This window comes from Gymnodraco acuticeps, unplaced genomic scaffold (genome assembly GCF_902827175.1).
Source record: "Gymnodraco acuticeps unplaced genomic scaffold, fGymAcu1.1, whole genome shotgun sequence".
In the NCBI taxonomy this organism is placed as follows: Eukaryota; Metazoa; Chordata; class Actinopteri; order Perciformes; family Bathydraconidae; genus Gymnodraco; species Gymnodraco acuticeps.
In genome coordinates, this window is record NW_022990652.1 from 2,320,538 (window position 1) to 2,390,285 (window position 69,748).

Here is a 69,748-nt window from a genome sequence, read left to right on the forward strand (position 1 = left end):
GGCCAGGCATGGTGACCATGGATTCAACAACTCGTATTTCTCGAGTTAAGAGCCTATCTGCTGTAGGCAGTGTCATCTCTCTTTTTTGGAGTTGCCGAGAGAGGTCGCTGAGCTCTGTGAGCGCATCGTACATCAGTCCCAGATTGCTGACAAACGTTGCAGATGTGAGCACATCATCCAGGCCCTTGTACTTTGCTCTGTCTCTGGAATCCCTGCTCGTGTCGTTTGCAGCATTTGTGAAGTGATCATGAAGCACTCTGTAGTTTTCCCAGACTGCTCTGACGCTCCTTTCACTTGAAGCCACCCAGCGGATGGACAAAACACGCCCTATCACCAGGAGACGCTGTCCGACTGCTTGCGCACACTGCGCTAACTGCCTCTGATTTTTGGGGGAGGCATGGAACAAGGAATAGAGTTTGTCAAAAAAGATCTGGAAATGATTGAGCCCTGAGACCTCCTTGACCACATCCCCAACTGCCAGCTCTAGACGATGATTGGAGCAGTGCCACACAAACAGGCTTGGGAATTTACTACACAACTGGGTAGCAACGCCTGTTCTCTTCCCTAGCATGACTGAAGCCCCATCACATGCAAAAGAAACGAAACACTGACCTAAAAAGTCCTCGTTAAAATCTCTTCCAAGACACTCCATTAACGCCTTTGTGATGTCATCAGCCGTTGTTCCATCCAACTCGATCAGCTCCCAAAAAAACGTTTTGGGCTCAGCATCAGCTAATGCTGAGCGTAGACACACAACAAGCACCGTTTTACCACTAATAGTGGTAGATTCATCGACCAAAACACAGTTTTCTTTGGTTTTCTGTAATGTCTTTTGCCATTTTTTTCTTCAGCTCATGAGCTATGTGGTCGATGATTTCGCCACAGGTTTTATTGGAGTGCAAAACCCTGCCCACGTTCAGCCCATTCAGTTTCTGTACATTCAAATCAATTGGCATGTCTGTGAATGGCCGGCTATGTTTGCCAATTGTATATGCCGTTCGAAAAACTCTGATAGTGGTGTCTAATTCAGATGTATGCATAGACTGCACTTGATGTTGAATAGTTTCACGTGAAGCAGATGTAAGGATGTCAGCAGCTTTTACATGGGCTTGTGATTCTTTATGTTCTTTGATTTTTTTTCTCAGGCTAGCTTGTTGTTTGCCCTTGTCAACACCGAAATGAGACACTGCACACTCACCCCATTCAGTTGACAGTTTCAGTCCTTGTCCAGTGTGTATTCCCAAAGATTTGACATCTCTGCATATCCGACATCCTAGCTTCTTATCTTTAAGAAGGAGCCATGCATTGGTCTTGCAAAAATATTGCACCTGGTCCGTTGTCCAGCAGTCAGGTGCATCGCTTTGCCCGGTGTTGGCAGTTGCGCCAGCAGCAGCTAACGTTAGAGGCTCTGGAGGAGGCGGCGGAGCTAGTGCTAATGCTAATGCACTAGAACTTGGAGCAGGAGGATCAACCAAAGAAAGCTCCCCATCAGACACAATTTCCAACACAGGCACAGCATTCTCTGTATTTGAAGTTTCTTCCGGTGACAACCGCTGTCTTTTTGCACTTTTATTAATCCACGCTAACATTTTAGAAATGCTAATTTGTGACGTGACTTGCTTTCCTTCTCTCGGGGGCGTGCCTGCTCTGTTCTATCACTCTACATAGCCACCCACTGGGTGGGAGTTGCACTGCATAAACACAACACACGTGCATCTAGGTATGTACATTGTAAAGCATTAAAACATGGTTTTACTAACAGTTTTCAGTATGTTGTTACTTCGGCATTATTATTATTATTATTATTATTATTTTGAAACGTGTATTACTATTAAATCACGGTCAAATAGGTTAATTTTGACATAGTCGTTTCCACCACAGTATTTACATGGAGAAGATAAGCCCCGCCCCCTCTCCAGCACGTTCTGTTTGAATGACAGGAGTAAACAGCTGACAGCCGCTGTGAAACTCCAGCGGTTAGAGCGATGAGAATGTCCGTTCGGCACCTCATGACGCATCTACTGAGTACCGGGCGGCTGTATATATATATATGGATGTATAATAAGAACGGCGGGAGAGTGTTGAGTACTGGCACGGTGCATGAGTACCGGAGTACCGCCAGCATGCCGGTACTGAGCAAGAAGTGCCGGTACTCCATGGGTCAGAACCAGAAGTGCCGGTACTGCGTACCAGTGAGTACCGGCCCAATTCCAGCACTGAATTAAGACCAAGCGGCAAACTGTGGGGTAGAGCCGGGAAGCCAATACGGAAGTGCCACACACTGCAGTTCATATATTGGCCGATAGGCGATGGCTGCAGAAAGGAGCAATTTCCATAGACATGTTAAAATGCCCAATTTTACAGCAGAAAAAAACATGTTTCTACCCCTGGCTCCATACATTTTATTATCGATATAGTTAGATTCCACCTTCATGATTATGGATCTGTGAGTGAATTGTTTTCTAACGCGACCCTTTTATTTATATTAGGTCTTAAAGTTTGTGCATAAATTAGGGCGTGGTCACATTGAGTGACGGCTCTGTCAAGTGCCTGCCGCTGTTAGCTTCTTGTCTCTCTGCTAGCTGCTCCGTGAAGCTAGCTACAGGGACTCTGCCTGCTCAGCTCATCCAGGAAACACAACTTGTAGCCGGCCGTGGTTGTTTGTTCTTCATGCTTATATATCGGACTATTGTGACTCGCTCTGCGGTTAAAACAGACGGTGCATGGATGCGGTTTTGCGGTAAGTGAAATTCTAGTGCTTTATTTATGTGTTAATGATTTTAATCAGCTACGTAATGAATGGTAAGGCTTGGGTTAGCATGTAAGCTAGTGGTAGCTACATCGGTGCTAACGATTGTAATCGTAGTCTCCAAGTTAAAATCATAGACTGTATGTATAAAGGTTACAACGAAATAGACAAGTGTTAAGTGGGATAATACTGTTGAACAAACGGCTTCTGTTTGAGGTTGATAAAATAAGGTTACATCCTTGTAACTTAGAGATATTTTATTATGTAGGTAGAACTGTATGCATCTAAGGTTAATTTAAATTGGCTATGCTCAAGTATGTAGACAAGCTAATGTCGAAGTAGTGTATGTGAAATCAACCTCACAATAAGTATAATATAAGTATAAGTAAGTATAATAAGTATATTACAATTATTAATGTCATATTTCAAGATGATTACTTAGATATTACAATATGGTTAGTTGAGCTGGAGTTCATTATTGAGCTTACACGTTAACGTCACAGTCATCTGAAGAACAAACCCAAACCTTGTTGTTTTTATTAATTCTATTACCAACTGGGTATCAAATAAACAGTAAGCATTGGTAACACAACTTCCAAAGTTACAGTAAAATAAAAAGGCCCCTGACTCGGACAATACACAATCCAACATGTTCAACAGAAGAGAATCAGTTATATTGTTTGTACACATGGTACTTTACATATATATATATATATATATCTGTTTGTTTAAGGTGTCCAGGTGATGCAGACAGGCTGGACCAGAGAGTGAGAGACAGAACTGTACTCCTCACAGCAGTGAACTTCAGCTCAGGTACAAAGACTCTCTTTTCATACTGTACAAAGAATCAAGAAAGATATTGGTTTAAATGAATGAAGTATTGACTTGAATACACTGATATACATTCCATTAAACAATACTAAATACTAGATCACCTACACATCAGTTAAGTTGAGGGTTTTTTCCATGCAAAAAGTTACATTTAGATGATAACAAGCAATATGACTTTGTCAGCTTTCTAATTTAATGTATTGAAGGCAAAGATATTTAACACATAGTGAGAACTGCTACTATTTATCTCTCAATATTGTCTGTAAAAAACGTGGTAAAAGTGATTATTTCAGTGAGACAACAGAGCAAGCTTCTACAGTTGCACTACGTTTTGATAACAGTTAAATATTATTTTGATAATAACATATATTTCAATGTTGATGAACTTCATACTGTTCATTCATAATCTGATTGTCTTTGTAGCTCATTGTTGAAATAAAAAAAAAACATTACAATTACAAAATAATTATATCTACAGCCCCTAAACACACAAACACACCGCTTTCATAAATAACACACTTGTTCTGCAATAATATGTTTTATGTTTCCTGTCATTTTTGTTAGGAAAGGACATGCCTGAAAGACACGACATTTTCTCCTTCTCTGAGGGTCAAGAAGAACATCCAAGAGGAACATTAAAAGCTGATGTTATGAGATTTTAAGACCAGTACAGGACATTCACTAAGAAACTACTTTTATTGTAAAAACAGTCAGCTGATCGAATGCAGCTATTTCCACATCTACACTCCATCAGCTGATTATTTCTATTTGCCTCACTTTATGAGCTTCACAACATGTACCTTGTTTTGCAACGTCACAAATAAATGGGGCCAATCTTCAGTCAGATGTGAATGTGTAATCTAACATTTTCAGTAAGAATAATGGATAAAAGGAGTGCAAATACAAATACAATTTATTGAAATGTGAACCAAAAGTTAATCAAATGTTTTAAATAAAAAGCACATATGGACAGAAGGTGTAAACCTATTAAATGTATTAAACACATTTAGTTAAATAAAGTGACCGACTAGGCCTGTGCAGTTGGTATCAGCTTTGCCCAGCATGGGCTCCTCCATCAGCCCTGGTCCTCCTCGCAGAGGAAAGACCCTCAGTCCTCCTCGCAGAGGAAAGACCCTCAGTCCTCCTCGCAGAGGAAAGACCCTCAGTCCTCTCCAAACCAACAGACAGGACGTCCATCACACGGAGGTTTCTCCCTGAAGTCTCTGCAGCTCTCTGGAGACCATGCTGTCTCAATCCGTCCACACTGAATATGAGAGGGGGAAAATGAAAATAATAAATGCTTTAGACAATAAGAAACATAAAGTTGACTGTTGAGTTGCTCAGTTTTGTTAGATTGTCAATACTATTACTGTATAACTAATATCTCAGGTTAAGAGGCACATTCAAATAAAGATTGGTCTTTAAATACATTTTGTCTTTTGAATTGTTTGTCTAAAGTCAAGGATCTATAACTGGTACTTAGTTTTAATGATAGTCTGGTTATTATGCTGTTTGGAGGAGGCCTCACAGGTAAGAGCACTAACTAGCTACCATCACATGTACCTTAGCTTGACTTAAACGTATAATTAAGTGATATCAAAATATAAATAACTAATGTCATGCAAACATATTAATATTTGCTTGATTCCAGTGTTGAATTTAGCACAATTGCATACAAACGTTAAGGGGTTTTAAGATTCTGAAGTATTATGCTAAAAGCTCAATAACTTAGATTATTATTTATAGTTTTGCTGAATAGTTTCATGTCCGCTTACCTTAGAAACGTAAAATGCGACGGCAGCGTGCCGATGTGGAGCATGTTAGCTTAGCTTGGTAGCTTCAGCTAGCTCTGGCACTTCCAGCTCGGTGGCAGCAGGTCCCGCCTCGGCTCCGCCTCTTTGCCCTTATTTGGAGCAGGCTGGAGAAGGCGGGAGTTGAACTCTGGCGTCACTGTCGAGCCGTTAGTGGCCGACTCCGCCTACTAAGGGCTTCACGGCAACTCTGCAGAATCCTATGGGTGACGTCACGGACCCTACGTCCATTTATATACAGTCTATGATTAAGACCCCACGGTTTGATGATTGATAGGTGTGTGGGTTGTCTTTCATTTTGACATGCAGAAAAATGTTATAATAAACATAGATACTGTATGTTAAATGGATATATCCGCCTTCTTTCATTTATCTTTCCATTCCCACCACAATATACATAAATAAATGGCATATTTTGGACATAGTTCGAATGGTGATTAATTAATTTTTAAGCTGTGATTAATCTGATTACAAATTTTAATCGTTTGACAGCCCTAATAAAAACATAAAAACAAAAATACATATTCACAAAGCATACAGATAGCAACAGGTCAAGGCACATGTGTACAAACAGAGAGTTGTAAAGTGCAGATTGTGTCAGTGTTGACAGAGTTGATTTTCCACTAATCATGTTTTTAAATTAGATTTGAATAAACTGCAGGTGTTTTGTTCTCTAATCGTTACTGGGATTGAGTTCCACTGTTGTGCAGCTTTAAAATAAAATGATGATTGGCTGAATGAACTCTTCCTTAATGGAACAACGCAGTCTCCTCTTGTTGCAGCTCTTGTTGACCTAGTTACAGGTGTGCGTATGGTGATAAAATGTCTGAGCGGAGGTGAGGTAAGGCCGTGTATTATTTTGTACATGAGGCAAGCATTTGCATATCTAATTACATTTCCCCAGCTCAACAAGTTATATTTTGTGAGTATTGGGCAATGATGATAAACTGATTTCTTATCTACAATTTTAAGTGTTTATTTGTATTATGATTCCAGGGGTTTAAGAGTGGTTGTACAGGCATGTGACCAGGTTGTTAAGCAGTATGTGATGTGAGATAGAACCATAGAGTGCATGTACATCAGAGTTGACATGCAGTCTCTGGTAAACCTCAAATTTGACGGACTGAATTTGACCCTGTTGCAGACCTTTTTCACCTGAGCCTTAAAATTGAGTCTTGAATCAATTAAGACCCCAGGTATTACTCCCTGGTTTGGTGTATTTCTGTAGAATAGTAGATTCCAATTAACCATGTGGATACAATAGATACAATAAGTGGTGTTGTGTTGGTCATGGCCTTTTTTATGGACATGTAGAGTTTGATATCATCACCTTAGCAGTGTAATTAGAGGCTTTGAAGACCGATGATTTTGCCAGAGGGGAGCGTGTATGTAGAGGATAAAAAGGAGGGGACCAAGCAACTAACCCTGGGGGACACCTCTGGACAGAGGAGTGGTGGATGAAGGTAATGGCGTAGTGTCTGTTGAAGAGGTAGGATTTCAGCCTTTGCCCCTTTTTCAGAAAATGCATGTATGAAGAAAAAAGAGTTACAGTTAATTTCGTTAAGTCAATACCATAAAATACACACTAATATTCTCCATCATAGTAAGTTAAATTCCCCTGAAATCTTAAAATAGAATGTAATCATATTTCAACCTTTTCTGCATGGTCCAATAATTTCAACAATTATTAGATAACTTTTGTGATTCAAAATAAATCAGTAGTAACTGCTAACGTAAAGCAACATAAATGGAATCTTAAGTTTGTTAATTGACAGTGCAGGTATGTGTGTGATTAGTTGTTATGATGAGAAACCTCAGTGAAAGATGTCTATCTCCAACAATTAAAAAAGAGGGAAAGAGAGCGAATTGCGATATTATCAGACCTATGGGGGGGATACAATTGAAATAAAAAGATAAAAACATTTCAATAATTCCAAGACTATCCCCCAGCAACTGCAATACATAACACAGTTATATGTTACAAGACATATAATTAGCTTATAACAGCAACACTTTCTTTCAGCTGCAGCACAAGAGTCTTTTTTTGCTTTGCTGCCATTTTTCTCATGATAGTGTGGTATTTCCAAACACAAAGACTGCAGACATTTCAAGAAAGCCAAAAGGCAACGCGCCAGACAACATGGGATGTATTCTGAGGCGTGACATTCTGGGGGGTCACAGACCAAAAGCCCTTGCATCCCCTCACACTTTGAATTTCTTTATGGAAGGTAAACATACTTTATTCTCGGTCCCTCCTTTGTACCTGGTTCATCTTTGTCACACAAGGTTTTATATCTATCTTTTCAAAATATGTGTATTCCTATTTCTGTTCCTGACGAATTAAAGCTTGATAGCTATTCAGTGACCTGTTTGCGATTGATGAGGGACATGATTATGAAAAAAACTGATAAAGATGCTCTCTAGTCGCACTGAGATCGGGTTTACAAAGGGTGCTGCAGGTTTTAGTCCTAAAACCAGGAGATTAACTAGCACTTAAAGCACTTCCGGTTACCTCCATCTAAAGTCAATGTTTTTTTGAAGGGATTTTTGTTGAGATACATGACATTAAGTTAGTGGTTATTATTATTGACCCAGATCTTAAATGTTTATGCTTTGAAATGTGACAACTTAACATTGTCACTTCAAACACTGGTCAGCCTTTAGCTTCTTGTTGGGCTCCTATGCTTTTAGTTAGTTGGTTTATTTCCTAAAGCTAGCTTTTGACCCAAAAAAAAATCAAGAAATTGGTGTTCATTGTATTCTTAGTTGCATAATTGTTTGTCAAATAGCTTATTTATGCAATGATCCAAAATCAAATGGAAAACCCCATTTGTTTTTTGTTGAGGTAACCTCTGCAGTGCTTACTTCTTACTACAAAAACACCTCATCCCTGCAGCGCTCTATATACAAACTGACCTTTTTTCTTGTGTAACACTGAGGTCTATAGACAAAACCTCATGTGTTAATATGCATGTCTGCCACCAATTGTCCTGCTGCTAAGATTATGACCGAAAGCCCAAAAAAGACCTGCCACCATGTGTCAAAGCAATTTCTCGGTCTCAATGTTTTTGTAAATTTGGAGAAATACTCGCACTAACACGAACTGTTTGCTTCTCTGAGTCATACGGTCTCATTCTGCAGTCGCAATATAGAAAATAATGATACAGTTGGCAGAGGTTTATTTGTTTATAATTAATAATAAAGTATGGTTCAGGCAGAAGGCCAGACCAGGGAAAAGAATAAGGGAAATTGAAACAGAAAGAGAGGGCAGGTGAGGAAAATAAATCATGAAGAATTCAGTAACTAGAGTCATATTGTAGTGTTGAATCAATCCACCTACAGATAACAAACACAAACGATATAGCATTATATTGACAGCAGATATTTGCATTAAGAAGATATTGTAAAAATGGTAGCAAAATAATCCTTTAACCCAATGGATTTTCTTATTTAGGTGTATTCTCTGACACACCAAAAACAGTGAGGTGATTTCACTGGCCCTTTCTCATTTCTCTAACTCCCCTCCTCGACTCCCCTCCTCGATTCCTATCCTCGATACTTAGTCCCGCCCACAGGAGATGTGAGCCAGGAGTCGAGGAGGGGAACCGAGGAGAGAGGAGGGGAAGCAGCAGGCGGTTAGAGAAAAGAGAAATCCTCTCCTCTGAGCGGTCATTTTAAAGAGACGTCCATTAATGATGACAGGAGGCACAGCAGCCCTCTGTCTGATGGACAGATGTGTTCATGACCACTTATATATTTACTTTTAATTCATTCACAGTGCGGTATAATGAGACAATAACAGGCTACAGATGCGGACACACACACACACACACATATATATATATATATATATATATATATATATATATATGTATATATTTATATAAATATATACAATTTCAGAATCAAACAGCGCACTCTCATAATAACGTAACACTATCAGAGACTGGATATATCCCCCCCCCCCTCTCCCCTCTCTGGTCGCTACAATGAGGAAAATAAATTACGGGCCAAAAGTTTTATTTACAAGTATTAAAAGTAAGCAGAGGACACCAAACCAACTGAGACCCGTCTGTCCGCTGCATCTACGCACACACTGTACCACACACACCTACACCACACACACGCACATACAGTTCCTAAAACAGGCTACAGGCGTTGTGTATTTTATTATGTGAAGCACTAAATAGTTTTAGAAAAATATCGACTCTTTGTAGATTTACTAAACTAAAGCAAATAAAGAGAGTAGGCCTGTTATACTGAGTGATATATATTATACACACTGCTCTGCTTTCTGCACGGACCTCACAGCTGTTCTCACTGTAAACATCGCGTAGCGATGAGAGCAGTTAATAAAATAATATCCAGAGGATGCATGCAGAGCTGTCATTGGCTGAGATAAGTCCGGCCGTGCGTCACGCCTCTTTGAAACATCTCTGTTCCCGGAAATGCATCCACGAAGGAGCCGTGGAGGACCCATCAGTGTATCCTCGGTTATAGCTCCTCCAGAGAGCCTCCTCGACGCTCGATCCTCGGTCCTCGAAGTGCATTTAGAGAAATGAGATGTCCTTCAACATGGCGCGCTGAAATTCATTTCCGGGTCACTACCGGAGGACCGAGGAGTCGAGGAGGGGGATTTGATGAAATGAGAAAGGTCCCCTGTTTCTGGGTGTACAAACAACTCTGTTTGACCCATAAAGTAATGGATTTATTTATTTGATGTCACCTTAAAAAGGAGGATGAAATTGAGAGTAACACTCATTGTAAATTATCAGACCATACATTTTGCAAGTTTTTGGCCATGAGTCCTGGACAGTAGGCTACTGATAGTCAACTGTCTTATGAGGCTCTTTTATGCTTTTTGGGGTTTTCCCTTCCCTGTATGTCGATATATGTTTTTGTGCATGTAAATGGTCTGCAAAGTTCACACCAGAGGTTGTTTTTCACCCACACACTCCCCCCCCCCCTACCTTAAATGCCTTGATTGAATGTATTTGTTTACTTCCGTAACAAAGTGACAGAAAGTAAAGCAATGGTTAAAATACACTTAAATTAAAGCTTTTAGGGGAAGGGACACTTGGGAAATGCAGACGAAGGTTAAAAAACAAATTGTAAAAGCTTGAAAATTCCATCTCTTTGACACATCTCTTTGAAAATGCCATCTCTTTGACAATTTTTTTTAAACCATTAAATATGCACGATGATTGTATATGCATACCCAAACACATTTACAAAGGCTGATTGAGAGATTAAGTCAAATATCTTAGTCTTTGGACAAATTTAACATTTATTTACCACACTAATCCCATTACAGATAAATTATTCATAGTGCTAAACATTTCCTTTTTTTTTGTTTATATCTACGCCGGGATCCTGAGTCGAGGCTGATCCTGTTGCTGAGGTCCTGTGTCCTGGATCCTCTATCCTGAGTTCTGGATTTGAGTCCTGGACTTTGAGTCCTGGCTGAACCTGTCACTGTGGTCCTGCCTGACTCTCACCATACTACTTCCCTGATGGCTCCCACAGGACTGTTGACAATCTTCTTATTATAGACACATGCATTTCCAAACATTTGGTCTACCTACGCTGTAAAATGTATTATCTCTTCGATGTACACACGGCATCTATTGCACGTCTGTCCGTCCTGGGAGAGGGATCCTTCCTATGTTGCTCTCCCTGAGGTTTCTCCCATTTTTCCCCTTGAAACTGGATTTTTCTCTGGAAGTTTTTCCTTGTACGATGTGAGGGTCTAAGGACAGACAACCCAGAAAAAAAACGTGTAATAACTACGTTGGTCCACAACTTGGGAGGTAGTATTTCTACAAAAACGCCTCTGAAATTGTAAGAACCCTACGTTTTTGTTCACCATTCATTCCAATGGCTGGCGTCTATGTCACGTGATCTTCAAATTTCTTCCTGCAGAAAAAAAAAACGTGGCCGAACTTCTTTTTATTCTCGGTGGAAAATGCCTATTTTAAGGTTAGTTTGGCCATTAAAATGCGTTTTGATGTCATTTGATGCGAGAAATATGAGTTGTTATTTCAGACTAGTGTGCAGTGGATGCACATGATCTTTAGTTTGCTAGTTATTACGAAGATTACTTCAGGAAATGGTGTCCATACAACGTTTTCATTGCTAGGGATGCTGCCAGGGGCGTCGCCTGGGGTAGGCATCCGGGGCTTTAGCCCCGGATGTTTTTTCTTTAGCCCCGGACAAATTCTCCCTCAATAATATAATACATTAACCTACTTTACCTATAGGACGGACGGTAGAATTGTAATTTTCCATGTTCAGTGAATGCAACACAGAGGCAAGACGACGCCACCAGACCAATCAGAGAGTTGCATGGAAATAAACGTGTTTTATTGGCTGACAGGTACGTACCTCTCCTCTGTGACAATGTTTCAACTTTAAACTGTCAGCCCCGGACGCGGAGATTCTGAAGATTAGACATTTCTTTAATAAAAAAGACGGCAATTCTCAGGTGGTGGCTCACACAACAACCCCAGAGCCACCACCTGAGCCAGATGAACAAGGTATGTACCTGTCAGTAAACTTACAAGTTATGCGAACATGTAAGCAAAGCATACATTATAGCTACGTTGACGTTACTTTGAATCGCGCGGGTAAGCTAAACCGTTAGTAAGTAGCTATAGCTAGCCAGATATATTAAATAAACACTTTGTCATACAATCTAAATGTTGTGTTTTTTAGCGTTACTTGGTGATTTCAAAGAAAGCTCTCTGGGAAATGTTGACTTACTGTCTGTGTTCGACATGAAGCTAGAAGCTACCTTAGAAGTACACAGTTGATCCTGATTCCTGAGTCCTGTCAGTTAAAGTGTTTCATAGTTAGCTTAGCTAAGCATCAACCTAGCACTGAAATATATATATATATGGATGTTATGTGACAGTATTTCTGAGAAAAAGTAATCTGAAATGGTGGCATAGTTGCCACTGCTTTACGTGTCGACAGCATGTTTGAACGTATTTGCAGCAGTAAATGTGGCTGTGTGGCCACTGACGTTGCCATAACAACACCTGCATTTAAATGTACAACCTCTTTTTGTGACAGATTTTGCATGAAAATATAATTCTTCTGATTTATATTTCCTATTGACAGCTAGTTTCTATGTGAACATTATGAGATGGACAGCCAGCTAACAAGCTTTTTATACAAATATTTCAGATCAAAGCCAATCCAGTGGGGCTCCTGAAAGGGAGCAAGGGACACTATGCTCCCAAATATTAAGCCTTGACCCGCATCTTAAAATTGATATGATCATCAAAAAATGATCTGCATTGTCGGAGGCCTTTTTTCCTCATTATCATGTCAAATTGTACAGCTTTCCTTAGTGTTGAATGCAGAAAGATGACTATATTAGAGTATTAAGTGAAAATGACTATATTAAAGTTTTAAGTAAATATATTAAGTGAATTACTCAAACTGCATTTGTATAGGAATGATTCTGTCCTATTGGCAGATAACTACTCTAACAGTGATATCTACAAGAGATGTAAATTTAACTATTTTCAATTGGTTAGTATTACATTTTGTGACAGTGTGGTGACACTCATTTTAATGAAGACAAATGTGTGTATCTTGAAATTCATTTATTTGACAGAGCTGGAAACTGATACATACTTGTTTGTGTTTACCTACACAGTCATCACAGATGAGCCAAACAGAGGATGAAGAAAGGAGAACAGGAGAAAGGGACACACAAGAAGGAGATACAACAGACAAGAACGACAATGGAGACAACAATGAACAGGAACACCAGAACAGACAAGAGTCAATGAGTAACATGACTGATTTAGGGACTGCAGATACAGGGCCAAGGCAAGTGAGACACCACTGCTTTCCATCCAGCATGTTTGGCAAAAGAGATCATTTCAACCGCAAACAGCAAGTGATGAGGGATTATTATGTCCTCCTTCCATCCCTTTTTTCTGTTTAATCTGATTACTAACTACTTCTAATCATTTGACATAGTTTATGATTTAATTAGAAAATGAAGTGTTTTTCAATAATAAACCCGTTTCTGATTCTGATTCTTTGATTTATTTTTGATGGGTGTTGAGAGATGTATCCATATCTCTTAATGTTGCTCTCAAAGTGCACAAGATTGATGCTTTTAACTTCAGTATTTAAAAAAAAGTCTTCCTGGGGGACCAAAGAGGAGGTGAGTTCCCCCCAAAATAGCACTTTATCTCTGCTTATGTAACTCCGGTGTAGTGTCCCCTCGGCAACAGATCACTCAGAGCTGATTACTTTCCTGCATTTCAATGGACAGCATATAAAAAGGACACGTGAGCTGCATTGCTTAAGAGATCCTCTCATGCTATCTCTTTTACAAAATAAGTGTCCAGTCAACAACAAAACATCAGTGATCGTATAGTGGTAGTATATTTTTCACAAGCAATGTGAAACATTAAACTTATACAAACTGGTGTACAAAACTCACATACCTGCGTTGATCTCCTGGAGTGTCTCTACTCTTTCTTCTCCACATCTCTTGTCCACCATCAGATTGCAAACATTTCAGAAACAGCTAGAGGTAGGGGACAAACAACTTGTTCGCTGGGCATGTCAAAAACCTCCCTGCTTTGATCAAGACTTTAGGGAGCCTTTCAGCCCCTCTAGCAAAGGGACTGGAAAGCAAGCTTTGAAAATTCAGTACCATCTACATGCTGTCATGTTCCAGACACTGCTCTCAACCACTCAGGGCCTGCACAAATACCTGCAGAAAGAAACAATTGACTTGGTGCAGGCAGTAGATTACAAAACAGCAGTTGAGAACACACTGAAAAGTTACCGAAGTAACGAGAAAGCACATGAGGTCTATGACAAGACCAAGGCCCTGTGCAATGATCGTGATATTCCCGAAACTGTGACACAGAGGAAGAAGCGTAGAAACATGGAAGACTTTGTAGTCGAGGCATCATGTGGAGCAATGTGAAACATTAAACATAAATAAACTGGTGTACAAAACTCACATACCTGCATTTCAATGGACAGCATAAAAGGACTCGTGAGCTGGGTTCTGGTGCCGAGATTAGCTATTGATGATCACGTTGATAAATCATATAAAACAAATAGCCAATCACACTAAAAACATGTTGCTGTGACTGTGAGCATTAAACAATTAACATTAAACTAAACAAACACAACAGTACGTTATTGTCCTTATAAAATAAAAACATACATTTTGTCCCCCGAGATAATACAGGCACCTTACCCTCAAGAGATCCTCACGTGCTATGAGAATCTCCCACAATCCATTGCCGTAACAAAGCTAATGCAGGCACACGTTTGTGACACCAGATGGCGCAATTGTGTATGTGCGTGTAGAAAATTTGACTGTAGCTAAGCCCCGAATGTTTCCAGGTCCAGGCGACGCCCCTGGATGCTGCTATCGATATTATTTCTGTTATGTTGTGTAACTGTTTAATGGTGTTATCTTTATTGCTACCCCCTTCCCCGTCAATTTATAGTGTTGGTGAAACTTATTAGTTTAACAAAATCTGCATCTAAAATGGTGGCATAGATACGTTATTTTCCCCTGTGCAATTCTCCAACCCAGTCTCACATCTCACATCACATCGTCATAAACAAATACCGGAAACAGACCGAAAACATTTAATAAAAAAAAAATAATACTTTATTCCGAGTTTGCTTGCTTTTCTCTTAGGAGGTCATCACATAACGGCACTGTAATACACGGTTCGGCTGCATTAAATATTACATATCTGCCGTAGTTCTCTATTTATAGAGCCTTGATGAGAAGACTTCTAGACAAACGGGAACAACTGCCGCCGAAACTGAAAACGTGACGTGGATCATAAATATATCAGCAATTAAACAACATCTTACATTTCTTTTCACACATACGTCTCATTGCAGTATCAACACTAATTCGGCTGACTTTTATATTTAATCCAATTGGTAGATAGGCTGTATTTACACCATAAAGGTGCACAGCTGATATAAAGGGACACCTAGTGGTAAAGCATGTTATTGAATTTCATTATTTTTATTATTAGATACTAATAGGATCCCTATAAAGTATATTCATTACTCGTTATTCTCTACTAATAGTTCATTAAAGACTGTATATAATGACTATTTTGCACATCCCTTTCAATATTTCAAGATTTTCTAAGGTTTATTGACATATCAGGCTACACAACTACGGTGTAGTTATACAATGAATGAAAAACTTGGGTGACAGGTTCCTCAACAGTGCATTACAAGACATCTATCAATATTTTTGTATACCTCCAGCAATGTTAACTATGTTGAAGCACTTATTTTAACTGATATTATACATATGTATTATACTCTTATAAGATGTATGTAGATAGCAGCGACGTGCAGTCAGGGGAGGCAGGGGAGGCAGAGCCTCACCTGTCATACTCCAATGTAACGGAAAAACAACTAAAGAAAAACTAAATAGTAATAATAATAACATGTCTCCACTGATCTGTGTTGTAAGTGTGATTTCTGTATGATTCCAATCGCTTTTTATAGTCAAAATCAGCAAATTGGCCGAGCTCCGCTACAACTCCTACATGGGAGCAATGAGGAGTGAGGCAGGGACGAGCTCTGCCTCACGTAAGCCCACAGTAACTGGCTGGAGCGCGGGCACTAATGTAGCGCGGGCACTTATTTTGTGAGCGCGCTCAAGCCAGTTACTGTGGGCTTACGTGAGGCACAGATGAGCTCTGCCTCACCTCAGAATGCGTCACCCCACAGAAACTGGCTGGAAAGCGGGCCCTAAGCGCATGCCTGCACCATCTCACTGTATGTCACCAATGTAATGTTTGTAGATCCCTTTATTACATTTATCCTCGCCATCCATAGTCTCTAAATAACTTATTTCACGTATATATGATATTTAGGCCCGCTGGTCTCATCATACAACGGCAATGAAAAAAGCACCAGGAGAGGCAGCCATAACCTCTGCTGCACTGAAGGGGGCGCACGTGAGCCCACAGGTTCTTGTTGCTACTGTTATTCTACGCAGAGACGGTAGACAAACAACAAACTAGACTTTTGAAACTAGAGGAAGATAAGGAGGACTTTTACAAAAATGTAATGGAGATTGTTGTCCAGAAGGAGAGCATGGACTTCATCTTCAAGTCAAGGTAAGACCACAATTGTAATGAACATGGGATCTTACTAAGAAAGAACAATCCAATATTTAGATTTTGGGTATCCTTTTGTTGAACAGTCTGTTTAAAATGAATCGAAGCATCAGACTAAAAAAGCTTTTGAAAATAACCGAACATTTCGATTAAGGTCAAAATATAATATTTGTAAATCTGACTCTGAAAGAGTCAGTGCCTCACCAGCCATGAACCTCACCGCACGTCACTGGTAGATAGTATAAGAAATGTGCAGAATATGACAGTTTAATGGTGGAGGTATACACACATATTGATAGATGTCTTGTAATGCACTGTTTAGGAACCTGCGACCCAAGTTTTTCATCTCCGACCTTGTCAGGTATTGAACAATCAATAAATAAAGAACACAGAATTGTTAAATATAAAACACAGAATTTGTGTGATTATACTAAATTATTTACAAATAAACACCACTGCATATTTACAACTGTTACACATGCTGATGTAACGCAAATGTTTCCAACTTGGGATCAATAAAGTATATCTTATCTTAAGATGATCGATGGCTACTGCCATATTTGCAAAATGTGCCTCTGAACCTTGACAAGTGCATGTTTCAGGCTTATCAATTAACAACAGGAGGGGTCACAGACATAAGACCAGCTGTTAAATAAAGCTCTTCTGACCTTAGCTGGCATGTGGGTATATATTAATGCTGCCCATTATGGGCACAAGCAATTTTCACCCATTTATTAATTATATGTTTTACATTTGAGTGTTTCCTATCCCCTAAACCTCCAGGGATGTACACAGTTTAATACTGGCAACTTCTTATTATGGGAAATACGAAAACGTATTTTAAAACTACAATTCCCAGTAGAGACGTGCCATAGAGAACATGTTGCGAAACACAATAGCCAGCATGTGTAGTTCTGGGGACGGGGTGGGGGAGGGGGGGACGGGGTGGACCCATTCAAATCCAGTTTTGGACAGTCTGCCGTGGTTCCATCCCATTTCAAGTGCTGTTCGACGCTCGGCGTAACCCTCGGAGCACACTCAAACATCCAATCACAGAGCTTGAGGACTATCACGGGGTTTGGGTTTGTCAAGCGAAGCGGAGAGAATACTTACTTCCGGGTGTAATATTCTCTAAAGCAAATGAGCTGCTCCGACCCTCGGTCCTGACGGACTCCAACTTGTGTTTATTAATCAAACAAATAAGTAAACACAAGGATAATTATGTGTTATTGTTGTTATTTAAATAGTTTTTATTAGTAAATAATGATGTTCAAAATAAAATAGTCCCTCTGTTGCCTTCTGCACAAAACAACGAGGTGGTTGTTATGCAACAACACTAACAGCTAGCGAACATATTAGACAGAGAGCCTTGATCGATTATTTGGCTATTCATTTACATTAATTTATATGTTGCCGTTTATTGTGCACCCACTGAAAAACTGTCCAGCATCAGTAGAATGGCTTACGAGGTTACTTGTATAGGTTGAGGTTGTTCTAGGCTGTTGTTTGGCGTGGCGAGAATATTGCTCCACTTTCTCCGGTCCCCGAGATTGGGCTTCCAGTAGCTCTGGAGAGAGCTTTCGCACCTGTGGCTACTAACGGTCATCATTTATCTGCTTTGTTTCAAGACCCGCATCAGAAAGCTTTTGAATGGTGGTACTTCTCCAGTTGGTCTACCTGCTCTTCACGTAGCTCTGCATGTCGTCGTTTAGGTGCTTTTTTTTCTGGAGATAGGCACTGCTCAATCCACTCCTCCATAGTAAGGCCAGCCCGGAGGTCGAAGTTAACCTTAAATGTTTCCATCTTAAGCTTTGTTAGTTAGTTAGTTTTGTAATGGACGTAATGTAACAGTTGTAACGGTTGTTGCTTTTTCTTAGACGCGGAGGGACTCATGACTTGTGAAAAGTAACTACAATTCTACCCGTGATATACGCACATTATATCACGGCTAAGAACCAATCAGATTGCTTGATTTGACTAGTCCGTTTTATAAACAGTGACCTACGGTGGCTGAGAAAGGCAAACAATAATTACAAAGTGTGAAACACTTTAACAAAGCTTGAGACAAATTTACATTTTAGAAAACAAAATATCATTAGCAAAACACTTGTAACAAGGAAAAAACTATTTAACATGAACAAAAACAAATTAACAAGATGGGAAACACTTTTACGAGAACTGAGCCAAATGTACAAGTCCCGAAACACTTTAACAAACTAGAGAATCAAACCGGAAAGGGAATGTCCATCATACCGGAAGTGACATGAAAGTGATTGACTCAAACAATTTGTTTTGGTGGAAAGACCGCCGGTACCTATGGACAGCACGAGTTTCTGTTTTATTGTGTTGCATTGTTGGAGGAGCCTTTGACCTAAGATTTTCATTGTCATAACTACACTGTAGCTATGTACGTATGACTAATAAAAGCCTTGAACCTTGAGTATGTTTATGGTTGTTTTGTGGAAACCACCTGGGCCAAGTGACACGGTTTTGCTCATCACAATATACTTTCTCGTGCACATGAGAAAGTTACCAGTTCACAAAGTAGGAAGTGGAGCTGTGCCTTCTCCTTGTCAAAAAAAATGACCTTTTCAACTGCCATGGAATAAACTGACATTATTTTTGCCTCGTCTCCAAACCTCTCCTCTCCATGGAAGCAAGGTCAAAACCGGAAAAAGCAGGCAGCTATCTTGAACAATGTTCGGTGAATGACAATGATGAGAACTGACACTGCTGACTTTGGGCTGAATCCCCTTAGTTACAGTGCTTCCCCAGTGCTTTACATTTGGAATTGATGTGTCATTGAGATCATACTGTACACGATCCAAAAAGGGAAGACATTAAGCATCTGCCTTAAGGAATGTGCAGACCTCTTGACAAAATGGTTACCAGCTGAAAACCAAATGGGAACAAAAAGATCAATGGAAGAAAATATGTATGTTTTTTTCTCCCCAAGCACTTACCTTGGACATACCCTTAAACAACCAACTTTACCCCCAACTACAACAAAGCAGCTTTAAGAATAACTGTACAGGAATGTGGCTATGCCAGGCTGATCTAAGTGACATAAAGTGTAGAGCAAAAGAAGAGCTACACAAAAAGGTACTTATTTGCACACCTGATTTCCTAAACTTAAACAAATAGTTTTGTTTTAATCTCCAATGTTGTTGAAGTTTAGGGTCCTGACCTCGTGTTTGTTTCACAAATTGGGAGTGAGATCCTGGCCCTGACCTCAATTATAATCAGATTAACAGTATGTTTTACAACTAGATTTAGAAGGAAAGGAAACACCAAAATGAACATGTGTTCCAAGGTGGATATTTCATGACTGCGGGAAGTGGAGACAGGGGGTGTTTCTCAATGTCAAGGAAGGATACTCCAGAGCCACTATTTCAAGGATGCTACGTCATCGAGTCCCGCCGAAGGACTGTTCCAATGTCCAGGCTCTTTGGAATTCTACTGAGCCCAGCGTCCTTCGTAGCGAGACATTTCGAGGCGGCACATGCGTATCCTCCGCGGTCTTAAAATCCCCACAATGCTTTGTGCACGGACCTATTTCCCAAAATCTGTGGCGGAAACTTTAACGCGGGGCCTCTCATATGACGCACACCTGCACACTTGCTCGCCTGTTCCACTCTTCGTTTTCCGAATGCCATGAAGGATTCTTGCCTAGCTTCTGAAGGAAGTGACTTACATGTCCTACCAAGGAAGCGTCCTCGACATTGAGAAACACCCAGGATTTTTAAACAACAAATTGCTTTTACTCTTTGGTATAATCCAGGCAAAGAAACACAAGACAAACAGAACAGAACTTCATCTAACAATGACAAAAGGGAACAGCAGAACCTAAATAAAATCTGAACTAATGAGGGGACAAAGTGCAGGTGTTGAGGTCAGGTGGTTGCAAGGCTGATGAGGAACAGGTGAAGCTAATAATGCCAGGACAGACAATCAAACAGGTGGAAACATGCGGAGACAGGAAATAATACCATAACACCCTAACCCATCCCCTAATAATTTGTCCGAGGGATGATTTAAAAGCAGAAAACTTAGTAACTCATGAACAAAACACTAAAATGACCGTGTTAGCGATCTCTCCTGTTACCGCTGTCGGAAACAATGCAACTGAAGGCCAGTGGCGGCGCCAGAGATTTTCTCTAGGGGGTGCTGTGGGGTAGCTTGACGTTTCATAGAGGGTGCTCAAACATTAAGGATTTCCCATTAATGCACCAGCGCTACAGTTGAATTTTCTACTGCAACACTCCCCACACGCACACACAGTGTACCCGCGACTGTTACAATGAAGGCTCGGTAATCAGCTCACGGCATATAGGTGTAAGCAGGAGTAAAGTGCTATTTTTACAAGTGGTGTGTGGACCTCACCTCCTCTAGGAGGGTCCTCACCTTCTCTAGTGGGGTCCGGGGGAGCTTGCTCCGGGAAGATTTTTTTTTAAATATTGAAGTTAAAAGCATCAATCTGGTGCACTTTGAGAGCAAAATGAAGAGATCTATGGATATACTGTATCTCTCAACATACATATGAAACAGAACTGTGAACAGATTTTCTATTTCTTTATAGATATTTTACAAATCACACCTTTTAAAACAAACCGTTTGAGACCCACTGAGATAACTAGACTAAAGTTAACTATCTAAACACTGAGAGTCCTTTACTTCACCTGAGTTGAGGTTATCTGAGACTCTCCGTCTGACAGGAGATAGTTCTCCCTCCACCTTGTTGTTGAAAAAGCTCCTTATATCCGTTAGCTTGGCTAGCTAGCACCAGATGCTAACCACAACGATCTCCGGTAGATACCCACCGGTGCGCGAGCTCTCTCTGTCTCGCTCGCTTGCGCACGCACACAAAATGGCTCGTGCCACACACACACAGAGCAGAGCTTGAATGAAACACAGAGACCCAGAAGTAAGCTACTTGTACTCACGAGGCCTATTATGTGCAGAATCCCTCTCGCTTTCAGTTGGTTTTGATTGTCCACATGTGGACGTTTAAGGACTAAAAAACGATCCATTTGTCACTTTGCTGTTAGCAAATAATGTGGGGCTCCAGCTAACAGGAGGTCACTCAAGTGTCACAAAGTAATTTAGCCTATGGGTAGGTCAAAAATCTAATGGGTGCTGGCCATTGGCCTAATCATATCACCTGTGTTGGCTTTATGTTTTTGGTCAAACATTTGTTTGTTTCACATTTGCATTGATGTAATCAATAATTTTTCTGATTTAATTTAATAAAAATAATAATAATAATTTTCGAAAAAAATAAAATAAACACATATTTCTTGGGGGTGCTTAGGGGGTGCTTTGGCAATCCTGGGGGGTGCTTCAGCACCCCCTAGCTCCCCCCTGGCGCCACCCCTGCTGAAGGCAGTGAGGGAGCCCTGTTGTGCATCAGTATTTCATCACTGAAGGAGGACTTAAATGCAATACTTGATTTCCTTTGATGGAGTGGAAATCCTTCAGATTATCATTTCAAGGTTGCGCCTCACCAGCAAAGACACTAAAATGCGACTCTCAGGTCTAAAAAGTGACACATGACAGACATGCAGAGTGGCTGGGAGTATGCAGATCACGGCCATGTGGGGGTGAGGAAAGGGGGAGGCATATTGCAACCCTGGTTCATGTCTTGCTTGCAATAATCAGAACTGTCTGTGTGTGCTCATTTAAATGCCTAACTGAATTGTGATCACTGGAGGGAGATCATAATTACAGACACCACCTTTTAATCAATAGAAAACGTGGTCTGAGCTAATGGATCTGCTATGTTTAAGTTGCTTTTTAAATAAAAAATTGTTGGAAATGATGAGTCAAAATAGTTAAAACCTCAGCAAAAATAACCAAAAAGTAGTGTGTTTTGAAAACATTTTGCAGTTAGATGCACCTTTTAACAATAGTGGGGTATGAAACATGTATTATTGATAACTTTAACAATACTGTAATGTTGTTGATACTATTGCATTTAAGACAACATAACAGATGTATTAACATAATGACGATACAGTGTTTTATCATACTGTAGGTGTATCTGTAGGTGTACTGTATCATATTTGTAATCTTTTTGAATATACATGCAGTATTGTATATTCAAGCAATACAGTAGCTCACAACGGTTACCAAGTGTGGCAATATGAAAGAAAAATACCATTCCAATCTATTTGTAGTTCAGGTGGCTGGTCATTCACAACCGCTGAGATGGGGTCAGTGAAAAGCTGGATTGTGCCTCGCATATCGTGGAAATCCTAAAAGCGATTGTTGAATTGATCCTGCAACATTTTAAGGGCTTCTCTGTAGCGGTGGATCGTCATCTCACATTCGGCCAATTCGGGGATGTCATTTTACACACTTCTCCACATGCGGGGAAGTGTGTAAAATTCGGGGGATCTGACGCAAGGTTATCTCTGAACAGGCCGAGTTTCATCTAAAAACTATTCACATGACCAAAAAGGTCGGACACGGTCTGATCTTTGCCTTGCAACCGGACATTAAAGTAATTGAGATGTCCAGTTATGTCAGTGAGAAAGGCCATGTCACAGAGAAAGTGTGGATCCCTCAATATGTCACAGTCCGCACTTGTATCCGCAGTAAGGCTGTTCTCCAAAAACGCGGGAATTTCGAGGCGCAGTGCGTAAAACCTCTCCAGGCATTTACCACGGCTCATCCACCTGACGTCTGTGTGCAGCTGTAGATCACCGTAGGCAGCATCCACCTCCTCTAGAAAGGCCGTGAATTTTCGATGATTTAGAGTCCTGTTCCCCCCCCGAATCAGATTGGTAACTTTTGTTACCACATCCATGACATGCGTGAAGTTCAGATTCTTTGCACAGAGGGCCTCCTGGTATATGATGCAGTGCAGTATCGGGCAATCCACACCACTTTGACGGAGGAGTCCAGCGAAGCCAGTGCACCTTCCTTGCATTGATGGAGCCCCATCAGTAACAACGGCAGATAGCTTGTCAAATCCACCATATTCGCTGACAACACCCTTTTCTGCCTCGAAAATGTCCGTTCCCTTTGTTGTGCCGTGCAGTGGTACAAGTTGTAATAGTTCCTCGTGTACATCAAATGACCCATTTATTGATATTGCGTACACCAGTAGCTGGCTAACATCGGTAACATCAGGTACTCTCATCTAACGCTAACGAAAAGTATGAACAGTCAGACATGATTTGTTTCAGCTTTCCCTCCACATGACTTTGAATGTCAAAAATCCTGCGAGTCACTGTGCGTCGGGAGAGGGACACCGTTTCAAAATGTTTAGCCATCTCAATCGCGCATATTTTCACCAACTCTCTTTCTGATAGTGGCTTCTTTGCTTTGGCAAGCTGGAGTGAGACAGCATATGATGCTTTCAGACTTGATTCTTGGACACTTGTGACCTGGGTGAAAAAGCACTGTTGTTTTTGTACTTTCCCTTTTAGATCCGCTAGGATCGCTGCTCTGGCGGCCCCGGTGTACCTGTCATATTTGTCCTTGTGTGAAGTGTTGTAGTGGCGGCTCAAGTTGCTTACTTTCATGACAGCAACGGTCTGCAAACATATTAAACATTGTGGTTTACCCCTGAATTCAGTGAAAAGATAGGGTGAATTGCCCTAATGTGGGACATTTTTTGCATTTCAGACTTCGGGAATATATTGCGATATGAAGCCGATACAATAAATCAACATTAAGTACCATTCTGAAATCCCCAGGATGTGTCCTAATCAAACCAAAAGAGAAAATGCAGATATTACACTCATAAAAGAAATGGTAGACATATAAGTACTCTTAGTGCCAAGTTGTCTCAGACAATCTGCATTTCCTAATGTGGGACAGTTATGTGCAAAATGTGGGACACTGAAAAGTCTATGTTAAAAAGCCTCAGTCACCTTCATTCATGTAATAAAAACATCTCAGGTCAGTAACACTCAAAGCTAAATGTGCAATACCATGTTCAGCTATGTTACTATTTATAATGTTATTGTTTTTACAACAGAAGATGTTTTTCTTTAAATTGAAGTTAAATGCATCAATCTGGTGCACTTTGAGGGCAAAATTAAGAGATTTATGGATACAGCTCTCAACACTCATATGAAACAGAACTGTATATATTTCAACAATCTAAAAACCATTAGAATATGCTCACAGCCAATAACACATATTTGATAAACTCCTCTCTCCTATCTTTATCTTACCTAGTCTGCATTCTTTATTTTTTATTTATGCATATTCGACTAATCACTCCCCTTTTAAACTGTGTGTGTTTTTTTTTTACTGACCTATAGCACATATTGGAATGATTTCTTAACTTAGGCTATTTTTTACAATGTGTGTTGGAAGGATTTATTAAATTACTATGAATATTTGGGCTTAAATTAATTGCCATCTCTTAAACTCAGACATTTATCCCTAACATTATCCCTGACTTTGTCATACCATTTTAACAGAGATGCAGCCACCCCCAATTATTTAATATGATTTGCCCTTCACCTTAAATATCTAAAATAATGCATTAGAAGACTAAAACCCTGTAAATAACCATTGCTCTTGCACAATCCATGCCCCTTTTAGACCTGTCCCACATTAGGCAAATCATACTGTCCCACTTTGCAAAACATGTTTCCTAAAGTGGGACGATGGAACATTTGATTGAAATAAAAAATATAAAATATATTTACACCATATTATAATATGTTCTGATGAACAAACATATCATAAACACATCCTGATAAAAACTTGCAAGATTGTTTTATTTATACGAAATTTAAAACCTTAACATTACATTTGTCAAAACACTATGTCATTGACCTTTGGGTGGTCTTCACACATGGTACTTCCTGTTTAAAGGTTTTTCCACCATCATCTGTGATTGGACATTTGAAAAGTCATGTGATTTTGATCACATGACATCACAGCTTGTGTTAACCCGGGTTGCGTTCCGATAATCCAAAAATCAGCTCCTAAATTCTAACCCTATCTCCTATTCCTTGAACTCTGAGTGAAACGTCACGGGGTTAAGGGATAGTGGATAGGAGAATTCAAAAGGACTTAGGAGAAGAGACTGCGGTACTTTAGAGAATCCGAATGCACTTTCACTATCCGACGTGTTTATGATGCGCCAGCGGACGTCATGAATGTGCGTCTGCTGCTGCTGTGGGGAAACTATGGAAACTACAGTTTTCTATACAGCGGACTACAACATGGATGTTTAATAAGAACGAGGGACTACTGTAAACTCATCTGGAGTCTCTGCACCGTGCTCTGATGCTGTTGCTTTATGCTTTATGAACGTGGACAACAGAGAAACATATTCTTCATGACCAAAGTTGGAATTGAAATAAAAAAGGAAAGTGAAACTTATGCTCGTCACCCTCTCCCTCCGGTCCACATTTATACAAATGATCCCAATACGTATGATTGTATGAAAATATCTTAAAATCAATACAGATGTATTTATTATAAACGATAGTCCTTCACATCTATCACTGTGTATATCACCATTCAAACATCTTTTAAAAGTTGAACAAACCCCACAGCTCAGTAAAGACTGTGAGATGTTGACTTTATTTGATCATTTCAGTAAAAACTAACGTTCATATTTCTCTTTTTGATTATAATACTGATGAACGTTCAGAAAAAAGCACTTTGGCAACTTACCACATACGTTTTAAAATGCTTAATAAGCACCGTAACTTTCATGATATCATTTCTCGGTCATAATCGGTTGTTTCCGTGAACGGCCGACTGTTGTGATGGCATATGCTGCGGCTGCAATGCATTGTGGGGCAGCATTTTCTCCTCTCCTTTCGGTTAGGGAGGTCCAGTGGTTCCTAAGCTAAAGGAGGTTATAAAGGAAGTATGAAACCTCCTTTCCTTTCATTTGGAGAATTGGAACGGCACTTATCATGGCTGCCAGTGACGTATTTCCGACGTATTTTACCAATCAGATTGCTTGATTTAACGTGTCCGTTTTATAATGGTGTCCGTTTTATAATGGTGTATAAAACACATACATAAATTGATTAAGATCCAGGGAGAGTATAGGGTTAGGGTTACATTACTGAAGCAGGATTACATAGTGGCTTTGTTTCATGTAGATGAAACGGAGGGAGAGAAGACAAGTGCTGGATAGATAAATAAATATTAGTGTGTGCTTTGCATCTATGCTACAGTTTTTCCATGTATTTGCCAAACCCTATTTTCCCCAAAAAATATCTATTTAGCCACCCTACAATTGTGTTGGTCATTTCCTGATGTTGGCAGTAACAGCAGTGAATGAGGGTAATTTGGTTGTTTTTGTTTGTCCCACAATTCCCCAGTATTGTTTGGTAACAATCCCATATTTTGGTTTGTAATGACTTCTTTTATATCATGTATTTCGAGGCAGTGGTGGCTTTAAAGTTGCTCATTACTGTTGACAAGATTTTGAGTAAAAAAAACGGGTTACCATCAACTGACCATCTGACGCTGCAGTGAAATCTATGTGGGAGGTCTGGCAAAGCCACAACCTACATTTTGACTGCTTGGGTTTCTTTCATCTTTTTACAGCTAGGCTCAGTAAAGCAGATCCTGTCATTTGTTCCCATGTGAACCAAGGCTCCTTTCAGACTCTGACCACACCACACACGTTCAGACACACACAGGCGCAAAAAAGACCTGCTTTCCATCTGCAACCACACCATACACAGAACTCCTAGAACACAGGAGACCCACACACAGTGAGCGGCTCCCATCCTGTGACCTTACAACACATGAGACACACACACACACACACACACACACACACACACACACACACACACACACACACACACACACACACACACACACACACACACACACACACACACACACACACACACACACACACACACACACATTTTGTCTTGTGTATTTTAGTTTCACACCATCCTTATACCAATAAACCTGTGGGCAAAGGATTCATGTCTTCAGAGTCTTGGTGTACGGATGGAGTTTATCTGCTGTTAAGCTATATACACTATATACCAGGGACAGCACAAGGAGAGAAAGGCCATAGGCTAAGACAATTCACCTAAAAAAAACAAGACAAAAAAGGTGAAAAAAACGATTCCAACATCATGTTGTAAAAATAAAATCAGAAATAAATCATAATTCTTTGTTGTATAAGTTGCATTTTTTGAGGACTTGCTGAGACAAAAGCAGAGAGGTGATGGTTGATGGGGTTGAATCGACAGGTGGATGAGGGTGAGTGGTGCGGGAAGGCTGGCATAGAGCGAGGGTCAGCTGGCAGGCAGAGGACAGGAGAGAGACAGCTTTAAAACACCAATAGAGTCCTGAAACGTACGACTGCCACTGCATCCGAGGCAATGATCCGGGGAAACGTGGTAGAACGGCCGCCATTGATATAGGGAAACATGGCTGCAAACTCTGTCTTCTCTTTTAAATCACTTTTGAACCTTTTTAGAATTTATTTATTTTTATTTTCAGCTTTGTTTTACAACGTGTTTAGTTGCTGGTGTTAAGTTCCTTACATTTTTTGTATGTAAAGGTTCAGGTTTTTGTGCTAATAATGATTCACCGTGATTTTGGCAGCAAAAATGATGTTCACATTATGAACCCACAAATGGAGTTATACGATTATTAATTTGTTTAATTTTTCAATCTATACAGGCAATCAGTAGAATTGTGACTTGTGTGTGTAAAACGGCTGGACATCAATAAATGCTCGTTACCCAAGTACCGGTTTTTGCGTGTATTATTTTATGTTGCGGGTCTCCCCATGAGCCACTACCACGGAGTAGAGGGTGGGCCGTAACACCCCTCAAACAACTCTGGCAGAATCCCTTTGTTGCCTTCTCTATATGGGATGCTTGCCCGGGAGTGACCGAAATAGGAAAAAAAACTTTAAATCTGACTGTAGACGAGATCAAAACGAATGACAAATGAAAAGGTAATTAATGCATATTTTTATTCATAATATGGAGTAAATTATAGGGTTGCCTATACTGTAAAGCCAATTTCCATTATCCAAGTCTGTATGCCTTTGCCACCAATTAGAGAAACAATTAAGTTAAAAAAATAGGCTCCTTTTAGGACCTATCAGAATAAATCATATGAGAGACAAATTGTTATAACTGGATTCCTGACTTAATGTAGGTTTCCTCTCCAATCTCTGACTTGTTTGGACACATCCATAAACATAAATATCTTCAGGATCCAATAATGACATGGTCAAAGATAGACATGATAGTCCGAACTACGGAAAAACGAAAGTTGTAATGAGCTGGTCTAATTCTTTAACTCTTTGCTGTAGGCAAAATCAAATACCCCAAATTCTTCTGATGAGCACTGACAACCTCCAAAAGTTTCCAATTACAAAATCCCGGGGGGCACGCAGTGTAATTCATTATTTTGGAAAGCTGCATCCAAATGGAAAAACCAGTAGAGCTGCACTGCGAATTTAAATAACTCTCGAGTCATATATATTCTTTAATCTGAATAAATCTTCCTTTTTCAGTTTCTATACTCTGTGTGTAAATTATTCATGCATGCATGGCTTCACATTCCATATCAAAAAAGAAGAACAATCCTTTTTGTTATTGTAGTGACAGTGTAACCCTTCAATTTGCTGATTGCTCTAACATTATCTACTTCACTTCGTCTCCACACACACACACACACACACACACACACACACACACACACACACACACACACACACACACACACACACACACACACACACACACACACACACACACACACACACACACACACACACACATACACACACACGGTTTGTAGCACTGATCTTTACCAAATGCTCTCCTTCAACAAACTCACTTTCACTTCAAAACTCTTTTTCAAGGACTTATTTTGTTTCAGCCACCTATTTAGTTTTTTGTCTCGGTGCGACATCAAAACAGAGATAGAGACTCAACCAAGCTCATGTTAAGAAAGAAGTCTAGAGAGAACCGGCCGCTTTCTGTGGAGACTGCAGGCTGTTGACCTTCACTGATGAGTGAAGAAGAATCCCTCTCTTTCTATCCTGTTCTGTCTGGGGCACTTATGCTTTGTCTGCTTCGCCACTGTCTCTTTAACCTTCTGTTCCTCCTCTAATCTTTCCTCCTGCTTCTTTCCCTTTGTTATCCTCCTCTCCCACTTTACCATTACCTGTGCTGGTGAGGACGTTCGTGTTCACCTAACAATTGCAATGTTTTTACGATAGCTAATGGGGACAGAAAATATCTCAAAGACATGAAGTAGATATATAAACCCAATTAAAAGCTGTAGTTTGTTTTTTATTTTCAACTGCAACAATTTTTGTCAGGTCTGGTGATATTTTCCAAATGTTTGGATTTATTAAACAAACAGACAAGAGATTACATCACATTACTGTACATGCTTTTATCCAAAGCGACTTACATACTACTGCGGGCAATCCCCACAGAAGCAATTTGGGGTGATGTGTCTTGCCCAGGGATACAACGACATGCTGACTGCAGTGGGGTTTGAACCTGTGCTCACTTGATCTGAACACCAACGCTCTACCCACTGCGCCACACGCCTCAGAGATCCCATTACACACTGATAAACTGAAGTGTTGACTTTAATTATATGTATTATGTCAACAGATTTCACATTACTGTATTAGTTTAGTTGAAAGCAATACTATTACGTTTGAATAGGTTCAACTTGGGAAGGAGCATAGCTGTGATGAGAACATACACAAAGTATGTAACACCAACCACTTTGAAACAAGTCATTCAGTCTCTGGTTTTGTCACATCTTGAGTACTGTCCGGTCATATGGTCATCAGCATTAAAAACACATATACAGAAATTACAAATAGCTCAAAACAAGGCTACCAGACTAGCTCTCCACTGTTCGAAGCGCACTCATATTGGAGTTATGCATAGAAACCTATCATGGCTTCCGGTTGAGAAACGTCTGCAATCTCGTGTCATCACTTTTCTAAAAAATGTCCAATTTAGCAAAAGACCACTGTATTTTTATGATCAAATAGTTTACACAAGAGATGAGCATGACCATAAGACTAGACAAGCTACATCATACTGGCACCTAAACCCAGGACAAATCTTCTAATAATAATAATAATAATATAATAATGCATTTTATTTATATAGCGCTTTTCACAACTGAAAGACGCTTTACAGTATGAGAGAGGGTAGACAAACAAGGACAGGCAAACAAGTAAGTATAGTAAAATAAAAAGGCAGTCAAGAGGAAGTTGATTGAGAGGGGGGGGGGCTTATGGATAGACAGAGTTGAAAATATGTGTTTTGAGGCGGGACTGAAAGACTGTGAGGGACTCAGAGTCACGGAGATCTTGGGGGAGGGAATTCCAGAGCCTTGGAGCTGCCACTGAGAAGGCTCTGTCCCCATCTTCATCTTCTGAAATCTTCTGTGTCTTATAGAGCTATACAGGAATGGAACTCATTGCCAAACTACCTTGCTGAAATAGAGTCCAGAGCCTCTTTCAAGAAGAGATTGAAGGGCCATCTACTAATGACCATACCCTTGTGAGCTGTGAACCCTAATTTAATTTGATCACATACTTTGTACTGGTGGGTGTCTAGTGCACTCATCCTTGGCTGAGATTGATATTAAAAGTGGATGAGATTGTTGATGATGTTAGAAATTGTTGATGATATTGGTGATGTTGTTAATGATGTCAGGAATTATGTCTTGAATGTTGTTGTATTATTGTTGTATTATTGTTGTATTGTTTTAAGTGTCTGACCCCAGGAAGAGTAGCTTTTGTCAAGAGCAAAAGCTAATGGGGATCCTTAATCCCTGATGGCTTCCACAGGATTGTAGCTGACATCCTCGTGGATTCATCTTCTTATTACAGACACATGCATTTCCTAACATTCGGTCTTTATGCTGTAAAATGTATTATCTCTTCGATTTACACACGGCATCTATTGCACGTCTGTCCGTCCTGGGAGAGGGACCCCTCCTCTGTTGCTCTCCCTGAGGTTTCTCCCATGTTCCCCCTTAAACTGTGGGTTTTCTCCGGAAGTTTTTCCTTGTACGATGTGAGGGTCTAAGGATAGAGGGTGTCGTTTTTCTCATACTGATATTCTGAACAATCTGTGCTGTTGTATTTGCTGTAAAGTGTCTCTACTGTAGGCTATTTTTATTATATGTACAGCACTTTGGCTCGACCAAAAATCGTTTATAAATGTGCTATATAAATAAAACTTGATTTGATTTGATACATAAACATAAACATAAACTTAATATTATTACTCTCATCTAACCTCTTACAGTTATGTGAAATCTGTTGATGTCATTTATTGAATTAAAGTCAATGTTTCAGTTTTTTCAGTGCACTATAATTGACATAATTTGTAATGGATAAAAGCAGAAGATTCTTGTAAGTAATTGATTAAGTGCTGATTAAAATCCGTAGGGGATCAATGTCCGGTCAGTCTGCCGGTGGATTTAGTTTTATACATTTCAATGCACTATATTTTTACTACTGTTAACATTCAGACAAATACATTTAGATGGATATAAAAGGCTTTTGAAGAGTAGTAGTAGTCATTGGCTTGACTGGATGAGTGGGGTTGGGTTTGTGTGTGGTCCAGGAAGTGTGAAGAAAATTGTTAAATTCTCTCATTTTGGTTTTGTTTATGGTTTCACCTACTCTGAAGAAAATGACTTTACCCCTAAATCTTTAACTTTCTAAGCTTCCAACCTTTTTGTTGCTCCTCTATTTGTTCCATCCAACTCATACTGATTTACTTACACTGAACAAAAATATAAACGCAACACTTTAGTTTTTGCTACCATTTTTCATGAGATGAACTCAAAGATCTAAAACATTTTCTATATTCACAAAATAACCATTTCTCTCATATTGTTCACAAATCTGAAAAAATCTGTGATAGTGAGCACTTCTCCTTTGCCGAGATAATCCATCTCACCTCACAGATGTGGCATATCAAGATGCTGATTAGACAGCATGATTATTGCACAGGTGTGCCTTAGGCTGGCCACAATAAAAGGCCACTCTGAAAAGTGAATTTTTGCTTTATTGGGGGGGTCTGGGTGGGTCCGAAAACCAGTCAGTATCTGGTGTGAGGGGTAGGGTTAGGGTTAGGGTAATGTTGTGAATCGAGTGGCCTGTGTTCGTCGTCCATAACATACGCCTGCCCATACCATAACCCCACCACCACCATGGGCCAGTTCATCTCATCAAAAATGGGAGCAAAAACAAAAGTGTTGCGTTTATATTTTTGTTCAGTGTAGTATGTAACGCTAGACTTTTTGTGATATCCTTATTTAACCTTACATCTGAGGTAAACTTTTACATGCACTCTGCATTCAAACTTTACATATGTATTGAATCCTTTTAAAAAATGTCAAATAAAGAACCATAGTTAATACTTGTTCTCCTTAATTTCTTCTTCATTGGCCCCCTTTTCATTTGGTTATTTATCTTCCTTAGCCTTTAAATAAATTATCTGCCGCAACACTCTGCATCTTTCTGTCTATTACGGTGTTTTAATATCATACAAACTTTAAAAAAGACAACCTTTCCAAACACCATAAATGTTCCAATAAAAATGTATTGTTAAATGGTGCATCAATGGACCATGCAAAACTGCTGGCTTATTCACAAACGTATTGCGTCATCCAAGGACACGCAAATTATCCTCTAACATTATCCAAGTCTGCATTTAATTTTTCATTCAAGGTTCTTAGAAAGTTAAAGGTTTTGAAGATTAATAACCAAACAACTGCTTCGGTATTGAGATAATTAAGACTTGTTTACATCTGTGCAGCTTTTTTAATTATTTCCTTTGCCCTTTGATTGTGATGTGTTGGAGGACGAAATCAAGAGGCTTTAGAACTTATACGGACTCAACTCCCTCGAACAAGGAACTATTTGTGTTCGACTTTGTTGACTAAATTATTTTTGAGAGGGACTGTGGGAGCATTTTGTGAATTATTATCCTCTTATGGAACCAAAGGGTATGTAGGTGTCTTTCTGCTGCATGGTCTGATAAGTTATAGCAATAAGTGTACGCATGTTGTAAATGGTGTCCAGTTTTTAGACCGCTACCGCATGTCTCAATTTAAATGAATGGGAAGGAGCTTGCATAAAACGCTCATTTGTACGGCCTCTGTTATGCTTTCTTAACCCATGCCGTTACCTATCAACGCAATTCTGTTGAGATTTTTATCAACAGAATTCCATTGCTAGGTAACAGCATGGGTCATTCACTCCTTATTGAATGACATCAGAACGTCCTGATGTCATCACAAATTATGATATAATCATGTTATTGTTGACTGGTGGTACAGATGGCTTACTACGGTTGTGGTTACCCCACAAAAGAGACACCCGCCAAAAGTCTTTGGTGGGACACGTCAGGCCCATTACAAACATTGTCGTAAACAGAATGGACCGAACTGTCATCACTTTATCTGATGACAACATTTTTCGTGTTTGGTCTTTGAAGAGATTGGAGTGTAAGCAAAGCATCGAGATTCAAGGCATGAGACCAGCTCGTATCTCCAGTATGTGTTACAACATACTTAACAATGATTTAGTTCTGGCTAACACAGATCTAGTCAAATATTTTGGTAGGGGAACAGATGCTTTTAAAGAAACATTAACATCCCATGACAAGCCCCTGTGCAATGCTCTCTATCACAGCATTTACAAAAAGGTTGTCTCTGTTTGTCGAAAAGGTGAGGCTACACTTTGGGATGTCTTAACAGGAATGGCTGTCATGCAGTTTCAGGTCACTCCATATGGGGGGCACACTGCCATTGCATTTGATATACCACAGCGGAGACTAATCACAGTTTCCAAGGACGGGAAATCAAAACTGTGGAACTTCATCACTGGAGTTTTGCTTGAAGAATTTCCTGTTACCTTGCCAAGTTTATGTTTATGTTTATGTTTATTAAGGATCCCCATTAGCTTTTGCTCTCGACAAAAGCTACTCTTCCTGGGGTCCGACACTTAAAACAATACAACAATAATACAACAATAATACAGCAACATTTAGGACATAAGTCCTGACATCATTAATAACATTAAAAACATCACCAATATCATCAACAACATGCGATCAAATTAAATTAGGGTTCACAGCTCACAAGGGTACGTGGTCATTAGTAGATGGCTCTTCAATCTCTTCTTGAAAGAGGCTCTGGACTCTATTTCAGTAAGGTAGTTTGGCAATGAGTTCCATTCCTTTATAGCTCTATAAGACACAGAAGATTTCAGAAGATGTGTCCTGGGTTTAGGTGCCAGTAGATGGCCTGATGTAGCTTGTCTAGTCTTATGGTCATGCTCGTCTTTTGTGTAAACTATTTGATCATAAAAATACAGTGTTTTTTTGCTAAATTGGAAATTTTTTAGAAAAGTGATAACATGAGATTGCAGACGTTTCTCAACTGGAAGCCATGATAGGCTTCTATGCATAACTCCAATATGAGTGCGCTTCGAACAGTGGAGAGCTAGTCTGGCAGCCTTGTTTTGAGCTATTTGTAATTTCTGTATATGTGTTTTTGCTGCTGATGACCATATGACCGGACAGTACTCTATATGTGACAAAACCAGAGACTGAATGACTTGTTTCAAAGTGGTTGGTGTTACATACTTTGTACATTTTCTCGCCACAGCTATGCTCCTTCCCATTTTAGTTACGGTACTGTCAATTTGCTTTGTCCACCGTAAACCAGAATCAAGAACAATGCCAAGCAACTTAGTCTCGTTTACATGTTCCACTGGCTGACCAGCCGGCGTCAGGCTTAATTGAGGATTGCTGCTTAACATATGTCTGGATCCGAACACCATTGCTTTTGTTTTTACAATGTTGAGTACCAGTTTGTTATTGTTGACCCAGTCTGCTATGGCTTTAATCTCTATTTTAAGATAGTTTAACTCACTGCATGTTGATGCTGTACTGTACATCGTGGAATCATCAGCATACATTATTACACTGGACTTATTTAATACGTAAGGAAGGTCATTTGTGAATATAGAGTACAACAAAGGCCCAAGCGAACTCCCCTGTGGGACCCCACACTACAACACCTTACTTTCAGAAAAGCTCCCATTGAAAAACACTCGCTGCCTTCTCCTAGTCAGGTAGCTCTCCATCCAACACATAGCAACAGAATCAAAGCCATAGCATTTGAGTTTGTTCAGCAGCAGACTATGATCGATTACATCGAAAGCTGCGCTAAAGTCTAACATCACAGCTCCTACAAGCCTCCTATCATCCATGCTCTTTAACCAGTCGTCGGTCATTTGTGCAAGTGCTGTACTTGTAGAGTGACCATCTCTATAGGCATGTTGGTAGTTTGTTGTCAGATTGTTACTTGAAAAGTAGTATCGAATTTGGGTGTATACTATTTTTTCTATTAATTTACTTAACACTGGGAGGAGACTTATAGGTCGACTATTGGAACCAGCAAAGGTTTTTCTTTTATCCTTGGGTAATGGGATGACCTTGGCTTCCTTCCAGATCTCGGGGCACACGCCTTGCTCTAAACTTTTATTAAAAATGTGACTCAATGGCTTGGATATGTATTTGGCCGTCATTTTGAGCAGTTTACCATCCAAGTTGTCAATCCCAGGAGATTTATCATCGGACAGATGTAAAAGCATATTTTCAACATATTCTTCTGTAAAATTGTGGAATTCAAACATGCACTGCTTTTCCCTCATGATACAATCTTTAATGATGTGATGTGACACTGTGTCCTTGACTGCACCCATGGCATTCCTCAGCTTATCTACTTTATTTGTAAAATAATCATTAAAATTATTTGCAATATCTGCTGGCTTGGTAATGAATTTACCCTCGGTTTCTATAAAAGAAGGATGCATGTTTGAGTTCCTCCCCATTATGTTATTCAATATTTTCCATAATTTCTTTCCATCATTCGTAGAATCACTGATTTCTTGCATGTAGTATTCCCTCTTTCTACATTTATTCAATTTGGTTACCGCATTTCTTAGTTTACAGTAATGTTGTTTGTCACATAGAGAACCTGTTCTGTCTGCAGTTTTTTTAGCATCATCTCGTTGGACCATTAAACTTCTCATCTCGTCATTCAACCAAGGTGCACACTTTGACCGGGCAGACCATTTTCTCATAGGAACATGCTGATCGGCAATCCCCATGAAATACTTCATAAATACTCCCAGTGCTTTTTCTGGGTTTTCCTCATGGCAAACATCAAACCATTGCACATTCTTTACCTCCTCTACAAATTGTTCCTGATTAAACCCCTTATAAGACCTTCTATAATGTATCTTGGAGCCAGCCTTAGGTATTTTGGTCTTGCGTACTATAGCAACTAGATTATGATCACTAAAGCCAACTGTGAGTGACAACACTTTAGTGCAGTGCTCTGGCCTGTTAGTATAGATGTGGTCAATGCAGGTCGTTGTAATAGCCCCATGTTTATTTGTAGCCCTTCTGGTTGGTGATGTTATTACCCGAGTCATATTACACATTTTGGCAGCTAATGCAATCTTGTTCCACATGGGGCATTTCTCATTGAAGGCATTGATATTCAGGTCTCCCATGAAATATGTTTCGCTATTACACTCAGCTGTATTATCTACCATTTCACAAATACCATCTAGATAGTTTGAATTGGCACTCGGTGGCCTATAACAGCATCCAATTAATATGGGTTTTAAATTTTGCAATTGTATTTGTAACCATAAAGCTTCTATTTCATTTTTCATTAGGTTGTATCGTACTTTAGCTGGAATATGATTTTGTACATAGATCAAAACTCCGCCACCATTCTTATCTCTATCCTTTCTGAACAGATTGTAACCATGCATTGCAACCTCTGAATCATCAACAGATGAGTCCAGGTGTGATTCTGAGATAGCCAGTATGTGTATATTATTTGATTCTACCAAATGGCAGAGTTCATGCACCTTATTCCTCAACTACCCACATTCAAGTGAGCAAGTAACATTCCCTTCTTTGGCAGATTAACAGAATGTGACATTATTGTCATGTGTTCATAATTAGTTCACTAGCAGGAACCACGCCACAACAGTGTGATGTTTGTAAGTTTATTGAAGTAACATGTGAATGATATGAGGGGGGTGAAGAGATGATCTGGGAGGACGAGCTGTGGTCCGTGCAGTGGGAGACTCAGAGTGGGGGTTCCGTCTCCGGCATGATCTGCGTGGGCTGATTACGGGCCCCCAGACAATACCTGGGATTAAAATGTTAGTATATACAGTATATAAATATGCACCGTTTAAATATAAATGTTGACGGGTAGAGGATGTTGGGATGAAGGGATGAGGGATGGAGGGATGAAGGGATGTTGGGATGAGGGATGTTGGGATGAGGGATGTTGAGATGAGGGATGTTGGGATGAGGGATGTGGGGGATTTTGGATTGTGGGTATTAAGGGATGTAGGATGAGGGATGTGGTCATGTAGTGATGATGTGATGTTGGGGATTGAGGGCTGTTGGGCTGCGGGCTTGTGGGGCTTCGTGCTGCGGGGCTGTTTGGGCTGCGGCTGATGGGCCTGTCGGGCTGCGGGCTGTTGGGCTGCGGCTGTCGGGCTGCGGGCTGTTAGGGCGTGCCGGGCTGCGGGCTGTCCGGCTGCTTGACTGTTGGGCTGCGAGGCTGTATCAAGGGGCTGCGGGCCGTGTTTGGGCTGCGGGCTGTCGTGCTGTCGGTCTGGTAATGGAGCTGCCGGGCTGTCGGGCTGGCGGGCTTGTTTGGGCTGCGGGCTGACGGGCTGCGGCTGGAGGGATGGGGGGCTGTAGGGATGTTGAGGGAGGGAAGAAGGGATGGATGGATGTATCGCTCGGTGTGAGTCGGAAGGGGAACTGTATGGGTAGAAGGGAGAGGGAGGGTGGGTTGAAAGGATGGAGACAAGCGGTGGCCGGAAGTTTTGCCGGATATAAATAGGGGTGGCCGTGGTTCGAGGTGGAGTTTTAGGCGTGGCCATGCTCCTGAACCTATGTTAACAATTTAACCTCATTTCACTAGCAGGAACCACGCCACAACAGTGTGATGTTTGTAAGTTTATTGAAGTAACATGTGAATGATATGAGGGGGGTGAAGAGATGATCTGGGAGGACGAGCTGTGGTCCGTGCAGTGGGAGACTCAGAGTGGGGGTTCCGTCTCCGGCATGATCTGCGTGGGCTTATTACGGGCCCCCAAAAGAGTCGGATTAAAGCAGCTGACTTAAGAGTGTGCGACTGTGCGTGTCTGAGATCATTGAGATTGTTGCGGATGTAAGCGTGATACGTTTGGGATGACGAGCGGCCGAGGGCCTAGATGGTTGGATAAGAGATGCCCGGTCTAGCTGCTGTGGACGCTGCGCCAATGCAGAAGGAATGGCTCGAATAATATTCTGAACATATCCCCAAAATAAGCAACGCGTTGTGGAAGTGTTTCTGGAACCAGAAACGTGTGGCCGTTTTCCCTGTTTCGGTGAGAAAGAGTGGGTGTTGAGGCGTTGCGTATGCATCGTACCTTGCGCTGAGGTATTTGGTTAGTGGCTCGTATGGCTGGGATACGAGTTCAGGCGGAAGATGTGGATGGGGAAAGAAATTCCCAGCTGATCCGTTTTATTCCGGAGTGTGAATATGAGAGTCGTTTGCCGTGGAGGGCTAACAGCTGCCATTTCGTGCATCTGTCTGCCTGTAAGTAGTTTGACAAGAGGAGAGTGATGCGCTGTACTTTCTCTGAGGATAGAGAAGCCCGGAAAGACATTAAGTCCAGGGTGATGCCTAGAAACTCAATGGAGGTTGTCGGCCCTGAGGTTTTCTCCTCAGACAGAGGAATGCCAAGGTCTGAAAATGTTTGTATGAGTGTGCTCAGCCCGTGGCGGGGGGGGTGAGGATGGTGGAGTGACGATGAGAAGTCGTCAAGGAGATGGAGCACGTAGGGGAGTCTGTGGTTATTTGTCAAGATCCATCACAGAGCTTCTGAAAGGGAATCGAAGATTTTGGGACTGCTTCTGCAGCCGAATGTAAGGCGTACTGAGAAGTAATAGGCTCCCATCCAGTACACTCCGAAGAAATGCCAGAAATCTGGGTGTATAGGCAAGATCTTGAATGCACTGGTGATGTCTGCCTTAGAGAGCCATGCTCCCCGGCCTGCTAAGCGGATGAGGGTGATGGCGTGGTCGATGTTTGCGTATTGCATTGAAAAGTCTGGGCTTGGAATGACGCTGTTAATGCTCGGGATGGCTGAGCCGTGTGGAGAAGACAGGTCTATTATGAGCCTCTTTTTCCCGGAGTATTTCCTAGTAGCTATGCCTATTGGACTGATGCGGAACACTGGAAAGGGGGGACTATCGAATGGGCCTATCATGAACCCTTCTTTGACTTATTTCGCTAGTAAGGTGTCGACGGTGTGAGGTTCTGTTAAAGCGGACTGAAGGTTGTGGCAGATGTGAGATGTGTCGGGCAGTATTGCTATGCCTGGGTGGGAACCATGGGTGAAGCCATTGGTGAGAAAGTAAACAGACTATCTGGATGATTCGCTGAGGCGGTAGCTAAGTTGCTTATCTTGACGGGTGTGCTGAGGTGCCGTGCTAGTCAATCTGCTGATGTAGTTGGGTTGTGAGGGCAGGTGCTCCTGGCATGAGCGCCGCCGCAGAAAGAGCAGATTTGCATGAGGCGGCAGCTAGAAAAAGAGCAGCCTAGGTCATTGAAATTGTTGCACACCATCCTGCCTCCCTGCGGGTGATAGACGGTTAAAGTCTGAGGCGTTGCATGGTGGAGAGGAAAGTGAGTGAGGTGTTTGAGATGGTGGAGAGCTGACTAAGCATGCTAAGGCCGGGTGGGGGGGGCTCCGCATAATTGGCAAGTGAGGGATGCGCGTGCTGCGAAGATGCGGCAGTAACGCTCGGAGTCCGGAGCAGCCCGGTATGTTCCCTGGTTGAACGGCTTGATGCGGCCGGCGGCTTGGCTAGCGAAGTTTATTTTATTATTTGTATTATTTTCCCTGAGAGAGAGACCGGAGCGTCTACTCACGGCGAGGGTCGGAGAGAGAGAGACCGGAGCGTCTGCTCACTGCGAGGGTCAGAGACAGAGAGACCGGAGCGTCTGCTCACTGCGAGGGTCGGAGAGAGAGAGACCGGAGTGTCTGCTCACTGCAAAGTTCAGAGAGAGAGAGACCGGAGCGTCTGCTCACTGCGAGGGTCGGAGAGAGAGAGACCGGAGCGTCTGCTCACTGCAAAGTTCAGAGAGAGAGAGACCGGAGCATCTGCTCACTGCGAGGGTAAGAGAGAGAGAGACCGGAGCATCTGCTCACTGCGAGGGTCAGAGAGAGAGAGAGACTGGAGCCTCTGCTCGCTACGAGGGTCAGAGAGAGAGAGACCGGAACGTCTACTCACTGCGAGGGTCAGAGAGAGCGAGACCGGAGCGTCTGCTCACTGCGAGGGTCAGAGACAGAGAGACCGGAGCATCTGCTCACTGCGAGGGTCGGAGAGAGAGAGACCGGAGCGTATGCTCACTGCAAAATTCAGAGAGAGAGAGACCGGAGCATCTGCTCACTGCGAGGGTCGGGGAGAGAGAGACCGGAGCGTCTGCTCACTGCGAGGGTCAGAGAGAGAGAGACCGGAGCATCTTCTCACTGCGGGGGTTAGAGAGAGAGAGACCGGAGCGTCTGCTCACTGCGAGGGTCAGAGACAGAGAGACCGGAGCATCTGCTCACTGCGAGGGTCGGAGAGAGAGAGACCGGAGCATCTGCTCACTGCAAAGTTCAGAGAGAGAGAGACCGGGGCCTCTGCTCGCTGTGAGGGTCGGAGGGAGAGACCGGAGCGTCTGCTCGCTGCGAGGGTCGGAGAGACCGGAGCATCTGCTCACTGTGAGGGTCAGAGAGAGAGAGACCGGAACGTCTGCTCACTGCGAGGATCGGAGAGAGAGAGAGACCGGAGCATCTGCTCACTGCGAGGGTCAGAGAGAGAGAGACCGGAGCGTCTGCTCACTGCGAGGGTCAGAGAGAGGGAGACCGGAGCGTCTGCTCACTGCGAGGGTCAGAGAGAGAGAGACCGGAGCGTGTGCTCGCTGTGGGGGTCAGAGAGAGAGAGACCGGAGCGTTTGCTCACTGCGAGGGTCAGAGAGAGGGAGACCGGAGCGTCTGCTCACTGGGTGAGGCGCTGTTGCTACGGGGTTAGCTGCTAGAGGAGGAAGGTAAGCGGAAGCTGGGTTGCTGTGGACTGCTGAAGGTAGGAAAGAAGAAGAAGAAGGGATGGAGGGATGAAGGGATGTATGTGCAAGGGGATTTTCGTGAAGCCTGTGAGCAGGCACAGAGGGCAATACGACCTGGCCCCCGCCAGGGGGTGCTGGTGAGTCGGGCTGTGTCCAAGGAGGAGGACGGAGGCCTGTGACGTCACGACTCATGATGCGCGTGCGCCGCGCGGTGGTTGGCTCTGGAGCCGGAAGAGCTGTGTGTGTCGTTGTTCTTGCCGTTGTGCTGCTGTAGGCTTTGTAGAGGTTGAACAGTCTAGCCTTGTTGTCATTTCGGGGAAAGTGGATGCCGTTTTCTTTCAGGAAACGTTGGAGTTGAATGACAGTCCACCTCCTGAGTTCGGGCTCTGTTTCGGAGTGCGGCTCCATCCGAGAGGCATGTCGGGTGCGCCACTGCGAGTGGCCGGGGGCTGCTAATGGCCGGGGGCTGCTAATGAGGCAGGCTGCCGTTGGTGGGGAGATTGGAGCTGGCTGTGCCTGTTGTGGCCCCGGTTGTTTGCCCTCGCTGGCGGAGTAGACGAAGCCTGGGACCTGTCTGGAGTTGGAGGTGTCTCGTTGGGGGAGCTTGAGTGGGAGCGGTTGCGGCTGGTGTGTGGGACACTGATTGCCGAGCGCACGCGGCTCCGTTCGGATGCTTGGCTTAGATCCAACTGCTGAAACGTGGATGGCGGGTAGCCGATGTCGAAGAGATCTTCGTCTGACTCCGGTGAGTTGATCAGCAGTTCGGAATCCATGGTAAGTTGAATGTTCTCGTGGTAGCGTTTAGCTTGTTTGAACCGTGACGACGCACGGCGTGAATCACGGTCTGGCTGTCAGTCCTTGAAAGGATGGAGACAAGCGGTGGCCGGAAGTTTTGCCGGATATAAATAGGGGTGGCCGTGGTTCGAGGCGGAGTTTTAGGCGTGGCCATGCTCCTGAACCTATGTTAACAATTTAACCTCATTTCATATCAGATATACCTTAAAAGTCCAGTGATACAATTAGGTTCTGGAGTGCTGTGGGGGGCGGATTATCAGCTTGTCATGCCTCAGGAAGGCAATCTCTCCCCTCTCCCGCGCTTCCCACAATTTAGGGAGTAGCTCTTTCCTTTTCATTCTGACTGCTTCAGTGTAATCTTCATTAATGTAGATGTTCGTCCCTCTTAGATTTTTGGCTCTCTCCAAAACCGCTGATCTGTCCTTGAACCTCAGGAACTTCACTACTATGGGTCTGGGTCTGGTATTGTTAGCGGCTGGCTTCCCAGTGCGGTGAGCTCGCTCAATCTCAATGCCTCGTTGAAGCTGGAGTTTGTCCACAAGAATGTCTTTCACCTTTTCCTCAGTTTGCGCCCAGGTCTCCCCAGGCTCCTCACCGATGCCGTCAAGAACCACGTTGCTCCTTCTCGATTGTCCTTCTGCATATTCCATTTTGTCAGTGACAGCTGACAGGCCGTCACTATTTCTCAAGATGTCAGCTTGCATAGACTTACAGTGTACAGACTGTTTCACATTTTGAGTTTTCATGTCATCTGTATCCTTTTGAGTAAATTGAATGCTAGACCTGATTTCCTGAACCTCCCTTGTAATGGCATCCAGCCTTGTGTTAGTGGAATCCATAATCATTTTAACAAAGCCTCTGAAGTTCTCCTGTTGCTGCTGTAAGAGTGCAGTAAACATGTCTTTCTGCTGATTTAGTAACTCTGTTACCTGAGCAAGAGAGACCAGATCCTCCTCTGGTTTTCCTTCTTTGCTGTCCATCTGCACCTTCTTTGGTGGCATACTGAAAGCTGTGGTTGGTGAGATAGCTCAGGGTAGATGTTAGCTGCTGCAGATAATTCCAGGTAGATGTTAGCTGCTGCAGATAGCTCCAGGTAGATGTTAGCTGCTGCAGATAGCTCCAGGCAGACATTAGCTGCTGCAGATAGCTCCGGGTAGATGTTAGCTGCTGCAGATAGCTCCAGGCAGACATTGGCTGCTGCAGATAGCTCCAGGTAGATGTTAGCTGCTGCAGATAGCTCCAGGCAGACGTTAGCTGCTGCAGATAGCTCCGGGCAGATGTTAGCTGCTGCAGATAGCTCCAGGTAGACGTTAGCTGCTGCAGATAGCTCCAGGTAGATGTTAGCTGCTGCAGATAGCTCCAGGTAGATGTTAGCTGCTGCAGATAGCTCCAGGTAGATGTTAGCTGCTGCAGATAGCTCCAGGTAGATGTTAGCAAAAATAAACCCTGTGAACTTTGGAAATTACTCAATAACCAGCTTGGCTGCAGTAAAAAACTCAAAACGAGATTTTCTAACTTAAACATAAAGACAGATAACAGGCTCATCACAGACAAACTGGATGTGGCCAAGTACTTGAACATTTTTTTCACAAACATAGCCACAACTCTTGTAAATAAATTACCCTCCCACTCAGGGCTTTTTGGAGTATATCACATCATGACCTACTACAAAAACCTAGGGGTACGCAAAGATGATTTCAGTCTAGCAAGGGTAACAACAGCAGAGGTACTCATTAAACTGAGCGCCCTCCAACCTAACAAGGCCACTGGCCACGACAATATCCCCTCCAAATTCCTCAGAGACACAGCAACCGCCATCTCACCAGTCATAGCTCACATAATTAACCTCTCCATAAAACAGGGAAAAGTACCCAAAGACTTCAAAATTGCAAGAGTAAACCCCCTGCACAAAAAGGGCAGCAAATTGGACCCAGGCAACTACCGCCCTGTTTCTATACTTACCTCCATCTCGAAAGTCATGGAAAAAATAGTATATGAACAGGTCGAAAAGTACCTCGCGGAAAATAAACTAATCTATGAATTTCAATCTGGCTTTAGAACATCCCACTCCACTGACACATGCCTTCTTTATTTGAGCGACCACATCAAACAAGAGTTGGACGAGGGCAAGTACTGCGGCATGGTGATGCTGGACCTACAAAAGGCTTTCGACACTGTCAATCACCCCATTCTGATTGACAAGCTAAAAGCAATTGGTTTTGATAAACTATCGGTGAGCTGGATGCAATCCTACCTGGAGGGGAGAGAACAGATGCTGGAGGTAAACGGTACTCTGTCCCCCCCCCCCTCCCAGTGAGCTGTGGTGTTCCACAAGGAAGCATATTAGGTCCGTTACTGTTCCTAATTTATGTAAATGACATGTCATCAGCATGTGACTGCAACTTGTTCCTGTTCGCGGACGACTCAGCCCTGCTGGTCTCTGACAGGAACAGGTTGCAGGTTGAAAAAACCCTCAGCTCCGAGCTCGGCAGAATCTGCACCTGGCTCGCCGATAATAAATTATCATTATACCTGGGTAAAACAGAGTCCATTCTCTTCGGTTCGAAACATAATCTCAGCAAATCCGACGACTTCTCAGTTGCAGTGGGCGACATTATTGTCACAAGTAAGAAGGAAATTACATACCTAGGATCTATTCTTGAGGCAAACCTCTCCTGTGACAAAATGGCATCCAATGTAATAAAAAAAGTCAATCAAAGAACTAGATTCCTATACCGGATCTCCTCTCTGGTAAACAAAAACACCCTGAAAACTCTGGCAGGAGCACTCATTCAAGGGTACTATGACTATGCTTGCACGTCATGGTACCATAGCACCTCCAAGGCGCTAAAAATAAAACTTCAAACATCGCAAAATAAACTGGTCAGACTACTGCTTGACCTTTCATCTAGAACCCACCTCACCTCTGCCCACTTTGACAACCTAGGATGGCTTAGAGTAGACGACAGAGTACAGCTACTTGCAATGGGCCTGGTCTACAAGATCCACTACACCTCTATGGTACCCATGTACATGTCAAAATTCTTCCCAAAGGTCAAGGAATACCATGATCATAACACCAGAGGGAGCTCCACAAATCATGTGAAACCCAGATTTGGCACAAAAAAGGGGGAATACACGTTTCGCAATTATGCCACATCAAGGTGGAACGCTCTTCCCACAACTGTAAAGGAAAGTAAAACTATACTTACCTTCAAAACCTCTCTTAAAGAGCACCTTCGGGGGAGAGCATTGCAAAACTGGCCCCGGTAATGGTACAAATCTCAACCTGTCGTTCAATGGACAGCTTCCCCCCTCCATCTATACTCGCATTTTAGACTCTGTTACTAACTGTATATCTGTAGACTTGGTATGTCTTAAATGTCCGGTTAGGATGTATTAGAACGAAATCTAAAATGAAAATTGTAAATAAGCAATCTGTATGTAAAAAACCACCTGTATGTAAATTGTAAATAAGCCATCTGTATGTCAAATATGTCTTATATGTCTTAAATGACATGATGAATTGGAAATGGGGGACCCTGATGTAAACAAGACGAGTCTTTCTCTGGTCTGCATCCCCTTAACAATTGTATGTTTTGAGCTGTACTGTACTGTACCCAATATACAAGCTGTTAATAAACTTTTCAATCAATCAATCAAGCTGCAGATAGCTCCAGGTATATGTTAGCTGCTGCAGATAGCTCCAGGTAGATGCTAGCTGTTAACTTAACTCAATACAACAAAGTTAAAACTACTTTCTTGTGAGATCAGTTATTTAACTCATCACAGATGACAGTAGCAACAGAAGAGCATCCACTCTGTGAATGCCGCGAGACTGAGTTGGTTACCTTTGGCTGGTGGGCAGTGCACTAGTTCGCTGACGTTGTCCGTGTCAACAGGAGTGAGGTGACAACAGGTATTGTCTGCATGGACGAGAGTGTGTTTGTGTCGGGAAGGAACTCGAATAAACAGAATTTTTGTCGTGGATTTGGAGGGTTATGACAACATATTTTTGGAACATGATTATTTAGATGCATCAGATGCAACAGCATCAGAGCACGGTGCAGAGTCTCTAGATGAGTTTACAGTAGTCCGTGGCTGCAGTCGAATAGTCCATTTAGTTTAGGAACCTTCCTAACCGAGTGAAATGACCCGGAAGTCCCTCAGTGGCAGCCATGATAAGTGCCGTTCGAATTCTCCAAATGAAAGGAAAGGAGGTTTCAAACTTCCTTTATAACCTCCTTTAGCTTAGGAATAACTGGACCTCCCTAACCGAAAGGAGAGGAGAAAATGCTGCCCCACAATGCCTTGCAGCCGCAGCATTTGCCGTCACACGACAGTCGGCCGTTCACGGAAACAACCGATTATGACCGAGAAATTATATCATGAAAGTTACGGTGCTTATTAAGCTTTTTAAAACGTAGGTGGCAACTTGCCAAAGTGCTTTATTTTGAACGTTCATCAGTATTATAATCAAAAAGATAAATATTAACGTTAGTTTTTACTGAAATTATCAAATAAAGTCAACATTTCACAGTCTTTACTGAGCTGTGTGGGGTTTGTTCAACTTTTAAAAGATGTTTGAATGGTGATATACACAGTGATATATGTTAAGGACTAACGTTTATAATAAATACATTTGTATTGATTTTAAGATATTTTCATAGTTCATACAATCATACGTATTGGGATCATTTGTATTAATGTGGACCGGAGGGAGAGGGCGACGAGCATAAGTTTCACTTTCCTTTTTTATTTCAATTCCAACTTTGGTCATGAAGAATATGTTTCTCTGTTGTCCACGTTCATAAAGCATAAAACAACAGCATCAGAGCACGGTGCAGAGTCCCTAGATGAGTTTACAGTAGTCCCTCGTTCTTATTAAACATCCATGTTGTAGTCCGCTGTATAGAAAACTGTAGTTTCCATAGTTTCCCCACAGCAGCAGCAGACGCACATTCAGGACGTCCGCTGGCGCATCATAAACACGTCGGATAGTGAAAGTGCATTCGGATTCTCTAAGCACCGCAGTCTCTTCTCCTAAATCCTTTTGAATTCTCCTATCCACTATCCCTTAACCCCGTGACGTTTCACTCAGAGGTCAAGGAATAGGAGATAGGGTTAGAATTTAGGAGCTGATTTTTGGATTATCGGAACGCAACCCTGTAGTTTCCATAGTTTCCCCACAGCAGCAGCAGACGCACATTTATGACGTCCGCTGGCGCATCATAAACACGTTGGACAGAGAAAGTGCAGTCGGATTCTCTAAAGCAGAGGTTCTCAATTGTTTTTCAGCCAAGGACCCCTTACAAGATAGAGAATACACCAAGGACCCCCTCATTCTGATTTGTGATTTTGGGCTATATAAATAAAAATGTACTTGATTTGACTTGTATGTCCCTTGGAATAATCTGACGTAGCCTATTTGTTACACTTCTATAGTCTTAGTCATGTGAAAGAACAACACAAGAGAAATGTATTAGAAAGATATTGGATATGTATTAAAAATATTTGCACCATCTCAACACAGAATACCCATAACACAATCAATCAATTAGCTGCAAGTAACACTGTACCTAAAGAAAATATCAAAGGGAAATCAAGAGAAAAGTGATCATTTGAATTGCATTTCAGAACACACACACACACACACACACACACACACACACACACACACACACACACACACACACACACACACACACACACACACACACACACACACACACACACACACACACACACACACACACACACACACACACATCACACACACACACACACACACACACATACACACACACACACACACACACACACAGGGGTTAAAGTGGGCCGGAACGATCCAGAACAGCGTTCCGGCACCTTCGATTAATAAGTAAATACATCTGATTGGCAGTTTCATACATAATAATGTCAAGCGAGTTCACAGGGCTGCCAACTCTCACACAATTGACATTTTTCACACGCTCTCAGCCACAAGTCCGTTTTCTCAAGCAGTGAAAAACAAATTCATAACTGATAATGTCATGGTGCGAAAAGAAGACACTTCTGCACATTGCGCAACAGCAGCACCATGACCATCTGAATAGCGAGAAATATACACAAATGTATTATATTGTAAATTATTACCATGCATGTTGCTCAAAGTAATCAGTCTCTCACTTCTGCGTCTCTCCCTCTCCTCTCGCGCCATGCGCACCAGGCAGGAGTGAGAGTGAGTTACCATGGTTACGGGGACGCTCTGTGTCTCTGTCGCTCTGAAACTTCTCGCGATTCCCAATAATACGTTTTTAGTAATATAACATAATTTTACAGTTTTGGTTAACATTATACAGGGTTAATGTTTCTTGATTAAATCCAAAGAGGGCAAGGTGGTGTAGACATGTAGGAAATGTGTTTTAAATTACAATTTGTTCACACACAGAGCGAGAGAGAGAGAGAGAGAGAGAGAGAGAGAGAGAGAGAGAGAGAGAGAGAGAGAGAGAGAGAGAGAGAAAACTTAAATTAAATTAATGAATCTGAAAACTTTTCACGGACCCCCTGGCAGAGTGCCACGGACCCCCGGGGGGTCGCGGACCCCACTTTGAGAACCACTGCTCTAAAGTACCGCAGTCTCTTCTCCTAAATCCTTTTGAATTCTCCTATCCACTATCCCTTAACCCTGTGACGTTTCACTCAGAGGTCAAGGGATAGACGATAGGGTTAGAATTTAGGAGCTGATTTTTGGACTATTCGACTGCAGACATGCACTGGAATTGAATGCTCTATTTTATCCCTGCAAAGTCTGCTTTTAAATTGTGCTGTGCAAAAGTTAAATTTCAGGTGATGTTCACTCTCAGGTTGGAGACATACTAGAAGATTATTCAGCCTGTGAAGATCATTTGACCATCTTGACAAATGCAGGCCAAATCCTAATTTTTGGCAAATGTTATCGGTAATGCGAGGGATTTGCACGACTAATTGTAACTACTGTGAGAGGGTTTGGGGATGAATATGAACTTATAACCGATAACATCCAATATGTTTACCGTCTTGATGACAAAGTGGAGACTTGTTATGTTGTTTGAAAGGCATCCAATAGTTAATACATTTCATTTCATTTAATCATTTATTTGAATAGGGACAATGCACATTAATGAACATTTAAGACAAATAATGCTTCAAGTGTAAACATGCCGGATTTTAGCTTTGAGCTAATTTCCATCCGTAGTCCCTGACATACAACATATAAGAACATGACATTTATAAACATAGCAAAAAATAAATACATGATATGCAAAAAGAGCATGAGCAGCATACAAGCATTTACCACTTGGCAGTATAATGTACTGTAGCAGCAACGACATATAAAGGGCAAGAGATGATACAAGATCTACATAAAGTGCAAGAGGAGATTCCCCTGTATTAAAGTGTATTTAGCGGTGATTGTATGTCTGTTTGTTTCTCAACCACTCTTTGAGTTGACCTTTAAAGCTATTGAGAGTGGGACAATCCCGTATCTGAGTTGGGAGGCTATTCCAGAATGAGCTGCCTTTAATGGAAAGTACAAGTGGTCCGTCTACGATGAACTTCACAGTCTCCTCTGGTTTCTGACCTAGTGCAGCGTCCAGTGTGTTTTTTGTGGATGAATTCCCCTAAGGGAGGGGAGGCCAGTCCATGTAAACATTTATTAAAAAAACACATACTTTTAAAAGACTTAAAATGGTCAAAACTCAAGAAATTGTGTTTCTCAAGGATGGTACAGTGGTAGTATGAATTTGGCTTTCTCTCAAACACCTTGATAGCTCTCTTGTACAGCTGTTCTATCGGTTTCAGGTTTGTGGCACAAGCAAACGACCAGTTTGTAAAACAGTGTTCAATGTGGGATAGAATTATACAGTGGAGGTATGACTTTGTATACATTTAACCTTTTCCACAAAGACACAGGTAGCTGTCTCAGTGGAGTGGTGAGCACGAAAGCCAAACTGCATTGGGTGGAGTGGAGCGTAACCTTTGTCTAAATGTTTGGTGATTAGTTTTGACACCCATTTCTCAGCTATCTTAGAGACACAGGGGAGGATGCTGATTGGTCTGTAATTGGACATCATTGCCTTATCCCCAGATTTAAAAATCGTGTCACCATGGCCACCTTCCAGGATGATGGGACTTCCCTCGTGCTGATAGATTGATTCACTAGCATAGTAATTGGTTTTATTAGACCGTCGATATGTGTCTTTATAAAGTTGTTGTCTAAATCATATGCATCCCTATCCTTAGAACCTCTTAACCCTAAGATTATATTTTTTAATAAGAGACTGCACTGCACTGACCCCCCCACTTTCAAAACACTGACCAAAACACACCTCTTCAGACTGGCTTTTAATCTGTGAATTATGCTGTATTGCTGTTTTAATAACTTTTAAGTGTTATTTTATCTTGTTTTAATAACTTTTAAATTCTATTTTATCATGTTTTATCACCACTGTAAAGCGTCTTTGAGCACCTGGAAAAGCGCTTTGAAATGCAATGTATTATTATTATTATTATATTTTGTACCTCAACCTCTGTGATTTCCTCCAGGTCAAAAACGGGGCGTGTATCCACAATAGGGCTAGGTGAGACCTCAGATGGCGGGAAGAGCTTTGTAATGTCCAAAGCACTAGTTAAGAAATACTAATTGAGAGAGCTGGCCAACACTGCAGGGTCTTTTATCAGGGCATCATTGATTTCTTATTCTAAAACATTATTTTCATGTTTGGTTTGTTTACCTAATAGTTGAGATTGCTGCCACTGCGCCTGAACTTCCTGCCGCTATCTTGGAAATGATGAAATAATAATTGAAAATGCTAATTAAATCACTGTATTTTGTTATGTCTGAAGTAAAAAGCCTAATTTGCACAGTCTGCAATTGATATGGAATAGCCACGATATAGGAATACCAACGTGGCACAAAGGTAGAGAGGCTGAAGAATGCAGCGGCACAGCGAGGGCACATTAGTTGGGGAGGAAAAGATGTGAAGATGCTATAGTTTTTGTTTGGTTTCTTGTACCTCCTACCAGTCAGAAAGTCATACATGATGATGAGACATGAATTCATGAACTTCCCTCTGAGACGAATCACAGAATGACTTTCAAAGTTTCATCTTACAAAACCATGAAGGAGTGTGGTATATTCTGTTAGGTAGACCACACACACACACACACACACACACACACACACACACACACACACACACACACACACACACCACAACACACACACACACACACACACACACACACACACACACACACACACACACACACACACACACACACACACACACACACACACACACACACACACACACACACACACACACACACACACGGACACACTGGTGATCTGAACTTTCAACCTTTACTATCTCCACTTCCTATCCACATTCTAGACTTATTTAGAAAGCATTATCCTTCATCCACCGTGCAACATGCATGCAGTTTATCAGACTATAGCACACACAATCAGAAGAACATTTTATTTGTGAGATAGAGAAGAGAGAAGACAAAGCATGCTGGTATTTTTTATACAGATGGAATATAAATGTGGCAAAACATCGCTTGGTGCCTTCTTTGTCTAACATGGAATGGAATAGAGTGGTACATTAATAAGTCGTACATCCCTGAAAAGACAATTTATCACTTCTGATATAAGGTATGTGGTTAACACAAGCTTAAGAGATTTTCAAGTTTTGTTCTACAACATGAAATACGTTAGTAAAGGCTCCACTTGTGAATATCCATAGCTTGAAAGAAAAGGCGGCTGCTAACAAGTGACTAAGTTAACTACAAGTCCTCCTTTAGCTTAGCAGTAGTGATGGGCAACCATGCGAAAGTGATGTAGATCGTTTATAGCCTAACATTAGGTTTTTACTTCTGATGATTGAGTTTACCCTTCAAACGTCATAAAGTGGTAATAACATGTGAAGATTATCCTTCTAAACAAAACATCATAGTATCATAAATGTGTGTTGTCCACAAAGATTATTTTATGCGAAATCCAATGGGAAAATTGTATTGCTTTTTGTCGAGGGGGCCCTAACTTCCAGGTCTGCTTAGAAAAATACATCACTGCAAACACACACTACAGCTATAACCTGTCTCAACAAACTGGATGAATCATGCAATTTTACACCCTGATGGAACTGTCTTTACAACATGCATGTTTCACTATCCATTGGAAGTCATTAGCATGACATTCAGACCCCCCACCTTGTTGCCACATTGAACATATGGCAAGAGATGACTGCAAGAGTCAAATCAAATACACTCACACGATCCAGTTCATATTTATCCAAACCACGAAATGTGTCATTAAAATGCATCCTCCCTGATACACCCAAACCTGAAAACACTCATAAAACAGAAGCTCACACACTCAGAGGCAGGGAGGCACACACTTCCAGAGCCCAGCTGTCTGTGTGAAGAATGGCTGGTGAGAGGTGGGTATGCTCACTAAAGGGTCTAATCAGGCAGCAACAGCTTCCTCCTTGTTGACTTTCTGGGTCTTTCATGCACACAAAACACACATTTTCCTATGCACACTTGTTTATCAATGCACAAAAAAACACTATTTACACACAAGATACCTCCCCGCTATCACAGGGCGAGGTCCTGCTGCTATAGGGAACTGCTATCACAGAAGAACTACATTCAATTAAATTACTCACAGGAGATGATAGGGAGTATATGTGGGAGAGGAACAGAGTCGAGTGTAAAGAGTAGAGCAAAGGAAGGTGGGGACAGGATGGAAACATAAGTAGGAAGAGCAGGGGGATGCTTGAGGGAGACACAGATGGGGACATGTTTTTGAGTCAGAAAACTACAATATATGACCAGCTGTGTCTCCTACAAAATTATTTTCCGTTACAACTAAACTGCAAATTAGAACTCAAGAGACACATATTTTCTGTGGAAGTACGGGCAAAGTTTTGAACCTGTGGTCAAAACCACTACGACTGTTTAGAACAAATGTCTGGCATGTTTGGCATTGGCAGAGAAGATTTGGAAAATTTGTAATAGACACATCCCACAAAATCAGCTCCGCTGCTCATCCCACAAATGCATATTAATCCCAAATGTGGCACCATTTAAAAAAGGGAAATAAACAGGCTTTCCAACAGTACAATATATATTGCCAAGAAGCATTGTTACAGCAAATTGTCACGGTAGAGTGAAGGAAGCAGAACCCAAATGCAGATTAAACTGATATACCTTTATTTCAAGGATAACGAAAATAGAACTTGGACAGACAGAACACTCACCGGTGAACACAGTCAACAACGAAAGACGAACCGACAAAGACAGACAGAAAAACCAGAACTTAAATACACACAAGACTAATCACACAAACAAGACACAGGTGAGGAGGGAGGAGAAAACATAGGGGCCACAGGTGAACACAATCGGGTAATCAGACACACCAGGGAAACTAACGACAGGGAACCACAGACAGATCCAAACAAGACAAAACACCACAAAGACAGATCGTGACAGTACCCCCCCCCTCAAGGGACGGATCCCAGACGTCCCAAAAAAAGAAGACAAAAGTCCAAAACCTCAAGCTGGGTGGGTGTAGGGGGTCCGGAGGAGGGACTTATCACTAGGCCACCAGGGTGGGTGGAGGGGGTCAGGAGGACGGGACTGAGCTGACCGCCCAGAGGCACAGCAGAGGACCAGGAAGGGATCTCGGGCGGACGGCCCGGGGGCAAGGCAGAGTTAAAAAAAGGGGATTCGGGCGGACGGCCCGGGGGCAAGGCAGAGTCTAAGGTGGGGGACTCGGGCGGCCGGGCTCGAGGACGAGGGCAGCGGCAGGAAGAGTTAGGGGGCCGGGATCGCGGGCGAAGACCACGGCTCACAGAGGGCCGGGATCGAGGGCGAAGACCGCGGCTCTCAGGGGGCCAGGCTCGAGGGCGAAGACCACGGCTCACAGAGGGCCGGGTTCGAGGGCGAAGACCGCGGCTCTCAGGGGGCCGGGCTCGAGGGCGAAGACCAGAGAGCTCCGGAGGCCGGGCAGGAAGGCGCTGACGGGCCAGCGCCGGAGGCCGGGCAGGACCCGGTGTCGACCGGACAGGAACCGGAGCTGGTGGGACAGGCCTCGGCAGGATCCCCCACGGAAGGGAACCAGGACACGGGATTGGCAGGACCCCTGGCGGGACAGAGGATGGCGGGGCCTCCAACGGAACAGGACAAGGGGTTGGCAGGACCCCCGGCAGGAGAGTAGACGGAGGGACCTCCAACGGGACAGGACAAGGGGTTGGCAGGACCCCCGGCAGGAGAGTAGACGGCGCGACCTCCAACGGGACAGGACAAGGGGTTGGCAGGACCCCCGGCAGGAGAGTAGTCGGCGGGGCCTCCAACGGCACAGGACAAGAAGCTGGCAGGACCCCCGGCAGGAGAGTAGACGGCGGGACCTCCAACGGGACAGACATACGATTGGTAGGACCCCCGGCAGAGGAATAGTCGACGGGGCCTCCAACGGGACAGGACATGGAGTTGGCAGGACCCCCAGCGGAACCTCCAACAGACCAGGACATTGGGTAGGGACTTGAGACGTGACTCGAGAGGGGACTCGAGAGGGGAACCAAGGGGGAACTCGAGAGGGGACTCGAGAGGAGACTCGAGAGGGGAACTAGAGAGGGGACTCGAGGAGGGACTAGAGGAGGAACTAGAGAAGGGAACTCGAGAGGGGACTCCCGAGGGGAACTAGAGGAGGGACTAGAGAGGGGACTAAAGGAGGGACTAGAGAGGGGACTAAAGGAGGGACTAGAGGAGGGAACTTGAGAGGGAACTCGAGAGGGAACTCGGGTAGGAACTTGAGAGGTGACTAGAGAGGGGACTCGAGAGGGGACCTGAGAGGGAACTGGAGAGGGAACTGGAGAGGAGACTTGAGAGGGGACTCGAGAAGGGACTCGAGAGGAGACTGGAGAGGGGACTCGAGAGGGGACTCGAGAGGGGACCTGAGAGGAGACTGGAGAGGGAACTGGAGAGGGGACCCGAGAGGGAACTCGAGAGGGGACTCGGGTAGGAACTGGAGAGGGGACTCGGGTAGGAACTTGAGAGGGGACTCGGGTAGGAACTTGAGAGGGGACTCGGGTAGGAACTTGAGAGGGGACTTGAGAGGGGACTTGAGAGGGAACTTGTGTCGGTCGGTACGCCGACAGGACACGGGGAGCTGGCGTCGTCTGGGGAGCCAGCAGGAGACGAGGTGCTGGAGTCGGCCGGTACGCCGACAAGACTCGGGGAGCTGGCGTCGGCTGGGGAGCCAGCAGGAGACGAGGTGCTGGAGTCGGCCGGTACGCCGACAAGACTCGGGGAGCTGGTGTTGGCTGGAGAGCAAACAGGAGACGAGGTGCTGGAGTCGGCCGGTACGCCGACAAGACTCGGGGAGCTGGCGTCGGCTGGGGAGCCAGCAGGAGACGAGGTGCTGGAGTCGGGACCATGACTGCTGGAGCCGGTACTTGAGCCGGAACCATGGCTGTATGGGCCAGCTCTGGTGCAGGGACCACGGTTGTAAGATCCAGTTCTGGAGCTGGAAACATGGCTGTGTGGGCCGGTTTTGGAGCCGGAAACATGGCTGCTGGGGCCGGCACTGGAGCCGGAACCATGGCTGCTGGGCAAGGAACCGGAACACGGATCCATGGCTGTGTGGAGTGGTACTGGAGCACGGTACCATGGCTATGTGGGATGGTACTGGAGCACGGAACCATGGCTGCTGGGTCCGGCACTGGAGCCGGAACCATGGCTGTTGGGGCCTGTACTGGCTGCTAGCCTGGCCTTGCGACGACTCCTCTTAGCAGCCTCCTGAATACTCCGTGGACCTCCATAAGCCTGACGAGTTCCGGAATACGACTCCTGGACAGGAGCAGGAACTGGGGCAGAAGCACGGGTTGACTTCAGGCGGAACCCACCAAGGCGTATGGTGCCAGGTTGGGAATTGGGAGACAGGGAGCTAGCATGCCTGGAATCACATGCTTGAAGGAAGTCCAAAATCCAGTCAGGTAAAAACTCAACAAAACATGGTTTCTCTGCTGCCAACCGGAGCGCCTCTACCAGAGCGGCCCTCTTCTGCCGAACACTGGACGCTCCCTTCAACCAATCGAAGCAGCAAGCCAGATAGAAAGTTAAATGCTGTAATTCAACCTCCCATGGATCATCTGCTGGGTCCATTTTGTGGTCGGTTCGTTCTGTCACGGTAGAGCGAAGGAAGCAGGACCCAAATGCAGATTAAACTGATATACCTTTATTTCAAGGATAACGAAAATAGAACTAGGACAGACAGAACACTCACCGGTGAACACAGTCAACAACGAAAGACGAACCGACAAAGACAGACAGAAAAACCAGAACTTAAATACACACACGACTAATCACACAAACAAGACACAGGTGAGGAGGGAGGAGAAAACACAGGGGCCACAGGTGAACACAATCGGGTAATCAGACACACCAGGGAAACTAACGACAGGGAACCACAGACAGATCCAAACAAGACAAAACACCACAAAGACAGATCGTGACAAAATTAATAATCTACCAAATACAAATGTCCTTACTTTTTGGTGCTTAGTTTAGATAATATTGACAGGGAACATTGTTTTTAAAACAACCACTTTACTTTGGGATGGGAGGAGAGACAGCAGTCTGTGGCAATTTGCCAAGTCAATTCTTTAAAATAATTGCATTGCTTACCGCACTGTAGAGCTTGATGTACTTTCAGGTCACAGGCAATGCTTTTCTCCAATAAACATATACAATCCAACAACTGAATCCAGAAATAAATTGTGAGGATAGCTCCACAACACAAAATATCTCAAACTGCAATAAGCACTGCCCTTGCAAGATAATAGATTCCTTATTTTCTGAGATTGTGTTTATCTTAGTATAATGGCATGTAGGGTATGTGATGAACGGATATATGCACCCCAAACAGGGATCATGGCTTTTGGGACAACATCTTGGTTGAATCTGCTTTGTTTATGGTCACTGCATCACAGCTCCTTAATACCCAAAGGGTGCCTGTTTCATTCATCCCAGCAGCTGGGCACAAGTAAACGGAGTATTTTCGATAACAAACCAGTGACGTCTAGACGCAGCACACTCTGCTCCGCCTAGGTTGCAAAATGTAAACAAACACACTTGTTCAGTGCCTTTTTATTTGGCATTAATCCTTAATTTAAGACTGAAAGCTCAACAGTTATGCCTGTAAAACACAAGCCTGCAAGGAACCTGTGTAGACAGCTGCATACATAACATTTAGAGTGCATCTGTTGCGTGACACGTGCGAAAAACATGTCTGATTCGCTTGGGGTCTACATTCGGGCAATTGTGGTTTTGTATTTGTTCAATCAAAGTGTTACTTGCATACACACCTGGCAGAGATCTGCACTCTACTGAGAATTTATAGTTGTGGCTGTAACTGGTTTAAGAAATCGACATGTTTGAAAGTATTGGGCCAGACTTTTCTCTGACAGGCAGAAGAGTTATGTTTTGCTCGCGCTGCACACATTGTACTTCAGAGCACTTGTCCCAGAACGAACACCCAGAACCTGCGTGGCTGTGGTTTCCACTGTAGGGGTGCTTATATCATTGTTTTTTTACAACTGCTTGTTGGCTGACAATAGGCCTTTGTAAAATCAGGCATGTGTAGGAATTTTGATTGTGTCATACTTTTCCATCCACATGGACACATTTTTATTTTGTTTTGTACCTTACACATTGCACCATGGCCATTATTTACTCAAATAAAAAGAGACCATGAATAGAAACTATATTCTTAAATATAAATGGTTTGGAATGCTGGGCTTCTGCTGATTAAAATAAGTTTGGAGACTGAATCTATACATGTAACAGTTATCCTGCTCAAACCTACAGTATCGGGCGAAGGTAGTGAGTTCTTGAAAAAACAGACCTAATATCACAATCCAGGCCGATGTTAGCCATTTCTTTGAGCGATCATATTATGTTCTATGTCTATGAGCAGCAGATCACATTTATGAGCTTCAAGAACTGTGTACATACATTTATTTTTACCAAAAGCAGAAGGCCTCTAGTTTGTATGCCACTTTGACCAACAATTTGTAAGCATTTAATGTATCAGAATCAGAATACTTGTAATAGTCCCACAGAGGGGAAATGTACATTGTTACAGCAGAAAAGAGCCACAGACAGCTTAATGTTACATATGTTACATGCATACAAAAGTTAAAATAAAAAGTTATGATATAATAAAAATAAAAAGTTACACAATTTACTAAATACACATCCTGTAACATTTCTTAGGATTTAGCAGCCAAGTATACATTGCACAGTTATTAACGGCATATATATATATTGCATATATAGCACATATTGCACATAGTTGGCTGGTATTCAATGTAAGTCATGTTCCTGAGCCCACCTTTACAACATCAGACCAGCATCATTAGAAGCTACAAGTCCTCAACACTGATCCTCATATGTACACGTAATAACCACAAAAACAAACACAAGTCAAGAAATAAACCCTCAAATACACAATCTATATAAGGCACTCCAACTCAGCAAAAATCAGTTTTGTACTGTAGGTCTTATAGCTAATGCTGCTAAAACGGGCATTTCCTTTAACACCCGCTGTATTAATTGCATGCTGTTTGTGTTTCCCCCTCTCTTTCCTGATCCACCTGCCTGCTCCTGACGGTGCCTGTCCTGCTTCCTGCTGCCTCATCACTTCTGAGGCTGCAGTTCTTGGGATCCTGTCAACTGCAATTTGGTGCTAGAACTGATGGGAGAGGTGCGCTCTCCGCCGTTCTTAGCATCAGTCATCTGAACACTGCGCCTCAGGAAGGAAATCGATCTCCTGCCAAGCTCCGGAGAGAGTGAGGGGAACAAGAGAGATACGGAGAAAGAGAGGGAAACACGTCCCCACACCTGCAGCGCTTCCCAGGTAGAAAACTGTGATAGATCTTCTGTCACAGCTAAGAGAGTGTCAGTTTAACATTTTAACAGATTGGCCAAAATCAGAGAGTGTTTCAAGATGTCTAATCAGCTAAAAGCCTAAGAGGAAGTACCTGATTATGCACAACAACTCCAACCCTAATTGAAGGATGTAAGACCGCCGGGCCACAACTCAAAACGCCAAGGATACATTATTTATGTATTTATTTGACATAGAAAGGAAAATAAAAAGTTGTTGTGACCAATTAATCTGTCTTTTGCAAATATAAATGTATAAGTAAGGGGTTTTAAGCAACGAATAACATACAGCAGGGTGGTGGTTTGTAACTTTTATGTGCAGTATCTATTTGCAGACCTTTCCACCAGACCAAGACGTTATTCTTAGTTCTGATTGATTTGAACAATTAGTAAAGTTATTCAGTTCACATGAAAGAAATGAGGAAGGGCAGCTTTTGTTGTAGAATATATTTTCTCTTGCTTTCTCTGTTCTTCTTCCCCTATTAAGGCTGTAATTGACTGAGTGCAAGGTAAAATATAACATATTTTGCTGTTGTACAATGTCACCACATGTTGTATAAATCCCGGCTATAAACTATGAGCTTCACTAGATTACATTACAACTTAAAGATAATTGTTATGATGAAAAAGTAGTGTACTATATAAATTAGGGTTGAGGTTCAAGGTTCAAGTTCAAGGCTTTTATTGGTCATACGTACTCCTCTAACAGTGCAACACTATAAAACAGAAAAGCAGACAAAATTGTGCAAGTAAATAGAAAAAGAAAAATAGTGAAATAGTGCAATAAGAGTCTATACAAGTGATTGGAATATGATATATTAGATACATAATTTCTAAGTAGATGTTGTTTCAAAGTTCAGGTGTTTAATAGTCTTATTGCCTGTGGGATGAAACTGTCCCTGAGTCTGGTGGTTTTAGTCCGGATGCTGCGGTACCGCCTGCCAGACGGCAGCAGACAGAACAGTTTGTGGCTGGTCTGATGGGGGTCTTTTGTAATACTGAGGGCTTTCTTCCTGAGCCGCTGGGAGTAAAGTTCCTCCATGGATGGCAGATCCGTCCTGGTGATGTGCTGTGCAGTTTTCACCACCCTCTGAAAAGCCTTACGATTGAGGGCGGTGCAGCTTCCGTACCAGGCCGTGATACAGCCAGTCAGGATACTCTCTATGGTGCACCTGTAGAAGTTGCAGAGTATCCTGGAGTCCGTGTTGAACCTCCTCAGCCTGCGGAGGAAGAAGAGCCGCTGTCTTAGGGTTAGGGGTTAGGGTTAGGACATTCTCTGCCCGTACTACTGTCTCAGTGTGTCCACAAGGCAATATGAAGGAACCAAACCCAAGTACATGTATATTTAATCACAACTCCTTTGATGTTATATCTTTTTGAGGCACATGCTAAATCCAACTCTCCCATTACTGTTGCCCTAAACTGTGACATCTATCCGGCCACCAACAAAATCCTTTATGCCATGGTTGAAACTGAGCCAATATTTGCCCTACATTCTGTCTGTCAATTGCATTTTTATCCCGTTTTGCATCATATCCTGTCCCTGAGACTCAATGAAATCCATTTTATTTTTCCTAACTTGATGATTTGGATGCAGATGTTTTCTGTGTGTGTGTGCAGGGTTGTGGGAAGCAGCAATTCTGAAAGCAGAAATGAAATAATACATATGTAAATGCCTCGCCATCACTCGCTGGGTTTCCAAAGCGATACGCTGGCTGCTATCCAGCCGAGCCTCCGTTTCCAAAATTCATATGACACAGTGTGTGCTGCGGGCGAGTGTTTGTACTGTGTGTCTATGCGTGTGCATGAACGCAATATTGAGTTTGAGCACTTTGTACTTGTGTGAATGTCTACGCAAAAGTGTATGAGTGCGAACTTTTGTAAGTATGATTACTAATGAGAGAATGTGGGAGTGAGGCCGTGTATGTGTGAGAGCATGAGGGGAGATGTTCACTGTGTGCTGTAACCTCTATTGTCAATTTGTGTAACCTCAGATCCGCCTGTTAATGGAGCAGAAAAGGCATCTCTGCGTGTGACAGTCATTTAGCTTTTCTGCCTTTTATTGCTCAGCTGGAAAAGGCACACATAAAGACACACATATGATTCGACAAAAAAAAGCCATCTAACTAAATGCACTTCGAGAAGTATGAACATCTTGAGAGACTTGACCTGAAAGGAATCATTATTTTTCAGACCTGCTCATTGCAGATTATTTTCATTATATTTTGACAATATTTAAAAACTGTGCTTTAAATCTTCAAAAGTTAGGAGCTTCAAAACAAAAAAATAGGTAACTTAAACATTGGGAAATGTTCTTTAAACTCTACAATGAACTTGGGTACTTTTCCATAATAATAGAAATAACTTTGGCTTCGAACAAAATTTACAAAAAAGTGACAATATGTCCTTCGTAATCTTTTGTGACTGATTCATTTGCAAGTTATTGTTTTTAAGCAATAGCCATGAGGGGGCACTGATTCTGATGCATTTAGTAAGTTATAGAAACAGATCCATAGAACTTAGGAGGAGACTTGCAAGAAATATAATAGGAAGCATTTTGTTTTTGACCCTAACAGGTCACGGTATAGGCACAAAATACAAATAGGACCCGGAACATTTGTATAATAGCACCGCCCCTTTAAACATATTTCAACAGCCATCTATCCTCTTTTATTGGGTTGCACATATTAATTAAGTTACATATTTGAAATTCTAAATGGTGTGTCAATTTTAATTAATACACCTTGCCCAATCAATGTTTAAAATGTAAACAAAAGCCTCTAAGTGATAGATTTATCTTTCAGGCTTGTTCACTTTAATAGCCTACAGCAGTAAAAAAGCCTCAACAAAAACCATTACCATTCCATGTGTCATTTCTCAGTTTACAACATTCTATCAATTACACTAATTTCACACTGGGATTTATCAAATCCTACCAGAAAGAAGCAGAGGTAATGAAAATGAAATAATTGCTGGGTGACTGCTTGTCGTAATCTTCCCAAATGTGCGTTCTGAGATGCAGTTGATGTGTGGGATGTTGCAAAATCAGTGAGAGAAAATTATATTGGAAATATGAAATTGCAAGCTGCAAATTTGATGAAACAGTGCCCCAGCTGCTTCCCTACATGGACAGTCTAGGCTTTCACAAATGAATTATTCTGGCAGCATGAGGCACTTTGTCACAAAACACTCATCCCCGAAAGATTGTTTCAGGAACATGGCACTGGTTTTAATTTACTCCAATGGCCTGCACAGTCTCCAGATATCAACTTAGAAGAGAAACTTTGGGAGCAAGTGGAAAAGGAGATTTACAGTGGAGAGACAAAGCTACACAATCTGTGGGAAGTACATGAGCAAATAACAAAGAAACCATGGCAAAGTGGCCTTACCGGGTTGTCACTAATGAAGTGAGTGTACGTCCCAAGAAACGGCCTTACCCTAAAACTAAATTGTTATTCTTGATCACGTAACAAAACTGTTATAAAAGTTGAAAACCTAATTGAAAACTGATTGAAAAGTTTCTCTAGAAGGCTATACGTTTTGAAGCGCAGCAAAAAAAAGAAGTCTGTGATGTAAGAAAATAGATTTCAAACATTGAAATGCCAGCTAATGTTTTCAGTCCCTGGCTCTGCTTGTGTGGAAACTAACTGTTTTGCTACTGATTTTTATAAGATAAAGCCTAAGCGCTTTTCCAAATGGAGTGTTTTGATTGCAATTATTATGAGGCCATTTTTTCCATGTTACTCTCCAAATATTGTGGCTGAGTGAACAGCACAGCCGAGTTGAAGTCAAATCTTTCCTTTCCGCTTCAATGAAGCCTCTGTCAGTGGTCTTTTATAACTGCCAGAAATAAAAATCACATTTTCATTCTGAACTTTTACCAATATTTTAAACTGCCATTTATTTTCTTTCAGGAATGATTTCCATTCGTCAAATGTGGGGTGAATAAAACCTTTTTCTTTGTGATTCTTTGTGCATCCTGTTTTGTGTAACACCTAACTACACTTTAGCTCTTTATAAAGAAAGCCAAAGCAGTCATATTGGTCTGTGTTCATAGATTTATCCACCTCTCAGTCCATAAACCATATGAATGGCTTTGTTCAGCTCAAGAGGGCCTGTAGCCCTTTCCCTCATGTTACAAGAGGAGGTTAACATGCATCCATGGAAACTACATTTAGTGTGAGAGGACAGTTTGCCACTTTGTAAGAGAGTTTGCCAGTTTCCCTTCTGAGCAGCTGATTTTCCATTGATGATAAGATTGCCTTTGGCCTGGTATATTACCCGGTTAAAGGGTTTGTGCATTTATACACTTGGTGTCACAGAATTGTGGAAGCAGGGGCAGTGGACTGTGCCTAGCCAGCTTTCCATTTTTGGCGAGCTATTTTTAGTTTTTATTTCCGGCAATTTGTGCTGTGAAGGGGTTGTTGGCACTCTGAGGTCCCCTGTGATACACATGGGAGTTAAAGGCTTCAAATCAGTAGCAGGTGACGTGATTGGCTGTTGTGAATTTAGAAAACCCTATCAACTGAAAGGAAAGTAATGTTGGAGGATTTGCCAAGGAACCTAATTTTATTCGATCATAACTACATATTTCCAGTTTTTCTCTCCCATTAAGTCTACTTATAGGCTAGTGACAATGGCCCCAAAATGTTGAGATACCCCTCCCGGAGTTAGAACAAAACACAACTTACTTTTTCCTCATCTCTAAGGCCTCCCATACATGAAATGGATTGTTGTATACAAATATTTTACTGCAAAAGTGGTGAAATTGATATATAAAGTTAGACACCCCACACTAAAAATAAAGGTTGGCCGTCTGCAGTGGCGGTTCTAGAACATTTTACATGGGGGGGCAAAGGGGAGGCAAGCGGTCATGCCAGGGTGGCATAGGAGGGCGGACAGTACGTGGTATTTTATACTGTATATAACCTATTTATTGTTAATTCATGCCCTAACACAAGTGTTCTTAATGCACAAGAGAAACAAGGTGTTCAGACAAACAATCCGGTGCCCTTTGAGTCACCCAAGCTTACCTCAACCATTTTAAATGAAAGGAAACTACAAAATGTATTTTAAAGCAATTAATTAATGGAACAGGTTGTTTTGCATTACAATGTAAAATTAAATATATATTTTGTTTTAGACAGACACAAAAATTGGTTGTCTTAGACAGACATATTTGCATGTCCTCACTAAGCATTATTACATATTAATTTAATATTAAACAAATCAAAATGGCCAATTATCCCAAAATGTTGCTGCTAATATAATCATATGCTTGTCAACTTTAACTGATCAAAAATCAATTCTGAAAAAATACTTGAATTATCTATGAAATTGCAATATTGTCCCTCAGTTTGTTTCAACCCCGTCACGCCATACCATTTACCCTCCTATTAAAATAATGGATCAGTCCATGTGTGATCTGCATTGAGAGAATTACATCACAAAAGTGTCAGTTTCTTCTCTTACCTATATTTCAGTTTTTGTATTTTCAGATTAAGATTGACAAGCTCAACATTTCAACTATGTTGTATGAATTAATAATAGTAAATAATTGTTTATTACAAAAATAAACAATAGTTTTGCAAAATATTACAATGTTGTAATGTCCTTGACTTCCATGTGGTGCCATATCTTAGCTAAACAAGGTCTCATGCCTACTTTTTGTCAAAAACTTCAACCCTGTTACATTTTTTCAAGGAAATTCCTAGTAATTATTTATATGTTGTGCCTGAAAATGTAAGTAGTCCACTACCAGATGTTATGACCAAACATTTTGGTTTCATTTTTCAAAGATATAAAGACCCAAAAGCCACCCGATTCAGAGAATACTCATAATTCTGCATACTGTAAGTACTTAATTATAATTAAGTACACAAATGACATCACCCATCTCTTCAGAGAGCTACAGGTGACCTGTGCAGCAACACATTTCAATCAATATTTGTCAATACTAAGAGCTGCTAGATTGTGCTGCTGTAATGGAATATGTAAGGAGAATAAGAACATACCATGTGGTCCAGCTGGAGTTTCCTCTGCCTCCTGATCCCTGCCTCTGGCCCTCTTTCTGATACTTCATCTTTATTCCTCACATATATTTCTTCTTCTTCACTAATGTCTTCATCTCCTCCTCTTCCTCCTGCTCTGACCCTCCTGGTCTCTTCATCTCTCTTTTCCTTTTCCTCTTTCTGTTTGTCCTTATTAGATCTCAGTGCTGCGTTTGACACTGTTGACCACAGCATATTACTAGACCGACTGGAGAACTGGGTGGGACTTTCGGAAACAGTTCTGAATTGGTTTGAATCCTACTTAAAGGACAGAAACAACTTTGTTTCTATAGGTAAATACACATCTGAGTTGACAAATATGACATGTGGGGTTCCTCAAGGCTCCATCTTGGGGCCTCTTCTCTTTAACATCTACATGCTACCACTGGCTCAGATAATGAAGAACAACAAAATAAGTTACCATAGCTATGCAGATGACACACAAATTTACGTAACAATTTCACCAGGAGACTATGCTCCAATTCAAACACTGAGTAAGTGCATTGAACAAATCAATGACTGGATGTGTCAGAACTTTCTCCAATTAAACAAAGATAAAACTGAGGTAATGGTTTTTGGAGCCAAGGCAGAACGTATAAAAGTTAGCGCTGAGCTTCAGTGTGCAATGTTCAAAACAACAGATAAAGCCAGAAATCTAGGTGTAGTCATGGACTCTGACCTGAGTTTCAACAGTCACATTAAAACTGTTACTAAATCAGCCTACTATCACCTAAAGAATATATCTAGGATTAAAAGACTAATGTCACAGCAGGATTTGGAAAAAAATCTTCAGTAGACTCGACTACTGCAATGGTGTCTTCACAGGTCTCACTAAAAAATCTATTAGGAAGCTGCAGCTAATTCAGAACGCTGCTGCTCGAGTCCTCACTAACACTAAGAAAGTGGATCACATCACTCCAGTTCTGAAGTCTTTACACTGGCTTCCTGTGTGTCAAAGAATAGATTTCAAAATACTGCTGCTGGTTTATAAAGCACTGAATGGTTTAGGCCCAAAATACATTTCTGACCTCCTGCCAAATTATGAACCATCCAGATCTCTCAGGTCTTCAGGGACTGGTCAGCTTTCTGTCCCCAGAGTCAGAACTAAACATGGTAAAGCAGCGTTCAGTTATTATGCTCCAAATATCTGGAACAAACTCCCAGAAACCTGCAGGTCCGCTACAACTCTGACTACTTTTAAATCCAGGCTGAAGACTTTTCTTTTTGTCGCTGCTTTTAATTGAACTATTCATATCTTAGACTGCACTGTAACTTTTATCCATGTACTTTTTTCTTTTAATGTTTAATTGCACTGTAACTTTTATCCATGTATTTTTTCTTTTAATGTTTATTTTATTAGCTTTTCTTTTTAATGACTGATTTTAAATGCCATTTTCTTAATCTCTTTCATTTTTTGTAAAGCACTTTGAATTGCCTTGTGTTGAAAAGTGCTATATAAATAAACTTGCCTTGCCTTGCCTTGCCTTGCCTTGCCTTGCCTTGATCACTTCTCATATGTCTTTTTGTTGTTGTTGAATCACTCCTATACTCTGGCCTGCAAGAGTCTACTTGTGAAAAGCACTGGTACAAATGCGTGTATAACTTTACACGTTAGGGCCATGTAGCCTAGCTAATATGTAGCATATCATAAATATAACATCAGAAAGTATTGATCAAGCGCACACAGGCAGCTGTGTTTGGATCCAGTTTTTACGGTAAATGATGTATCCTGGTTTCATTGATCTGGCCTCATGGCTGTGATGTGTAGTTTACGTGGATTTAAGGCTACCGCGTAGTTTAGCAAAGTGATCGATCTCCCAGCTAACGCTGTCTGCGTAGTATTTTGTAACGTAACGCCCGTCTGTTAAACGCTATCGATTCAAACTAAAGCGTTTTATTCATATTTAGTTTCAAGCTCTCGTCCTTAGTAAAAACAAAACTAGTGGAAAGGGAAATGCTCCCAGGGGAAGCTGATCCATAGGTGCTGGGACAGCTCGCTCCCTCTCTGCAGCTCTGTGAGCCGCGGTCTGTGTGAACGCCGCTCCGCAGTTTAATGCAGGGCCGTAGCTGCGTTTTTAACGGGCCTAAAATTATATTTAAAATGATTCACTTTTAACTAATGTAATGCTTGTTTTGTTGCTTGAGAAGTTGTGGAAATAGTGTAGGTTTGTTTTAGTACAGTTTTAGGGAAACAAAAGTTAGGGTGGCAGCTGGGGGGGCAAGGCTCTACAGTGGGGGGGGGGGGGGGCAACTGCCCCCCTTGCCCCTCCGTAGATCCGCCCCTGGCCGTCTGGGGATTGAGGCATAACAACTCATGTAGATTCACAATGGAAGGTCTGATAGGTTTAACACTTGGCTTACCTGGGGTCAGGACATCCCTCTGCATTATAGAAAAGACTGAATGTCAATATCTTAATGTACATTGGAGATACAGTCATTTGAACACATACCTACAATAGGCGGATATGTATCTATGTAGAATGATCTTTGTAGTGACCCTAAAATGGATTGCCATAGCAACACACACACGGGCTTGTTGAAAAGGTGTGGTTCTACTGAATCCAGCAATACCAATTGTGTAAAGGTAGCTTACATACTCATCGAGTTATGTCACTAAACGTTTATGGTGTCTTTATACACTGTTATGGCCATTTGCAGCCAAAATGTGCCAGGGACTAGAAGGTAAGACACAGAGACAAGGAAACAGGTTTTTGGAATTAACAAACTTTAGTATTCAAATTAAATGTTCTTATCTAAACTTAAGTAAACCTAAGCTAGTGGGAGCCGGGGGATACATGCATATAAACACATCTCTATCACTCATCCACATTCTCATCAAAAACAACATGGCTCACATTTGGGCAGTCAGAGCAAGAGCAAAACTCTGTGTAGGTCAAGCCTACTGAAAGACATTGGCATTTGCTGCTATCATTGCACTTTCCGTCCTTACAGTATAGGTGGGTGATGTCTCTGACTTCTTTAGGTGCAGGTTCTTTGACAAACATCACTGGTTCAATAGACCCATCTTCTCTGAGCCTCCACCCTCTACCAACTGGGTTCCAGAGATGAGGCTTGGCCACATGGCTGTGACACCACACTGCGGTCTGGTACATGGCTCTTAATACATGTTGCTGGAAGGCATCTTCTGTTGGGGGTAGATTTGCAGCTGATGAATCTGTTGTAAATGCTAGTGTGTACCTCAGCTCATCCAAGGTGGTGCAAGGACGGCCATCCTCCCTTTTCTTTTGGCCATACAGAAGGAAGGCATACTTTCTTGCCACAGGAATAGCCTCCTCCAGACTTCCAGAAAGTCCAAAACTGGCCATCTCATTTAAGTCACTCAGATGGGTCTTAAGTCTTGTAAACACAGTAGCCTTCCCAATTCTGTACAAGCTGCTTGTGGTATCACAACCTGTGAGGGCGTGGCATACAGGTAGACATGCACAAAATGCTGCACCAAGCTTCTTTGCGATGGGACAGACTGGGACAAACCTCTCCCTTGGGCCATGTCCAGAGTGCATGAACACCGTTGAGGATCCAAACATTCCTTTGCTGGAATAATACACAAGCAAAACCAGTACGTCTGTATCATCACATCTGATGACGACCCGAGAATGAGACTCTGCTAGATGTATTGCATGTAATACCAATCTGGTGTCAGCCTCCTCCTGGTCACTATACAGATCTGTCAAGTTGTCAACACCTGACTTGCTGACCACTTTGACCTCCTCACCATTTTCAAAGCCACCTGCCAAAATGACTGTGTTCTCTGAGGAGATTCTCTTGGGCCCTGTATTGGCTATGTAGTTGCTTACAAAGCTGAATAAAGCAGCCTTGTTACCACTGACCTTGAGGTATTTCCTGTAGTTAGGAACTTTGGCTTTGCCTGTGATGACATGTGTAGATCTGCTTGCTTGGATGGTGCCTCTTCTTTGCCTTTCCAGGTTTTTGATTGAGTGTGGATGATCATACCTATCAAACACTAGAGCAACACAGTTGTTGTTTTCCTTTTCCATTAGTGTTGTGATCTTCTTCCAGACACACTCACCCAGGTCATTGAATGTCTGAAAGCCTGAGTCAGGGAGACTCTGTAGAAGAGCCATGTCATCGATGATGTATGCAGATGGTTCAGCAACATTAGGCAACTGCTGTGTCTCTTCAACTACTGACTCAAATTTTTTAGCAAGGTCGGCTTTTGTA

General features: G+C 42.2%; 1 protein-coding gene across 1 annotated transcript; it reads right to left on the bottom strand.

Moving 5' to 3' along the window:
• Nucleotides 1-37,489: 37,489 nt before the first annotated feature.
• LOC117554916 (protein unc-13 homolog C-like) lies at nt 37,490-43,618 on the bottom strand. Its single transcript, XM_034229509.1, has 2 exons — nt 42,709-43,618; nt 37,490-37,567 (listed from the first exon to the last, which is right to left on the bottom strand). The coding sequence occupies exon 1, from the start codon at nt 43,520-43,522 to the stop codon at nt 42,746-42,748; it is 777 nt and encodes a 258-aa protein (XP_034085400.1). The 5' UTR covers nt 43,523-43,618; the 3' UTR covers nt 37,490-37,567; nt 42,709-42,745.
• Nucleotides 43,619-69,748: the final 26,130 nt, after the last annotated feature.

Coding starts and splice junctions, on each gene's coding strand:
- LOC117554916 (XM_034229509.1), bottom strand. CDS start 43,522: ATGCCACCAAAGAAGGTGCAGATGGACAGCAAAGAAGGAAAACCAGAG.